The sequence below is a fragment of the Lygodium microphyllum genome, chromosome 3 (genome assembly GCF_053477565.2).
Source record: "Lygodium microphyllum isolate KBCC chromosome 3, Lygodium_microphyllum_v1.1.10, whole genome shotgun sequence".
Lineage (NCBI taxonomy): Eukaryota > Viridiplantae > Streptophyta > Polypodiopsida > Schizaeales > Lygodiaceae > Lygodium > Lygodium microphyllum.
The window spans coordinates 8653489-8725577 of record NC_141137.1 but is presented as its reverse complement, the minus strand read 5'-3'; the positions used below and the strand labels follow the sequence as shown (position 1 = coordinate 8725577).

At 39.7% G+C, this 72089-nt stretch overlaps 1 protein-coding gene across 4 annotated transcripts; it reads left to right on the top strand.

The window, feature by feature from the left end:
- The first annotated feature begins 26685 nt into the window (after positions 1–26685).
- Positions 26686–53688, top strand: LOC148038042 (WD repeat-containing protein LWD1-like). Of its 4 annotated transcripts, none has more exons than XM_087668260.1 (5): positions 26686–26927; positions 28007–28069; positions 28287–28388; positions 52110–52219; positions 52544–53688. In XM_087668260.1, the coding sequence occupies exons 4-5, from the start codon at positions 52204–52206 to the stop codon at positions 53578–53580; spliced, it is 1053 nt and encodes a 350-aa protein (XP_087524386.1). In that variant the 5' UTR covers positions 26686–26927; positions 28007–28069; positions 28287–28388; positions 52110–52203; the 3' UTR covers positions 53581–53688. The 4 variants fall into 4 exon arrangements, with proteins under 4 accessions (XP_087524386.1, XP_087524377.1, XP_087524403.1 ...); XM_087668251.1 differs by having other exon boundaries at positions 28000–28069; XM_087668277.1 differs by having other exon boundaries at positions 28000–28069; positions 52110–52238.
- Positions 53689–72089: the final 18401 nt, after the last annotated feature.

Sequence of the window (72089 nt, the reverse complement as noted above, 5' to 3'; positions counted from 1 at the left end):
ACACTATCTTCCATGATTTCAAGCCCCTTCTACGTATTTATGAATGCTTCTAATCTAGCTGTGGGATCTATACTTATGCAGGATAACAAACCTAGTTGCTATAGACTAATCTACTATGTAAGTAAAAGATTGAGTACTGCTGAAAAGAATTATTCAATAACTGAAAGAGAAGCACTTGGAATGGTTTATTCTATTCAGAAATTCAGGCATTATTTGATAGGTAATCAGGTGATATTCCACGTGGATCATCAAGTACTCTTATTCTTAATCCATAAACCCCAGTTAACAAGCAGATTGGCTTGATGGATGTTGTTGTTACAAGAGTTTGATTACAAGGTCATTCATACTCTAGGGAAAGACCGTGTAGTTGCCGACTATCTCAATAGATTGGAGAGTGATGATGTAGAAGCATGAGCTTTTGATCAATTACCTAATACTGAAATCTTTGAAGTTTAGGTAATAGACCCAATTTCATATTACGACCCATTGTTTTATTTCTTACAAGGAGTTATGCCTCCACACCTTACAACGGATTAAAGAAGGAGTTTGGCACACTAAAGAGTCGAGCATTTCAGATGATTATGAACACATTGTATAGAAGAGGAGTTGACAATGTACTAAGGAGGTGTGTGTCCGAAGATGAATAGCCATCAGTTCTTGAGGCCCATGCTGGACTTTTAGGTGGTCATTTTTCTAGAGAGATTACATATTGGAAAATTTTGTAGGTTGGTTTGTGATGGCCTATTGTGTTACTGCCCACCAATATGCTAAAGAGAGTACTTCCAATGTTTGAAGGAGGGTCAACCTCATAAGAGGGATAGGATGTGGGATCATCCAATATTACCGCTTGAGCCATTTCAAAAGCAGGGAATTGATTTTGTTGGACCAATTAAGCTAGCTACTAAAAGGAAAGGTAATCGGTATCTTTTGGTATACATTAACTATTGTACAACGTGGGTGGAGCTCATGCCTTGAAAGACAATAAGGTAGCCAATGTGGCCAATTTTTATATTCTAACATCATGAATAGGTTTGGATGCCCTACTGAGTTAGTAAGTGACAAGGGTAAGCATTTTTTTAATCATTTATTTAGGAACTAACTGGCAGGCACATGATTTTACATAAATAATCTACCCCATACCATCCACGTGCCAATGGGCAAGTAGAGAGCTCCAAAAAACAAGATTATAATCCATATATTGAAGAAAATAGTTGAAGACAACAGGAAGGATTGGGATGTCAAGTTGGATTCTGCATTATGGGCATTTAGGATAGCATACAAGGTCACTACAGGACTCATACCTTTGAGGTTCGTTTATGGATTAGAGGTAGTTGTGCCAATGGAGTTTATGATTCCTAGTCTAAGAATTGCTATAGAGAATAAATTTGATCCTAAAAGTTTAGTGCAATACAGGCTGGAATAGCTCCTAAAACTCGAGGAGGACAGAGTGATAGCTACCTATGTTGTAGGAATTGCATAGTTTAGAAGGCATACATGGGTGAACATGCATGTCAGAAAGAAAATTTTTGAAGAGGGGGATTGGGTTGTGGTATATAATTTAAGACTTGGAAATTTTCCAGGAAAACTTAAGCTCAAGTATGTTAGACCATTTGTTATCCATAAGGATCTTGGATAGGACACATTTTTCTTGAAGGACCTGAATGCGGCAATGTGTTAAAACTTGCAATGAATGGTTTTTGGCTTAAAAGGTTGGTTCAACCTTATTATACACCCATTAATCTTATTATTCCCACTTGGAAAAGGCAATCAATTAGGGGACGATTATTTCTGTGAAGAGTCACACACTCATGAGAGTGACTTGACATTTGGCACAAGGGTGGGAAAACTCAAGTTGAAGTTGGACTTCTCAATGCAAACGGAGTCTAAAACATGTCACTTTTCTTTCTCACCATCGCCACTTCAGGATCAAGCTGCTACACCCACGATGACATGTACTCATAGGTCATATGCTCACAAGCTATCGCTCTCCAAACGTGCTTAGGTAGATGTTGATGATGATGAGGATGTTGAGCATGGCAACAATGATAGGTTTGGGCAAACCAATGAGGAAGAGGTAACTCCTAAGCATGCTAGTATTCTCTCTAGCCTGAGTGCTATGGGTACTCCATTTGTCAATTCTACCTTGGTTCTTGATGTCCATGAGGATGTGTATAGAATATGGATGGACAAAATCAAATTGTGTGTCTATGTACACTTGCCATGGGAGAGATAGTCCTCAAATATTCATACATCAATAGAATTGGATATATTATGGCAGAGAAAGGGCTAAATTACAGGGAAAATGAGTTGACTACTAAAATGGTTAGTCATGTCTTTCATCTCCCATTGAATGCCAATCCAACATCGTGGAGATGTTTAGAAGAGTAGATGAATCAGGCATTTGGAAATCCTATAGGTCCCAGAAATGGTTATATGATGAAAAAGCCTAATCTAGCCTAGAAATCACAATTACACTGGTTCATGGAGCGATTTATGATGTTCATAAAAAATGATTGTATTAGATTGGAGACATATGGAATTATTTACTATGCTAAACATGTTGGGATGTTGAATTGGGCATGGTTAATGCATAATAAGCTTATGACTGAAGCCAAGATTTCAAAATCCAAGAAGGTTTTTCATAAGTTGAGAATGGGATGTTTTCTTACTACCTTGTATGAGTATGCCAAGACTTTACATCCTAATTTAACTCTGGAATATTTGTTGAAATTGAATCCAAACAATTTACAGGATAATGTGACCAATGTTGGTGATAAATACGTCAAGCCATGACGTATGTGTATGGTGCAATTATGATCACGTATGGATGGAGTTTAGTCAAGTAGACTTGAGTTTGAACTACTGAGAAACATTGTATCCCACAAATGAATCTCGCCATCATCCAATCAACAAGGCACAAGAGATATGCTAAAGCTCACTACCCCAAATACAATGCAAGCCCCCAGGGCTCTTTGATGTGCCTCTCAAACTCTCTTCTTGGTGCTTTGCACCCAATTTTCTTATTTGCATGTTGCCATGAGGACTCCATCAAGGAGGGGGGCCATTAAAAGCACCCTAGTGAAGTCCCCAAATCTACCACATTCTCATTCACATCAAGTAATTGCCTATACTAGAGCTCAAGGTATCATAAAGAACATAATTAGCACACTAAAGCATGAAAGGAAGAAGAGCAATACAAGCTTATTGCATTGACCATAGGTTTAATGTAGGCATGCATGTAGTGAGAGTGCAAGCATAACACTATCATATTCTCATTTCCATTAAGTGGTTATCTAGACCAAAGCACATGGTATCCATAAGTGGCATGTTTAGCATCAAAGCACTTTGCTTGTGATAAGTGATGCACATTATGAGTTATCAACCTAATCACATCACATGTAACAATTATATAAGTGGGTGAGCAATCACTTTTGCAAGAGAGAAGGGAGGACTTGCACTTTTATTCATACTTTCCCTCACATTGTAAGAATCAAGCTCCTTGTGAGGACTAAGTAGTTGAATTGCACATAGCAAGCACTTGAATCAACAAACCAATAAATTATATCATGCATACTTCACAATTACAACACTAGAGGCAATTGCATTATAAGATGTAGAATTGCACTAGAGATTGGATCGCATCCTAGGAGCAATCACATCATAGCTAGATGCACATGCTATTATTTTCCAACATATAATCATGTCTATGTTGTAGAGACATCTATTATTCATGTACACTGTCATGAATTACATCACACTCAAGCTACAAATGTGAAAAATAGCACATTTATGCAGCAATTTGAAGTATAAGAAGATTAAAAAAACATACAAGGGGTTTCAAAAAGGTGAGTGAAATCAAAGATTTAGAATGTATATGGACCTGTAGATTTGAAAAGTGGCAATGAGAAGTATTATAAAATATTATATGCAATATCATCTCTTTGATAATGAAAGGGGCTCAAATATATAAGTTGCTATGATTTTGAAAGCACACCTACTATTAATGTGTTTCTAAGATGACCAATCACTAAGAATAATTTGCATTTAATTATTGTCTTGGCTACAACATGGTATTGTGGGGGCTCTTCATGCTCCCATATCCTTGTTTCACCCACAGGACTCCAATTAGCCCCTCTTGAATGTATATCAATTGAGTTGAAAGAGAATTTATGTCTTATAATTCATACACTAGTATTATGAAAAGGCATAAAAATTTTATAAATGTTGCAAATATGTGCTATCATGCATGTAAATATAGGGAGATTCCATAGATATAAAGTAAAGACTTTAATACCTAAAATTTGTCAATTATTAGCACATAAAACCAACAAACAAGCAATATTAGTTGACTAATAGCATGTGAGAATGCACTTGTGATTGGAATCATGCAAGAGGAAGCATGAGCATTGACAAAAAGAAAAATGGCATAAATATAAGAAACTTAGAATGAGGATTAAGGGAATCCATAAGTCAAACCATGTCGTGAATAGTAATACAAATAAGCATCACCACAACGATGACCAACAACAATGCCTCTAGTCTCCCTCCCTCCAAGGATCCGAGATGATGCAATATAACAATATGAGAGAACTAGAGGATGTGTAATGAAGGTCCTAGATTACCATAAAATCTAACTATGGAACAATGGAAAATGGAGAAATCACTGCATTAACCTATGCTGAAAACATGAATACCAGAAAGGATTCTTGGAACACACCCCAAGCTGGTGCCATGGAAACTCACCTCCATGTAGATGAAGGACAAGAAAACTAATGTGACTACCAAGAAAACTTACATGACTAACATGTCCAAATGGCAAAAGGCCCCTAACTTTGGCTAGGGCTACCTATTTATAGCAAACTCTAAGCCCTAGACCTCTAGTTTTATCACAAAGGCATTTAGCATGCTATCATTGTTTTCCATTGGCCTTATTTGCTTCAATTAGCTTGGTCCTCAAAGCTGCAAATGGGAAAATATTACAATGGATATGTCATGAATGTCCAAAAGCACAAATTGAAGAAGATTCCATGGTCCAAGAAGTTGATGACTGCCTGCATGCTGCTCATGCTGTCCATAGAAGGGCAGTGAGAAAAAAAGTCATAACTTCTTAAATATAGCTCCAAATCCAACAAATGAGGTGTCATTTTAAAGAATACACCTAGAAACATCATATCCAATCATCAAATCATGACTTTGATGATGTCATACCATTTATTGTTATGACAATAATTTAATACATCAAGGTGTATTAAACAGTGAGCTCATGCTTCTTCAACTATTTTTTCCATAAACCATGTAAAAATCAATGAAGACAAGCTTTCAATCAAATTTGCAGGTCAAGGGATGTCAAGTCATCATCCAATCATCCATAATAACCTCCGAGATCATATGGAAATCCTCCAAAATAATGGTCACAACCTCTTGGGTCATATGGAAATCCATCCAAAATTTCATAATCATCGAGATAAATCCCTAGATCATAAGGAAATGACACATCAAAGTCATATGTCATATCATCCCCATAACCAAAATCATACTCATAAGAGTCCGAAAAATGCCATCACAAGGTAGTCGCAGTCCATGATCATCTATGGGCTCATCACGATCAAGGATAGGCTGATACATGTCTTCATCATTACCCCATGATAACTCATCATCATGCACTGGTGCGCAGATCGGATGTTGTATGCTCACGTAGTGAACACCGGAAGGTCCCCAAGAACAAAAGAACTCTACTTTTTGCACAAAACTCAAGGTAAAAAGCATACATGACGTGAACAAGAGACCAATTGGGTGCAATCTCCCCCCATGCCTTACGTGAGCGCTCCACAAAGCATGTATTTTATGTATTAATCATCTTCAAGCTCAAATAATAGCCCAAATTACAAAATAGCACGCTTTTGGCTTTTGAGTTTGCTTTAGCACAAAATAGAAATAAAGCTAATGGGCGGGCGCCCAAAGAGTCGGGCATACCCAATACAATGTCCAAATACAAATATCATAATCGTGCGCCCATGCGCATACAAAATAATAAATAAATATCCAATGCCTCAATAAATAGGTGCGACAAAATATAGACGCCATGCCTAAGGTATGCGCCCATCAAAATATAAGTGATAACTCGAATACACGCTATCCTCCGATGCTTTCCTCCGCCACTGCTGCTATCTCTACACATCAACTGAAACATTCACAATCGTTAGTAAAATAATACAATTAAACCGACAAAAGTGAATACCTAGCAGTCTTCAGCTACATAAATAAATCAACTGGTTAGAAATCAATCATAACCTTAATTTATCACGACTGCGCACTCTAAACTCATAAACGTTTATTAATTTAATATGTATTTTGCGGAATCACCCGCTATGGAATCACCCATGTACACACTAAATTAATGAAACGCCCTAAAAGGATAGGCGTCCCCATCAACTTCTCGCACAAAGAATCCACTTTGTGTATGAGCCCCGGTCAACAAAGTTTACGGAATCCACCGTAAAACCTCACGGAATCCACCATGAAATATGCCTCCTGGCATCATACCCCCGGGGTGGGATAGCAATTGTCCTCAATTGCTATTAGCTCAATGTGGAGCTAATAGAGTGGGGAAAGCACTTAAATCTCTAGCATGCATCCATTGGGCTTCCTCAATAGGATGGTTTTTAAACTTGACCAAATATCTAGAATATCTATGGCCAGTTCTAGTGGTCATAAAGTCAGTATCTATGATAGCTTTAGGTTCAAGTATTCCAGTCTCTTCATCTAGCAAAGGTGGGTTTTCATAAACAGGGTGTATAGGTAATTGGCCTCTAAAGGGTCATAATAAACTAATGTGAAATGTATTGTGAATTTTCCAGTGAGGTGGTAGTTCTAACTTGAATGCATTGTCATTAATTTTGTGAATGATCTTAAATGGTCCATAGAATCTAGGTGCTAATTTCACAACTGGGTGTTTATCTACACTTTGTAATCTACGTTTTTCTATTCTCAACCAAACATAGTCGTCAATTTTGAAATTCATGGCCTGTCTTTTTTTATTGGCTTGTTTTGTATACGATTGTTGGGCTTTGGCAATCATGTCTTTAACCTCATCAAAAATAGTAGCGTGCATATTAGCAATATCATCAGCACTCTGAATTCTATTTGATAAAGATGCAACAGGTGTAGACAATCTATAACCATAAATCACTTCAAACAGTGCTTTCTTTGTAGATGTGTGTGGTGTATTGTTATATGCAAACTGCAGTAAATGTAAATATGTGTCCCATGTCTATGGTTTAGAAATAGTGTAAGCACATAAAAGATCTAAAATAGTACTGTTAGTGGTTTCTGTTTGTCCATTAGTTTCAGGATGAAATGCAGATGAGAAATCAATATTTGTTCCTAGGTTAGCAAACAAAGTAATCCAAAAGTTATTACAAAATCTAGAATCATGATCAGAAATAATAACTTTTGGTAATCCATGATTAGTGAAAACAGTTTTCAAAAATAGTTATGCTGCCTGAGATGCTGTTAAAGTTTTTTTACATGGAATGAAATATGCTTGTTTACTAAACCTGTCTACTACAGTCTAAATCATATCATGGTTAGCTTTAGTATTAGGTAAACCAGTAATAAAATCCATAGAAATCTGTTCCCATGGTCTTGATGGAATAGATAAAGGCATAAGTAATCCATACTGTTTACCATGATGTCTCTTAATTCTTTGACAAACCAAACATTCTGAAACAAAGTTAGATACATCAGTGTCCATATGTGGCCAATAAAAATCTTCAGTCAATGTACGTAAAGTAGATATAATACCTCTGTGACCTTGATATGGAGGACAATGAATCTCATTCAAAACAAAAGATCTAAATGGAACTGTAACACATAATCTCTTTTCATAAAACATGAATCCATCATTATAAGACAGTGAATCAATAGGAATCCAGTTATTTCCAACTAATTTATTCCAATTAGCATGAAAAGTAATGACCTGATGATAAGTATCTTTCATAGGAGTTAGAGAATCAAATGATATAACATAGATATTATGAATGATCGGTCTTCTACTTAATGCATCGGCCACTACATTTTCTTTACCTGGTTGATATTGGATAACGGGATGAAAACTCTGAATAAAAGCTACCCATTTGATATGTCGGTCAGATATTTGAGGTTGACTAAGTAAATTTCTAATACTTTGTTGATCAGTCTTAATCATAAACTCAGAACCCATTAAGTAATGTTTCCATTGTCTTAAAGCTTGTACCACAGCTAACAATTCTTTATCATATGTGGAATATTTAAGTTCGGAGGGTTTCAGTTTAAAACTAGAATAGGCTATGGGATGATTATCTTGCATAAATACGGCTCCTATTCCAGATCCGCTAGCATTAGTAACTATTAAAAAGAATAGTCTATTAAAATCAGGTAGTTGTAATACAGGAGCATGGGTTAATGCATGTTTCAATAAATCAAAAGATTTCTGTTGATTATCAGACCAATGATAAACAATACCTTTCTTTAAAAGTTTAGTCAAAGGCAAAGCAAGTAATGAAAAATTTCGCAAAATTTCCTGTAAAAACTAGCAAGACCTAGAAAAGAACGTAACTCATGCACATTTTTGGGTATTGGCCAGTTCAATATTGCTTCTATCTTCTTAGGGTCAACTTTAATACCTTTTGATGACACAATATGACCTAGATATTCAATTTCTGTTTGAAAGAACTCACTCTTTTTCGGATTAGCATACAATTGATTATCTTTCAACAAGTTGAAAACCAAAGACAAATGTTCATAATGCTCTTTCTCATTTTTACTGAATACCAAGATATCATCAAAGAATACAATAACACAATGCTAATATTTCAAAAATATGCGATTCATCATTCTACTAAATGTAGCAGGTGCATTAGTCAATCCAAAAGGCATCACTAAAAATTCATAATGACCACATTGTGTTCTAAATGCAGTCTTGAATATGTCAGATTTATCTAATCTCACCTGATGATAACCAAATTTAAGATCTATTTTACTAAATATGGAAAAACCTTGTAGTTTATCCATAATATCATCTACCCTAGGAATTGGATATCTATTCTTTACAGTAATCTTATTTAGGGCATGATAATCAATGCACATACGATAAGTATTATTATTCTTCTTTACCAACAAAACAGGTGCGCCAAATGGAGAACTACTAGATCTAATCAACCCTCTATTTAATAATTCCTCAACTTGATTTTGAATTTCTTTTTGCTCTATCTAGTTATGCCTATATGGTGCTTTACAAGGTGGTTGTGTACCAGGAATTAAAGCTATTTTGTGGTCTTTAGGAAGTGAAGGAGGTAATCCAGGTGGTAGATCTTCAGCAAAACAATCTTTAAATTGTGCAATGAATTCTTTATGCCTAGGGTGCATATATTTTTCTTTAGCCTGCAGTTCATTCACCCAAATTAGATAAGATTTACTACTTTTACGTAATGCACGTTAGCTTGAGTATGAGTAAGCAGTGGAAAAGCATTAGATGCATGCATACCATACAATGTAATGTGCTTTCCTTGAAAATGAATATTAATTGAATGCGTGGAATAATCTATATCAGGATTATGCTGATGATGCCAATGCATACCTAAGATAATATCACTGGACTGTAATAGTACAACTAGAAAATTCCTTCTTTCAGTATATTCACCAATTTGAATTTCTAAATCATGCACCTCTTGTGTTCCATTATACCTTGTGCCTAAGAATGCTGCTTTAATACGATAATGCGTAGGAACAGTTTGTAATTTCAATTCCTTCACTAACTTTGTAGAAATAAAATCATGTGTACTACCATCATCATGCAAAATAATATTTTCTTTTCCATGCACTAAATATTTCATTGTTAACAAAGAATGTGGAGTTGGCATACCTGGTAAAGTATCCGAAGGAGTAGTAACGTCATCCTCATCTTCCGTAAAGTCAGGCATTTCCTCATGTTCTTCATCTTCCATTGCTCGAAGATAATTGATATGGACAGGTGGCTTCTTTGATTGGCAATTGGGTGCTAGATGTCCAGGTTGATGGCATTTGTAACACACTATAGGTTTGGCTTTAGATACATTGTTTGCAATGGCAGGAAGTCTAGGAATATTGAGATTTGGCTGTAAAGATGGCTTAGGGTTTTGATTGGTATTTGATGGCAAAGCAAGTGGTTTCGTCCAAGACTTACGAAAAGATGATGAAGGAAATTGACTTTGATTGAATCATCTAAAATTTGAATTGAATTGCTTAGAACCATAGTTACCATTTGCTTGAAATTGTTGTGGACGCTTGTCTCTTCCTCGAAGCTTATCTTCAGTGTCATGAGCTAAAGAAATTGCATCTTCAAGAGTTGCAGGCTTGAACATATTCACTTCAGCGTAGTAATGCCCAAGTAATCCAAACATATACTTGCACTTGTGAGTTGCTTCAGGTACGTCTTCAAGCATGCGTAGTTGGAGTAAGGCATTCCAAAAGCGTTCGGTGTACTGAGAAATAGGCTCATGATCTCTTTGTTGAAGAAGGTCCCATTGCTTTATGGCTTTTTCATGGAATTGTGGAGGAAGGAAATTCTGCATAAACTTGTTCTTGAAACTCTCCCAAGTAGTGGGACAATTTATGCTCTTACGAACCACGGTCCACCAAAGAGATGCTCTATCCACTAAATGATTAGTGATACACTTGATTTTATCTTTTTCAGTGTATGTTTCCTCATGAAAGTAATCATCAAACTGACTGATGAATGCAAGAACAGTTTTTCCATCTCGAGTGCCATTGAAAGTACGGAATTTGAAATTTCTTTTACTTATCTTTGTTTCTTTGCTGATGGATAAGATCTTCAGATTGTGGTTCCTCTTTGTCGGTAGTCGATCTTTGTAAATTGGCCAATTGAACTTGCAATGCTTGCCGGGCTCTTCGTTCTTCATCCAATTGCATCATAATTAAATCCAACTTTTGTTCCACCGTAGGTTCAGGAAGATCGCCTTCAGCCATTAAATCATCCATATTTTGTTCCGTCATCCTGTAAAACTTCAAAAGACCTCACACTCTCAAAATCCAATTAGCGGGATGAGCGTAGCTCAAAGTCGGGTGTATAAGGCTTATATATTTTTATTTGGCTTTCATGGTCTTCGTCTTTGGCAATTGCGGGATTTGAAATCTTTGTAAAATCTGCGTTTTGAACTTCTGCGTGTGCTGAAACTGGTTCAGCAAGTCTGCGTATGTGAACAGAGTTTTCCAGGAAACAACTTTGCAGTTCGGTGCTTCTGCGCAGGAACAGTCCTTATGGGAGTTTTGGGCACAAGTCAGTTCTGACTTCTGGTGACTTGCTGGACTTGCAGAGTACCAAACTTACGAATCTTGATCAACTTGGAGGATTTGTGTGACTGATGACTTGGGTAACTTAGCTTATGGCTAGTCTGCAAGCAAACGACGATTTTTTTTAGGGGGGCGTTTTTTTTTACGCCAAAAATCACAAATACATGCCGCCCTGGCCGAATTTAAAAATTGATGGGCTAAGCTTTTTACTTGAAGCTTTTAAGCTTTATAGAAGTTATGAAACTTATCTTTGAACTTCTGAGAAGATGACTTGGAGAAGAAGATGTTGGAGTGGTCCTCCGCCGTTACAGGCCGGTCCTTCGCGATCAGAGGCTGTAAACAGAGGTTCTTGACCGCCAGGAATCCACCCGTATCGACCATTCGCGATGAGACTGACCGTAGAGCTCGATCGTTCCAGAAGCTTCGGCTTCGCATAATATGGGTAGCGATTGGAAGCTCTCGATCTCAGTTTCGATATGATACCACTGGTGCACAGATCGGATGCTGTATGCTCACGTAGTGAACGCCGGAAGGTCCCCAAGAACAAAAGAACTCTATTTTTTGCACAAAACTCAAGGTAAAAAGCATGCACGACATGAACAAGAGACCAATTGGGTGCAATCTCCCCCCATGCCTTATGTAAACGCTCCACAAAGCATGTATTTTATGTATTAATCATCTTCAAGCTCAAATAATAGCCCAAATTACAAAATAGCACGCTTTTGGCTTTTGAGTTTGCTTTAGCACAAAATAGAAATAAAGCTAATGGGCAGGCGCCCAAAGAGTCAGGCATACCCAATACAATGTCCAAATACAAATATCATAATCGTGCACCCATGCGCATACAAAATAATAAATAAATATCCAACGCCTCAATAAATAGGCGCGACAAAATATAGACGCCATGCCTAAGGTATGCGCCCATCAAAATATAAGTGATAACTCGAATACACGCTATCCTCCAATGCTTTCCTCCGCACTGCTGCTATCTCTACACATCAACTGAAGCATTCACAATCGTTAGTAAAATAATACAATTAAACCGACAAAAGTGAATACCTAGCAGTCTTCAGCTACATAAATAAATCAACTGGTTAGAAATCAATCCTAACCTTAATTTATCACGACTGCGCACTCTAAACTCATAAACGTTTATTAATTTAATATGTATTTTGCGGAATCACCCGCTATGGAATCACCCATGTACACACTAAATTAATGAAACGCCCGAAAAGGATAGGCGTCCCCATCAACTTCTCGCACAAAGAATCCACTTTGTGTATGAGCCCCGGTCAACAAAGTTTACGGAATCCACCATGAAATATGCCTCCTGGCATCATGCACATATACATTGTCATTCATATCTGCAACAAACTCTTCTTGTGCACTATCTTCATTTGAATCTGCATACTCTTGCTATTCATCTTTAGCTGCATCATCTTGCTCTTCAACTTGGTCATTTGAATCTTCTTCTTCTTCTTGATCTTCCAAGTATGCTTGCTCTTTACAAATTTCTGCATGCATTGCATTAAGAGACATTTCCCCAAGCTTTCCCACTACATTTTCAACCTTATTATCAACATCTTTATCTTCTTCTTGCTGTCCATGACAAACTTGCACTTCCACTTGAGATACATTTACATTAGAATCCTCCAATACAAGGGTTGTAGCAAAGTGACTATTCCTGCAGTAACTCTCATGATTAGGAGACCATTGACCCTCACATTTATAGCATATGAGTTGTCTTTTCATTTCCATCAGCTCTTGATGAGGTACAAGCTTTCTTCGGGTGCCAAAAGGAGTAGACCATTCTAAGATAATTGAAATTCTAACATGCTGTGCCCTGCATACATTTGGATGACCAATAACATTCTTCTCTCCACATTTGTAGCATAGACCTCTAGAAGTGAGATCATCCAACATACGGCTTGATAAGTAGGTACCATGAACATTGTTGAAGGAGAAAGGACGGGTTAGTAGTTCTTATTTCTCATGATAATCCATGACATAAGATGGCTGACCTTGGTACCCTACATAGTGTGTGCCATACGCATTATTTGCACCCATATCATGCTCATATGCATAAGATTGATGCTACCCACCATTCATACATAATGCACAAGCTTCGTACTGCTCATATGGATCACTATATGCATGATTATCCACCCTTCCATCAAAATATCCATGTCTGTCTCCCATTTTATACATGTAGTCCTGAGTATACAGCAGTGGAAAATCCTCAATAACCTGTGCTACAAGTGTCCAAATTGAGTATTTTATGGCTTTGTTTGAAGCTTATACAATGCTCTTTCAAATGAGATATCAAGCTCTGCAAATGGATAAGTATAGAAAATTTTGGAAATGCTTTTTGTTGACAGCTAGACACACTCTGTAAATAGTGAATGCCTTGTTTCAAGTGTCTTTTGTACTTCTCATCAAACTTTGAGCAAATATCCAACACCAAAACACTCAAAGGAGTAGGGAAGAGCTGTAGGGTACTGAAATAGATGAAAATAACTTCTGCAATTCCAAAACTGAAGCAAATCTTGCTTAAGAATACCCAAGAAATGGTCAATATGAATCCAAGTCAACCTAATGACTTTGTTCATAGCTGGCCATGAAACATCTGCAGCAGCAGTGCTGACATGGGCCTTCAGTACAACAGAATTTATGCATTAACTATAGAAAGTATGTCAGCCTTGATGGCAAAAGTTTGAAAATGTCTTCTTCTTCAAGAGTATGGGAACCTAAAATCTTTTCATAATGTTGTCATATCAGGTGCATGATTCTCAAGCATAGAAAGGCCACAAGTTGTAAAGGTTCCTCAATTTAATCTTGATGGGCATCAATAATCTTGACCCTCCTGCATTCGAAGTGTAACCATCACACTAAAGAAACTCAAAGAAAGGGTAAATCACTGCTGTGTAGGCTATCTATGTACCAAATGATGATCTGACATATCCTGCCCCCCCAAGTACTCTCTTCCTACCAAAATGCTTCTGATTTGAAGCTTTTGGCCAGTAATGGCTAGAGATTGCTCTCAATAGGTAGAGTAATAGCCAATTAACTCTTCCATGGCTGAAAACATGACTGATTAATGACCTTCCCAAGCCAGCTTGGCTGCACAGATTACGTTGTTCTCCCTACGACAATGCTGGTTACCTCACCCCGTCAAGCACGGTTATATTGGTTATGAGCTTTAAGCATGTAATCAGTGAGTAATAAGGCAAAGTCTCTATGCTTGATTCACAACTTTCCCTGATTGTTAATAGGCATGAGAGGAAGCTCAGAGTTCTCTTGAAAGTACATTGAAATTAATCACAATACTAATGAACATCAAGGTACTGATCGCTGAGTAATGGAATAGCTAAGTAATGCTCGATGTGCAGACTTGCAATAGGGTGGCTGCGAACAAGTGGCTCGTTCAGTTCCAACATATGGATGTTGCATGGGAAGTGGCAATTGGCACCCTTATGTTAGATCCTACTTATTTCCATCATGACTTTGAGGTTGAGTTGTTTGTTGCACAAGTATTGTACAAAGAAATTCAGCAATGGGCCCCCTCAACTTTTGACCCAGATATGTTTGGCATTATCAGCATTGGTTCTAAGAGCTGTGGAACTGAAGAAGTCTGTTGAACAACTGTTTGCAAGCCTCTATGAACTACAAGGACAGGGAAGTGGTAGCAATGCCATTTTGGAGCTGCTCACAGTCCTTCCTGAGGAGGCTATAGAAGTCTTGATTGAGCTTGTCAGTTGTCATGAGGCTTTACCTCAAGTTCTGCTTTCAAAGGTTTAACTCTTCAAGGATTTGTTATTGTTGCCAGTGGCTACCAAAAATGAGCATGTGATTATTGAGATGAATAGGACAACTACCAGAATATTCCCTGCTGTGCTTGACGTGGAAAATCCAAAGTTCAAGGCCACGCTTGACCAAATATTTGAGTTAAACACAAAACTGAGTGAGATCGGTGTGACAGTGATGCTCCAGTATTTGATTTTTTTTTTTGCAAAAGGTTCATGTTATCACTGCTCTTGCCTTGGAACTTCTAGCTACCTACATGATGGAGCCTGTTGATTCTGGGTTTGCCACTGGTCCTCTAAAATTTTCAGCAACATAGTAGGCGCTTCCCACGATATCATTCAGCCTCTCGTCTAGTCTGATGAAATTAAGTTGATAACAATGCACCTCTTATGCACTTGTCATCATCAGTTTAAAATAATCAAAATCACATGACTTGCACCCTTCCAATCCATGTCTCTGATCATCTTCTTGCAATCTTCGAGTGTTGCTTTCTTGTCTCCAAGGTTTGTCAGAACAGAGTGGAGCTCCTCCGCAATGAAATTTCCATTCTTGTCTAGATTGAATACATCAAAAACAGCTGAGAGCTTGTCAACGCTTGCAATCTCACCGAGTGATGGAATCCTCTCCTGTTGAGTCAATGAACTCTTGAAGAGCTTCTCAGACTCAACGAACTCTTGAAGATCTTCTCAAGGCTTCAAGATTGAGCACATTGCATCTAAGTTGGGTCAGAAGCCATGGCTGGAGCATCGGGAGAAGGCGGTTCACCTCTGTTTGCCATGAAAATAGGGTTGTAAATAGCACAAGATCAACCTGGAAGAAATAATGGCCACATGGAGAGATAAACCATAACAATGATATTAGTCATGTTCTTCGTGACAAGTAGGAGTAAGTTCAAGTGTCCATTGTTGCCTCAGGAGCTTAGGAGAAGAGAAAGATGGGAAGAATTGATGCCAGGAGGCATATTCCACGGTGGATTCCGTGAGGTTTTACGGTGGATTCCGTAAACTTAGATGACCGGGGCTCATACGCAAAGAGGATTCTTTATGCGAGAAGTTGATGGGGACGCCTGTCCTTTTCGGGCGTTTCATTAATTTAGTGTGTACATGGGTGATTCCATAGCGGGTGATTCCGCAAAATGCATATTAAATTAATAAACGTTTATAAGTTTAGAGTGCGCACTCGTAATAAATTAAGGTTAGGATTTATTTCTAACCAGTTGATTTATTTATGTAGCTGAAGACTGCTAGGTATTCACTTTTGTCGGTTTAATTGTGTTATTTTACTAACGATTGTGAATGCTTCAGTTGATGTGTAGAGATAGCAGCAGTGGTGGAGGAAAGCATTGGAGTCTAGCGGGTTTTCGACTCTTGGACTAGATTTTGATAGGCGCCACGCCTATATTTTGTTATGTCTTTTGAGACATCGATTATTTATTATTATTTTGTATGCGCTTATGCGCCTGGATATGTTATTTCTATTTGGACATTGAGATTGGGCGTGCCAGACACTATGGGCACCGTCCGTTAGCTTTATTTTCCTATTTTTGGTAGAAAGCAAACTCAAAAGCTAAAAGCTTGTCATATTTTTGTAATTGGGCTATTATTGAGCATGAAGATTGGAAATATACATTAAATACATGCTTTGTGAAGCGCTCACACAAGGCATGGGGGAGATTGAACCCAATTTGTCTCTTGCCTCTTGTCGTGCTTGCTTTTACATGGGTTTTTGTGCTAAAAAGTAGAGTACTTTTGTTCTTGGGGACCTTCCGGGATTCACCACGTGAGCTATCTGCGTCCGATCTGCGCACCAGTGGTATCAGAGCGGAGCAGAGATCAAGAGCTTCCAATCACTACCAATCTCGGGCGAAGGCGGAGCTCCAGGAACAAACGGCCTCTACAGTCAATCTTGTCGCGAACCGTCGATACAGGCAGACTTCTGGCGATCAAGAACCCCTGTTTCCACTGTCAGATCGCGAAGGACCAGGCTCTGTCGACGGAGGACCACTCATACATTCCCTTCATCAAGTCGTTGCAAACAGAGATAAGCTCTCTTCATAATCAAGTTTATTATTACATTAAAGCTTAATCTTAAGCTTAAGAAGCTTATTAAGCTTCAAAATCTTCAAGTCGACTTGCAAGAGGACCCCCCGAAAAATCCGCGCAGGCAAAAACGGCCCCCCCCCCACGAAAATCGACGTCGTTGCTGCCCATTACTTCTTCCTTCCATAACTTAAGCTTATTAAGCTTAAGCTTAATTCATTAAGCTTAAGTCACACAATACTTTGCAAGTTACACAGGGCAGAGAAGTCGATATACTCCGGGTCTCGCACTCCTGAAGTCAAGTTCCGTAAGTCGATAGTAATCAAGTTCTGCAAGTTCTGCAAGTCGGCCTAAGTCCAGCAAGTCCACAACTCTGCAAGTCTGTTAAGTCTGCAACTCTGCAAGTCAGACTAAATCAGAACTGACTAGTGCTTAAAACTCATAGAAGACTTGTTCGTATGCAAAAACTCTGAACTGGAAAGTTGTTCGCAGCAAGCTGTTCTACCTATCTACAAGTTCGTTGAAGTACTTTCAGCAAACGGATACAGAAATATTGCAGAATTTCTGAAATTTGAAGAAGAAAATACCCAAAAATACATAGCCTTGTAACCCCAAATTTGAGCTACGCTCATCCCGCTAACTGATTTTGAGTGAGAAAGGTTTGTTGAGTTTTACAGGATGACTACCCCACATATGGATGATCCTATGGCTGAAGACGATCTACCTGAGCCTACCATGGAACAAAAGCTAGATCTTATCATGTTGCAATTGGAAGAAGAGCGAAGAGCTAGGCAAGCTTTGCAAGCGCAATTGACAAAGCTACAAGGAGCGTCCACTAATAAAGAAGAACCGCAAGCTGAAGATTTGATTCGCCGTACCATCGACGCCACTCTTGAAGCACAAACCATTCGCAAGGAATCCAAGATAAGTAAACGAAGTTTCAAGTTTCGCACTTTCAATGGTATAAGAGAAGGAAAGACTGTTTTATCATTCATTAGCCAGTTTGATGACTATTTCCATGAGGAAACTTATCCCGAGAAAGATAAAATCAAGTGTGTTACTAATCATCTGATAGATAGAGCATCACTTTGGTGGACTGTAGTCCGCAAGAGTATAGAATGTCCTGCTACATGGGAAGATTTTAAGAAGAAGTTCATGCAAAATTTCCTTCCACCGCAATTTCATGAGAAGGCTATCAAGCAATGGGATTTACTTCAACAGTGCGATCGTGAGCCTATTCCACAGTATACAGAGCGTTTTTGGAATGCACTCCTACAGCTACGCATGCTTGAAGACGTACCAGAAATGACACATAAGCGGAAGTATATGTCTGGACTTCTTGGACATTACTACGCTGAAGTGAACATGTTCAAGCCTGCTACCCTTGAAGACGCCATCTCCTTAGCTCACGACACTGAAGATAAGTTACGCGGAAGAGAACGACGACCACAGCCATTCCAAGCAAACGGTAATTATGGATCTAAACAATTTAATTCCAATTTCAAAAGGTTTAATCCAGGTCGTTTCTCATCACCATCTTTCCGCAAGAATTGGCCTAAACCACCTGTATTACCATCCACTGTCAATCCAAATCCTAAGCCTATTCAACAAGCAAATCCAAATATACCCAGACTCCCAGCCATTGCAAATAATGTGACCAAAGCCAAGCCCATCGTATGCTACAAGTGTCACCAGCCAGGGCATCTCGCAGCAAATTGTCATTCAAAGAAGCCATCAGCACATATCAACTACCTTGGAGCTATGGACGAAGAAGAGCATGAGGATATGCCGGATTTCACTGAAGAAGAAGATGATCCTACTACTACTTCCGACACTTTACCAGGTATGCCTACTTCACATTCATTGTTGACTATGAAATGTATGGTGCATGGAAAATAAAGAACTATCTTGCATGATGACGGTAGCGGGGGTATGATGCCAGGAGGCATATTCCACGGTGGATTCCGTGAGGTTTTACAGTGGATTCCGTAAACTTAGATGACCGGGGCTCATACGCAAAGAGGATTCTTTGTGCGAGAAGTTGATGGGGACGCCTGTCCTTTTCGGGCGTTTCATTAATTTAGTGTGTACATGGGTGATTCCATAGCGGGTGATTCCGCAAAATGCATATTAAATTAATAAACGTTTATGAGTTTAGAGTGCGCACTCGTAATAAATTAAGGTTAGGATTTATTTCTAACCAGTTGATTTATTTATGTAGCTGAAGACTGCTAGGTATTCACTTTTGTCGGTTTAATTGTGTTATTTTACTAACGATTGTGAATGCTTCAGTTGATGTGTAGAGATAGCAGCAGTGGTGGAGGAAAGCATTGGAGTCTAGCGGGTTTTCGACTCTTGGACTAGATTTTGATAGGCGCCACGCCTATATTTTGTTATGTCTTTTGAGACATCGATTATTTATTATTATTTTGTATGCGCTTATGCGCCTGGATATGTTATTTCTATTTGGACATTGAGATTGGGCGTGCTAGACACTATGGGCACCGTCCGTTAGCTTTATTTTCCTATTTTTGGTAGAAAGCAAACTCAAAAGCTAAAAGCTTGTCATATTTTTGTAATTGGGCTATTATTGAGCATGAAGATTGGAAATATACATTAAATACATGCTTTGTGAAGCACTCACACAAGGCATGGGGGAGATTGAACCCAATTTGTCTCTTGCCTCTTGTCGTGCTTGCTTTTACATGGGTTTTTGTGCTAAAAAGTAGAGTACTTTTGTTCTTGGGGACCTTCCGGGATTCACCACGTGAGCTATCTGCGTCTGATCTGCGCACCAAGAATCCACCATGGAAGCTTCAAGAGAAGCTTGGAAAATAAAAGGGAAACCCAGACTTGAACCTCAACAATGGGGTATTCTACCAATTGGAAATGAAGCCAATATTTCTTTTCTTCAAGTCTTTGAAGCATGAGAAGAGAGGAAGATGAAGCTTTCCACCATAGAAGCTCAAATGGAGCTTGAGAAGAAAGAAAGGATCCCTACTTGCAAAAAGTAGTGAGACTTTTAGTCTCCTCCAGCCTCTTGTAACCTTTCCTTTGTCCAAAAGCTCCCAAAATGGCCTAAAAAATGACCACGACATGCTAAAGTGGCCAAGAAACCTCCATCTTCTTCAAGTTGCCTGTCAAGATCCTCCGAGATAGTCATGATTTTCTTAACAAGAAGCCTATCTTGATGTGTCAAGTCTTGTTACCAAGCTTCTAACTGCAGTTCTCTGTCTTAGTTCCTATAACTTGATGGTAACCATGAAAATGACTTCTGACAAGACCTAACCTATGTTTGAAAATGATCTAATGAGACTGATCTAACCTAATAGCTCTGATACCAATGTAATGAAGGTCCTAGACTACCATAAAATCTAACTATGGAACAATGGAAAATGGAGAAATCACTGCATTAACCTATGCTGAAAACATGAATACCAGAAAGGATTATTGGAACACACCCCAAGTTGGTGCCATGGAAACTCACCTCCACGTAGGTGAAGGACAAGAAAACTAATGTGACTACCAAGAAAACTTACATGACTAACATGTCTTTGGCTAGGGCTGCCTATTTATAGCAAACCCTAAGCCATAGACCTCTAGTTTTATCACAAAGGCATTTAGCCTGCTGTCATTGTTTGCCGTTGGCCTTATTTTCTTCATTACAAGATGTATATAACATCTTGGGATGAGATACGAGACAACTTAAGAAACCTTAAAATGGGATGCTCAACTGCTTTTTTCAAGCACAGAACTGAAGATGAAGCATAATGCCTAAAGCCTACGATTCATACTAAAATAACACCCTCTTAAAATGAGGCCGAGTAGTTTATGAAGCACTCAACTGAAGATAAAGCATAGTGCCTAAAGCCTATGATTCATTCTAAAATAACACCCTCTTAAAATGAGGCCAAGTAGTTTATGAAGCACTCAACTGAAGATAAAGCATAGTGCCTGAAGCCTACGATTCATTCTAAAATAACACCCTCTTTTATGTCTTGTGGAGATCAAGAATGTGGATATCAAGAAAAATGAGGCCAAGTAGTTTATGTCTTGTGGAGATCAATAAAAACGAGGCCAAGTAGTTTATATCACATGGAGATCAAGAATCTAGATATCAAGAAAAACGAGTTCCACTATAGACAAGGGATTGTGAAGCTAGAATATTATTTTGTGGAAGAAAGCTATGTTTTAAGGCTATAAGCATTACTCATCATTTTTTTTAAAAAAAAAAATTTAGTCTTGTGGTTGTTTCCCATGTCATATGTGTTGTGAGTAAAAGTCTTAGTCATCAAAGGTGTTGGCAAGTGATAGTTGTTTATGAATTATAAGACACATATTGAATGTCTTGGCATCTCTTTAGGCTTGAGGTTTTTTATTATTTCTCTTATTTCATTTATGTTGTTGGCCTTATTTCACTTAGACCATAATCTCATGCTCATGCAAGGCATATTGTAAAAGTATAATTTTTTGCCTTTTGTGATTGTTATTAGTGGAGAGTGTTTTCTATCTTTTTTTTAATGGGCGAAGAGATGCTATCATGCTTACAAAAATATGATGTGAATGAGGTGTAGCCTTATAAGCTTCACAACCCCATAAGTTGCACAATAAGCGGCTAGGAGGACTTGGCAAAGCTAGCTAGTGCTATTAAAGAAAGTTCATTGGACATTGTCCAAAAAGATTAAGAGCCTTCAAATGTCTCAAGCCTATCCCATAGGTCTTAATGACCCCTAGGAGGTGGGATCTATGGCTCACATATCACCCTAGAATGTGAAATCGATCTAGACTACTAGTTTAGAAAACAATATACCTAGCCCAAAATGTACACCCAAGCCACTAGAAAGTGGGTTCACGGTGGGTTATTTGAGCAATATGTATGCATGGGGTCCACCAATCAAAGCAAGCAATGCAAGATTTCATGTGGGGGTCACAATAATCATTTCATGGAGTCACGCAAAGCCCCTAAAATACAAGTGCAATATGATTGGCCTTTTAGACCAAAAGGTAAATCAAGGTAGAAAAGTAAACCCAAACAAAACTATAAACTCAACCTCCACATTACAAGTGTATATGGATCATTTTTGCATTCAATGGTAGCTCGCAATTTAATTTTGCATAGATTTCACAAGGGTCAAATGCAATAAATGGAGATTTGATCCTTAATTCAAGATTGTGTAAGTTTTAGTGTCAAAATCATTATTAAAGTATGGAAAATGATTTCCATATTTAGGTATACCTCTTTCTATGTCTTGTGCTTTGATAGATGCATTTTCATCTCACCATATCACTTTTATTATGTATATCTCTATAGCCAACTAATATGGACTATTGAGAGTGATACTAAGATAGAGGACCTTGACATGGACAAATAAAATTTGGATAATTTTTCAAATGATGAGGCAAATGTACAAGAATTCTTTGATTGAAGACATTGACTATATAACATGGTAAGGGAGGACCAACACTTCATCAAGTAGTAATTTGAATTGTAAAAGAGTTCATCAATTCCTATACTTCCAAGATGAGAGTCACATGAGTGTGATGGTTCATTTCTATTTCGTGCAACATGATGGAAATAAAAAACCCTATCTTGGAGTTTCTTTTAGAAAGATCTCCTATATATTGCTTGCATTGGAAGATAACTATTGAACATATAGTTAGATTGGGCAAGATTTGTTCAATAAAAAAGCATGGACTATCTAAAACAATAGTAGAGTATTCATCATCACAATGGCAATTGTACCTTTAAAGGATACTCAATTATGTAGATTAAGAACCTCTAAGAAATATCATTGGCATTCAAAGTGTAAGTATAGATATGATCACCATAAAGCAATTGTTTGAGTACATAGTTTGCATGACGGACATGTACTTGTCACTTTTGCTAAGTTGTATCATTTACTATTGCATACATAGGTGATTGAATGTTGCAAGAAGGATGTTTTTTATGTAGAGACATATTGCCATATTGTTGAAATGAGCTCAATAACGAGCAAGTTCATTCATTCAGGTTCTTCATGATCATGTGACATTTTGAAAGAAGCGCAAGTGTTGTCTTTCCCTAGTTCTAAGATTGCTTTTAGCATTAATGATATTATTGTGTTTGTAGGTAAACTCTCTAAGGATGATTGAATAGCAATGTACATGGAAGCTCTACACTTGCACGCAATGTACATGGAAGCTCTACATTTGCAAGACTAAAACAAGTTGTAAAATATAATATATTACTATATTTTATTATGCTATTATAGGTGCTCTATTCTCAATTGTACAACCTCGTGCAATTGAGGACAAGTATTAACCATTCATATTAGTTATCTAAGATGAGTGGATGTTGGAAACTAGCATTCAATCCTCCTAAAATGATGCTTGGGTGATCAAACATAAATTCCAAGACCAATGTATTTAGTCTTCTCTTTTATGCAACTATCCTACTGAACCAACATGTGGTTTATGTTGTGCACACATGATGTCAATTCTTGTTGAGAAACTATGGCTTTGCAAACCACCATGAGATAGTTCTTTTAGGATGGGTGATGTTTTTCCACCTACTCTTGTGATTAGTAAGTCTTGTTAGGAGTTAAACTCTCCAAGGTTATTGCTCATGATTCCTAGTATTTAGATGATGGCTACCTTGGTGTGGCAGTAGATATAAAGTTTTGTTGGTTCCATAGAGAGAGAGAGAGAGGGAAGTAAAAGAGAGAATGAAAAGACAGGAAAGAGAGAAGAGAAAAAAGAGGAGAGGGAGAGAGAAGAAAAAAGGAAGGAAAAAGAAAATTGAAGTTATCATGAGGAGAGTGAAATACAATGTATGGTGGAAAAAGTGAGGGGAGACAATGCCATGTGATAGGGAAGCAAAGTTGCCATGCGATAGGGATAGCATAGCAACTTCGCTTCCCTCGCACCCCACTGAAAGCGGGACAGCATTCCGTGTGTGCGAAGTGCACAAGGAATTAGTAGGAGCTTATTCGTGGTTTATAAACCATGAGCATAAAAGGTGTTATGGCTACCTCTAAACAAGGTGCGATTTTATATTTGGATTCCTTAAGGTCAACACATTTGAAGGAATGTCTAGCTTTTGTACACAAGTAGAATGTAGGGTCCCATATCAGACCAATCCACTAGTGTCTAAAGGTAGTAAAGAGTTTTGGCTTTTATTAGTATATAGTAGGACCATCGGTGCCATGACCTTAAACCATTTGGGATTTTGACTAGCATATCTCAAATGAAATTTACCTATGTACAAATTCATGTTTTTGAACTCTTGCTCAATAGTTTCATGCACAAATTAGTACCTTGATGTTGCTTTCATATGGTAGGAATTCCAATAATCCAATGTCATAGATTGGGGCTTTTATGTCAACATATATAAATGTGATCATAGACAATGGTATTGTGGAAAAGCCACAAAAGAATTGGGCAAATATGTCATGCTATAGCATGGGTTTTTCTTGTATGTACAAATTTGGATGCCTAATCATCTTTGTCATTATTTCTTATAGTTATGCAAGGTGAAGGTATCCCCACTCACCCCACTATTCCCTCAAGGATAGCTAATTGCACTCATTTTGCTAGTGCCGCACACAACCCAGCTCTATGTGTCTACTATGTATTGATCACAAAATGTTACATCTCAATTGTGAAGTACATCAACAATTCACTTTCATGAGTGGTCTTCATGTTTACTTTGAATGTTTGCAGTGTATCATTCTAATGCACTAAAAAGGTTTTAAAACTTTTTGCATTTTATATTGAAGTTGCATATCAACATTTAGGTGTTGCAAGTTGAGAAATTTGTAGTCTAAGTGATTGCTATTTAGTAAGAGATTGTGTAAGGAATCTTGATATTTCCAATTGTTACATGTAAGCTTCTCTTTTAGCTACATTATAGGAAGAAAGATAAATTTTAATCCTTTTAAAATCTTATGTAGGCAATATAAGATCATGAATCTCTACACCCTCATGAGCACATGGGTCCTCTAGAAGTGAACTTTGAAGGCCATAAGAAGAGGAGGATATTCCATCACATGCTTGCACACTGTCAAAGATAGGTGTAACCATGTTACAATGAGTAAATGGCTTTAAAGATGCTTGTAATCAATTAATCAAGTAGGGCAAATACAATATTTTATTGCATATTAATATAATTTCATTTCCCATGTGAGGCATTGCTAGTGATCTTGAAGGGCATTGTTTCTTCATTGGCGACTTGATTTGAAGAGGGATCACTTTGATACTTGAAGGTCATCTCTCCTATAGATAATATTATAGTATATCACTTGCTCAAAACTTAGATGTTGAAGCTATCAAATTTAATCACAAAAATATCCATGCTGAACAAATTGGCGTTACATATTGCTTGCTTTTACTTAAGAGCTCAAGTGCAATTCCACTTATTCCAGTTCCTAATGTTGAGTCACCCGTAAGGGCGTGCAATCCAATATAGAATTATTGATCCTAGCATTAAGAAGAATGCATTGATGTATTGCCATAATCTCTCAATGCGAATTAGTTGTATCAATGTTTCCATGTGGAAACATGCAACCAAACTTGGGTCAATTTCTGCCAAATACAAAAGTGCTCACATCATCCATTGCCCATATAATGCACCATGTTAGGATGAGATGAATAAGTTTAGATCAATTGTTGTAACATTTCTTCAATTTGGAGCTCTAGTGGATTGTGCATGAGATAGGACATGTGATGCATACAGACAATCACGCTTGTTAATAGACACCTTCATATACAACAAAGGAGCTTGTTACTACCAAACTCATTTTAGATGCATGCACAATAGTATATTAAACCATGACATAAACCAATGGGCACCTAATGGAGGAAAATTTATACATAAGACTTTCGTTTCTTCTCATTTCTCTTTCACCTTCTCTCTCTCTCTCTCTCCCCCCTCATTTTTCTCCTCTTTTCTGTCCCTTTCTCTTCTTCTTGCTCTCTCTCCTTTTTTCCTGTTCTTCTCTCTTTCTCTTTTTCTGTTACGTGTTTTCTCTCTCCTCTTTTTTCTTTTCTTTTCTCTCTTGCTCTCTGCTTTCCCCCTCTCCCTCTTTTTTCTCTCTCCTCTTTCCATGCATTGAAAGATTTATGAAGACATGGATCACATGAGAAGTTGGAGACTTTGAAGCTAGATGGTGACAAACAGAGAGAGGTAGATGAGACAGGTAGGTCTTTTTGAATCTTGCAGTGTTGAATAGGATATCCTGTTCCACAGTGATGTCGTTTTTTTTGGGAGGAGGCGCGGGAGTGGTTGGCGGCTATCTGTAAAGATGACCAATGGAGTTGGTCATCCAAACTTGTTTGACTGCAGATTGTAACTTCAGTGTGGCCTCAATAATAACCACATGCAATTAAGATGTCTAGCTAGGTATGGCTCTAAAATAGCGACACCTCGTCAAGTCATCTAGCTAGGCGTGGCGTGTCTCTAAAATGGCTCATGGATGCAAAGCATATGCCTAGTGAATTTAAGATGCTAATTCGATTCCGAGGGAGGGACCGGTCTTGAACTACTTGCACACGGGACAGTTCAGGAGTTCTAGCCAAGTGATCTCTAGCAAACCACGTTTCTACTTGGCAGGTAGGGGGTTCCCATGCGACTGCCGTTTAGGTCTCACACAGACCGACAGAGAGCGCGCTCGCGAAGGAGACAGTGCCTCCTCCCATACCGTCTGCAACGAGCTTGAAGTCGCCAGTAAACTCCTGAGGGGGACTGTCGCCGTTGGAAGTCTTCTTCAGAAAATGGAGGTACATTTGCTTCGCCTGCTCCTCTCTCTCTTTTCGCGGTTGGATTGAAAGATTGAAAGCTCTGTCTTTCCATTCGGATCGAAAGCAATTCGTCTACGACTGTGGAGATGAGAGACTTCTGCAGATTTGCAGCTTTGATCACCCGTATTTTTGGTTACATGGTATCTTGTTAAGTAGGGATTTCTGGCACGAGATAGTAAAAGAGTAAGAAGAGTTGCAATTGCTAAGTAGCCTCGACAAACCATGGCCTGGTACTGACAAACCAAAAGGCTAAGAGAGGAAATACTAGACGCAGGCTACGTGATAAGAGCAAATGATGCATCTATCTGAAGTGTAAATGATAGGGGTAACGAAGTAGCAAGGGTGCAGTAGATCAGAGCAGCTTGTCGAAGTATTTGGAGCACATATTCATGGAAAATCAAGTAGGTTCAGCAAGAGATTTGAAGGTGACTTGTGACTTTTACAACAGAAAAGAGAAACACAACAGAGTCACTTTTGACACACATTGTGTAGCAGATTAAAATAAGGTGAGCAAAGTGCCTTTGTCGTAAAACTTTGCATGGTGGCGGAGCAGGGCACTTAGCATTCTTTTGCAAGAAAAGAAAGGGAAAAAAATAAGGTGGACTAACCGAGTCTCCTCATGGAACAAAGCTCGTCAGAGGACAGGAGGGTTGCAATACTCGAAGAAGATAGTCTGATTGAGGTACTTGAGGAAGAAGGTGAAGAGATGGCGCAAACATTGCAAAGGTAGATCACAAGTCAGAACACAGGTTGAAGCCAGAGGCACACTACTTAAGGTTTGTAGGGGCTTGTGAGTAACAGACCATTTTTGGGAGATCCAGCTATTCGCTATGCTACATTTGTACATTGCAAAGAGTACCCCTGCTGGTCAAAACCTCTAAAATATTGCTGAAATCTCTGAAATGCCGGAATCATTTGTTTTCTTTAATCTTTTGTGTGGCAGCATGTATTTTACCTCCACTTGGCTGAGCTTCACTGGTTTGCACTCTGGCTTTTTGTATATATAATCATACTTTTTCCTGTTTTGTATATAACTTCCTAAGCTTGTCAGCTTGCAGGAATTATTTAGCAAAGTACTGGGCCTGCAGTATCAACAGCAGCAATTCCTCTGAGTATTTGAGGTGTGTGCTTGGGTTAGGGTGAACTCTGCTTCGTGTTTCAGCTGCACCACATATTGAACAATGGATTAAATGCATATTAAGCACTCTTAAGAAGAACACATTTCTGGTGAAGCACAGCTCTCTCAGTCAGTTTTGTCATCATTCAGCTTGTATGTTTTGGAGCACTCCATAACTTCTGAGACACAACATAATGGTGACTTTGTCTATTGTGTGTCAGGCTTCTGCTGTATGTCAAGTTTCTGAGTGTTTAGCCCCCAAATTTTTTGTTCTCATTCCAGCAAAGGTGTCTATATTGGGTTTCTGATCCCAAGTTATTCAGGTACACTGCTAAGCAATAATCTCCATTTCTTTAAAATGATTTATTGAACATGTTTGTCCAATCTTATAGTTTGTACATTTACAATGGATATTTTTATTTTTCTTATGTAAAGGTTAGTAATATCTTTCCGCTTCACTTTTGGTACCTCCCAAAGGGCCTCCTTAGTAGCTCGGCTGCCATGCACACTGTGAGCATGTCATTTGGTCCACATGAATGTTGTAGGTCTTATCAATGAAGATGCAGATTACATCTCCTTGTCCCACAAAGAGCATCCTTAAATGTTATTATGCCCTAGAAGACCTTATGAAAATCCCTAGACAATGACAAACCAAATATGGTTTTAAATGAAAGCAACTATGCATAAGCCTAAGAAAACATTGAAAATATGTGTAGAAAGAACAATATATGTGAAGGAGTAAGTGTGAGAGTGCGCAGTGGAAAGCAACATGAACATAGAATGAAAGAGATGAAGGAGACTGAAAGAACGCAGTGAACTGAGGGAACAAATTGGCAGAAAAGAATGATACAATGCTGGTCTCAGTCAGTCCCAACCTGCAGCTCGGAGTGTTAAGAGTGGGTGCTGACTGGAGGCAAGAGATCAAGAAGATGATAAGGAGGGCTGACACGAACTTAAAAATAAAATGAATGACTGACAGTGGAGAGGGCAAGCAGCTTATCAACAGCAAGAAATGCTGAATATTACTAATTTGCATTCAATGCAGGTTGGAGCAGCAAAAATTCATTTAAAAAAATGCGAGGTGCAATGTACAGAAATGTTGCACGTGCTCAATAAAGTGCATCCTGTCCTAGGCAATGAATGCCTGTAAAATGAGGAAACAAGCTGCCTGGAGTGAAGTGCAGAGACACTTTCCTCTTAAATTATGGGACAAATAAACTAGATGGCAAATACATTGTTAGATCTTTTAATATCCTTGGTTGAGGCTGATAGGCAAGAGATGACTATACATTACTACACATGATTGCTAACCCCCCTCTCAAATCTTGGATGGTGTAGAAGCCAAAGGTGCGGAATGGATTCGAGGGTGTTAGGATGAGTGACGATGTCAATGAAGTCCTCTAATGAAGAATGCCAACCAAAGGAATGAGACCCCTTCTCTAGATACCCCTAATGAAGAATGCCAACCGAGGAATAAGCCCCCCCTCCAGATACAAACTGAATCCAATGGGAGGTCCCCATAGGCTTATGGGAGTGGAGAGGCTTTGAACGGATCACTTGGATGATGCTCTATTGGTAGTGGGTGAGCCAAGCTATGGACCTAACTGTGAGATGATAGCGAGGAGCTATTGAAGGCACAATAACTTGCTAGAAAAGAGCAACAATAGGGACCAAGGACCATGGAATGGGCATGGAAGCGGCAGGGGATGGTGGCTTGATGAAAAAGGAAAGAGGCCATTGCATGACACGAAGGCTTGATGAAGATTGCTATGCGTGAAGAATCTCCTCATGATCTTAGTAATCTCCTTTTGAAACACAAGGGTGTTAGACAGTCATTTCCTGGATAGTTGGTAGATAGTAGGTTCCACGTTAGTAGGTTGGTGGACAGCAGGTTACACGTCAGCAGTACGGCAGGATGCCACGTGGCACTGGTATAGTCGGCCAGATTTACTGGTACAGTCAGCCAGATTTACTGCAGTCAGTTGCATTTAATGCAGTCGACCTGCTGCAATTATTTCCTATTTTTCGACTATTTATAGCCGGTTTCGTGGCTCACCTGCTGCAATTATTTCCTATTCTTCAACTATTTATGGCCGGTTTCGTGGCTCACTCCAGTATTCATTATTCAGATTCTGATCTTGAGATCTGTTGGTTGAGACAGACTGTGCTCGGGCTGATGGAAATCGAGGTCATCAAGTCAGAGACATACGCAGATATTTCCTCTGTCCCCTAGTGTATTTCTATACTCATACAACATATTACACCGCAGATTTTCTGTGTTTACATTGTCTCCTTCTCTCTCTCTCTCTCTCTCCCTCCTCTTTGTGTTTACTCTCTCTCAGTCTTTGTCCTACGCTTCCGGATCGTTGCACTTTGACATGGTATTAGAGCGGTGAAGATGGACTGATTGAGAGCTGAACCTATTTGAAGAGGAGATTTCATCGCGACACAAGGCAACGTTTCCAGGTTTCAAGGGCGAGTAGGAGGGCTGCGTATCGGATCCAGGCTAAAGTGAGTGTGGGCGTGCGGAAAAGGAGTCTAATCGGTGAATTTGTTGTAGGTTATTGCCGTTCGAAGGTGAGGAAGGCTGCGTTTGAGGCCTTCCATTGCAGATTTTACATTTTCATCGCCTCCGGCGGATGAAGAAGGTTTTTTTAGTGGAGGAATCAGTCCTAGAAGGTTGTGTTTTCACAGTCACAGGGGGCGGCTTTTGCGTTTGTGCAGGTATTGCAGGTTAACATGTCTTCAGAGACTGATTTGGAGTTCCAGGTGATCATGGACAGGAAGGTGCCTATTCTACTGGCTCTTCCAACGGATCAAAAGCTTGATGGTGACAGTCACTGCATTTGGCGGGTGATGATGTTGGCCATTTTAGAGACTTATGATTTGGCGGAACTAGTGATGGAGGAGATTAACAGGCCCTCAGTGAGGGATGAGTCCAAACTCTCTTCCAATGCTCGTGCGGAGTTGACCAAGGCCCAGTCTCATTGGAACAAACTGAATGCTAGGATTTACTCTTTTCTATTTCTGTTTTGCACCATAGCCGTGATAGCTCACATTGAGCACTTGACGGTGGCTCGTGAGATATGGCTAGAGCTTGACCAGATGGACAACCGGATGATCCTGATGAAGAGGGTTTCTTTGGAGGTGCAGATGCGGATTTTGTCCGTGAATAAGTCTTCTTCGCTTCGGGAACATATCAATAAGCTTCGGCAGCTTCAGATGCAGGTGCTTTTTATTCCGCTCTTATTGCTTCAGGATGGGAGTCAACTCTTTGGTGGGAAGAGTTGGTTCCTATGGTCTTGGACCAAGAGGAACAATTGAAGGGACAGAATGCTTCCAAATCAGAGACATTAGTTGGCCAAGCCTCTCAGAAGAAGAAGAAGGACCAAAAGAAGGAGGACAACAAATCCAAGAAGGACAAGGAGAAGGAATCAACTTGTCATATTTGTGGCAAGACCGGTCACTGGAAGGATTGTCCTGACAAATACATGAAGGATACCAAGAAGGACACGAAGGACTCTGGAGCGGTGGCTGCATCCTCATCTCTATATCGAAGACTTTTGATGCTGCGATGACAGCTCCCCAGGCTCGAGAGTGGATTGTGGACAGTGGTGCCTCACGGCACATGACTCCTTTCGTTGGTGTTGCCCATTTGCAACCTTCGCGTGGGCAGATCCTCATTGGAGACAACTCTTCTGTGTCTATTGCTACGCCCGGTGAGATGCAGCTTATTCGAGATGGACGTAGTGGCACCCACACCTTTGAGGTGTTGCATGTGCTAGGATTGGGGTATCATTTACTTTCAATTCATAAGATTTGTGCTCTTGGTCTGTTGGTGGAGTTTGACAGTGATACTGTTCGAGTTCTTGATCGTGGATCGAGGAAGGTTCTCTCTGCAGGGTATGAGGAGAATGGAGTCTACAAATTGAAGTCTTCTTCAGCTCTTACTTCTCTTCTTTTTACTTCTCAGACACAGTCCGAGCTATGGCATGCTCGGTTTGGCCACTTGAACTACGAGGATCTTCGAAAGGCGTCGCGAGGGTCATTTGTCCGAGGCTTGCCGGACATAGTCGTGAGTCATCAGCCATGTGTCTCTTGCATTCGTGGAAAACTGCATCGGGATGCGATTCCCAACAAAGCTTCTAGGTGGTCTACTTCACCCATGGAGCTTGTATCTACGGATCTTTGTGGCCCGATGAGGACCGAGTCCCTGAAGGGAAGCTTGTACTTCATGTTGATTGTAGATGACTATGGTAGGATGACTTGGGCCTATTTCTTGACTTTGAAGTTAGAGGCTTTCTCTCATTTCAAGGATTGGCTTTTTTTTGAGGAGAATCGTTTTGGCCGGTGACTGAAGACCTTGCGTTCAGACAAGGGAGGTGAATTTATGTCTAATGAGTTTGCTCGTTTTTGTGCAGATAGAGGCATTCACTAGGAGTTTGCTAACACCAACACTCCCCAAGAGAATGGCATTTTGGAGCGGAAGAATCGAAGTGTGATCGAGATGGCACGTACCATGATGGAGCATTGACAGACATCTCCGTTTTTGTGGGCCAAGGCAGTGGCTACCACAGTTCACATCCTTAATCGATCTCCCACTTCGGCTGTTGACAGGATGACACCTTTTGAGGCTTACTTCGGGACTAAGCCTGATGTCTCTTATTTCAAGATCTTTGGGTGTGATGCTTATGTGCACATTTCGAAGACGCAGCATGATAAGTTCGAGGCGGCTTCTCGACGACAGGTTTTTGTTGGCTATAGCTCCCAATCCCAAGGTTATTGTTTGTTTGATCCTGTTAAGCGGGATGTCTACACGAGCCGAGATGGCCATAGAGGGGGGTGAGGAGCACCCTGTCCTTGGAGATCCATGGGAGAGTTGGGCTCCCGAGACAGTTTCTTTGGAACCAAAGCCTCTTGATGGAGATTCTTCTTCGGATTCAGAGTCTTCTCTTTCACCGGCCACCTTGGAGAAGCTCTTCCGGTGGATGTTCCTGAGTCTTCAGCAGATGGAGAGCGACGGGGAGAGGTTCCTCCTTCTCTTCGTTGGGCCTGTGACACCCTACGAGATTCAAGGATTGAGGGGATCCCTGAGGAGTGGGAACCGCAGGATAGACCGTGGCGGTCACGGAGGAACCAGACACATTCTTCGGATCTTGTTTGCTTCAACTATTGTTTGCTGACTCGTGTTATGCAGGATCGAGAGCCCACTTCAGCGAAGGAGGCTTTGTAGTTTGATCATTGGCGGAAGGCCATGGAAGCCGAGTTGGAGGCTATTGAGAGGAATGGCACTTGGTCTCTTGTGCCTCGTCCCTCTCACAAGAAGATGATTGGTGTCAAGTGGGTCTTTTAAGACCAAGTACCTTAGCGATGGTTCTTTGGACAAGCACAAGGCTCGCCTTGTTGCTAAAGGTTTTGCTCAGCGCCCAGGCATTGATTTCCATGTTCCTTTTGCCCCCACTTCTCCTATGGCGACTATTCGAGCTGTTCTTGCCTTGGCTGGCCATAGGAGATGGCCTGTTTATCAGTTGGATGTGAAGTCGGCCTTTCTGAATGGTGACTTGCAGGAGGAGATCTATGTTGAGCAGCCTCTTGGCTTTGGATCCTCGGATGGAAAAGTGACAGGTTGAAGAAGGCCTTGTATGGCCTCAAGCATGCTCCGTGTGGATGGAACAAGAAGATTGACTCGTTTCTTCATTTGAAGTTGGGATATCGGCGCTCCAAGGCCGATCCGCAACTTTATGTGCACACTTCTGAGGTTGGTCGTGTGTTGTTTGTGTTGTATGTTGATGATTTGATTTTGACAAGGGATCATGCACAGAAAGTCCATGAGACCAAGACAGCTTTACATCAAGCATTCGAGATGATGGATTTGGGGCTTCTTCATTTCTTCTTGGGTCAGGAGATTTATCAGTCTCAAAGGGGGATTTTCATCTCTCAGTAGAGGTACATTCAAGAGCTCTTTGTGACTTTTGAGATGGAGACTTGTCGACCATTACTACTCCTATGGATCCGAATTGGAAGGCCACTTCACACTCAGATTCTCCTTTGATGGACGCTTCACGCCACCGTCAGTTGATTGGATCCTTGATTTGGCTTCTCAACACTCGTGTTGATCTTTGTTTTGCTGTGGGTCTTCTGGCAGGTTTCATGACGGAACCCAAACAGGTGCATTGGCAGGCTGCCCTAAGGATTCTTTGGTATTTGAGGGGGACCTCTGACTTAGGGATTTCTTATCCCACAGGTACAGATGCTACAGATTTGGTTCTTGCAGGTTGGAGTGACTCAGATTGGGCTGGCGATGTGGACCACCATCGGTCTACTGCAGGCTACTGTTTTATCTTGGGTACAGGTGTTATCTCTTGGAGTAGCAAGAAGCAGCCCATGGTACCCCTTTCTTCTACTGAGGCAGAGTATCGGGCTGCGTCTTCCACCACATGTGAGGTTGTGTGGCTTTGGAGATTGTTGGAGGAGCTTGGCTGTGACATTAATGTGACATTAAAAGTAATATTTAATGTTGCATTAAGGTCATAAGTGTGGAATGTGACATTAAAAGGGATATTTAATGTTACATTAAGGTAAATTTAGGGGAACATGCACGAGAATGACCGTCCGGGCTCTTGGGCGCCCGAACGGGGTCAAGGGGAGCCTAGAGAGTAAGGGAGTCCAGAAATAGTAGGACTCCAGCTAGTTGACGGCTGGCAAAGAGATAAGCTACAAGGCCAGCACTTATCTAGGCGTGGCTGGGAGGTGAAGAACACTCGTGCTTCCATCAGTTTTCAGGAAATCTGTGCCCGTAATCTAACATTGGTATCAGAGCCTATGTTTCTGATCATTAAGAATCTGTCAGGCCGTCAGTCAAGAAGCGGGCCATCAGTTAGAAGTGTTCTGTTCCATCGCGTGAGAAAGCGTGTCGTCTACCCTGTCCCGTCGCGTGCAGTACTTCCGCTCTGCCCCGTCACATAAGAAAACCGTTACGCGATCTGACGGAGTATTTCCGCCCTGCCCCGTCACATAAGAAAACGGGCCGCGAAGAAAAAAATTAAAAGGAGAAGCCACGTCACGTCACATTATTGTGACCATTTCGTTGCGGGCAGGAAACGATTACACCATATCAAGGCGACCCGTCTCGTTACGGACAGAAAAGAATAATAAAAAAAAAACGTAAGGACCAGGGTCACGAAGACCAACCAGACCAGCGCGAAGACCAACTAGGACCAGACGAGCAGCCACCAGCATCCGCGAGGACCAGGAGTGGAGTCGCCAGCATTCGCGAGGACGAACCAGCTCAGACGTGAAGCTGCCAGCAGCCGCGAGAAACAGATCAGAAGTGGAGCTGCCAGTATCAGATTGCTGTTGACAGATAGGATTGCTTCTGAGGCGGATAAGACTGCGACTGCTGTGAGGCAGGCAAAAAAATTCATACATAACTGAAGCCACAGCATGCCATAAAAAATCAGGGAAGTATTTTATCTTGTATGCAAATTTCTTATTTTTGCTTTCCAATTCCAGTGTATTAATGGCAGAAAAAGGGAAAGAAAGGGTAATGGAAAGTTCTAGTTCTGGGGATCAACCTATGGTAGATCCCCATGAACCAGACATACAAGAAGAACAATGGGAAGAATTTTTTGCCACGAGAGAGCAATTTGATGATCTTTCTGCTCGTGTGCAAACTCAGGGGGTTCAAATGGAGTTTTTAACTCAAACACTAACTGAAATAAAATCTCAGTTAACTTTATTGTTGGAAAAAGACAAAAATAAGATAGAAATCTCAGATGTCCCATCTTCATCGAAAGATTTAGATGCGACCATTCGAGATTCTAAAGAACCCCAAACCTATCATAAATTGAGGGATAATCTGGTTTTAAAGGATATGAAACCACCTCAATTTTACGGGGAGGAAAAAGATAGGAATAAAGATACAATCTTTAATTTCCTCCAAAAATGGGAAGATTTACATAAATTAAAAAATACACCACCACATCTCCAAGCACTGGAGGCCAGTTTAACTTTGGGCCCCAAAGCATATAAGTGGTGGCGAACCTTAAAGGAGGCGAATAAAATACCTGAAACTTGGGCTCAATTTGAATCCGTATTTTTAAAAGAATTTCTTCCTAAAAATGAAATGGAAAGAAATTGGGAAGATTGGGATTATGTCAGACAAAAGGGACGACCCCTACTGACATATTTGGAGGAATATCGTGAGATAATCCTCAAACTAGAAGGAATTGATGAATTCCAAAAAACAAGAGGATTCATTAGGAGACTGGATAAAGCCTGTAAAAAGGAGTTTACCTAACACGCTTGAAGAGGCAATTAAATTTGCATTAATTTATGAAGATAGTACGCGTCCAGGTACACTCACCAGTCTCACTGATATGGAGCCCAAGTCTAAGGAATTAGAAACCTCAAAATTTGTGGGCAAATTTAAAAGAAAAATGCCATTTTTCAAAGGTAAAAAACCACCTTTTGAAAAGAAACCATATATGAGGCCAAAGCTAAGTCCTGATGACTTTGATAAGGCCAAAAAGCAAAAATTGTGTTTTAATTGCCTATCCCCTAACCATGCTGCTTGGAATTGATATGAAGCTGATGAATAGTGTTTTACGGCCCTATCTAGGACATTTTGTAGTAGTCTTTTTGGATGATATCTTGATCTTTAGTAAATCAAGAGAAGAACATTTGGAACACTTATTATTAGTATTCTAACTGTTAAGAACACATTCCCTTTATGCGAAGAAAACTAAATGTGAATTCTTTGCACAAGAGGTCAAATATTTAGGGCATATAATCTCGAAAGAGGGAATCAACATGGATCCAGAAAAAGTAAGGGCAATTATTGAATGGCCACCTCCACGGAACCTGGAAGAGCTGCAGATCTTCCTAGGTTTATCTGGATTTTATTGTAGATTCATTCGAGATTATGCCAAAATAGGTGTTCCAATGACTGACCAACTTAAAGGGAAAGGGAAAAGTTTTAATTGGGAAACAGACCAAAATGAAAGTTTTCAAAAACTTAAGGTAGCTATTGCTACAGCTCCAATATTATTAATAGTGGATCCCAATAAACCATTTGTGGTTGAAGCTGATGCCAGTGATAAGGGAATAGGCGCGGTCTTATTACAAGAAGGTCGACCAATTGCTTTTGAAAGCAAGAAATTAGATCGTGCAAAACAGAATTATTCTGTTTATGAGAGGGAGCTGTATGCAATAGTACATGCAATGAAGAAATGGAGGCACTATTTGTATGGTGCCAAACTTTTGATTTTATCGGATCATGAAAGCATTAAGTGGCTTAATGATCAACCAGATTTACATGGGCGTAAAGCCAGATGGGCCGAACTCCTCCAAGAGTTCGACTATGAAATAAGATATAGAAAAGGAAAGTATAATATAGTAGCTGATGCACTCAGCAGAATGCCCATCATTAATGAATTGAGTTTTACTCAGTTCACTTCCAATTTGCTTGAATCTTTAAAAGGGAAATGTCAGGTTGATCCGGCATATTCCAACATATGGGAAGCAATAAAAAATGGGGATCCAAATGAAAGTGCTTCTACTGAGGAAGGAATATCTGAAGATGTTCAACTAGGAAATGGAGCATCAGGGGTTGCTCAAACTGGATTCAAGTGGAAGAATTTTACCATTGATAATGGTTATTTACTCTACAAGGGTAGGGTATGTGTCCCGAAAGATATAGAAATAAGGCGCCAGATACTCTTTGAGTGTCATGATACCCCTAGTGCGGGACATCCAGGAGTTAATAAGACTTATAGTCTTATTAAAATGCAGTTCTATTGGCCTGGAATGAATAAGGACGTCCTTGACTATGTGGTCAAATGTAATAAATGCCAGGTTAATAAAGCTGAAAAATTAAAAATGGGAGGACTTCTCCATCCATTAGAAATTCATTCGGGAAAATGGGAGAGTATCTCCATGGATTTTATTGTTGCTTTACCTAGAACACAGAGGGGGCACGACTCTGTGTGGGTAATTGTGGATAGGTTAACCAAAATGGCTAGGTTTATTCCAACTTCAACTGATGTTAAAATACCAGAATTGGCTAGATTGTTCGTAGAGAACATATACCGATTGTATGGCCTTCCGGCAAATATAGTTTCTGATCGGGATAGAAAATTTGATAGCCATTTTTGGCGTGCGGTATTTAGGAAATTGGATACTAAACTTAGCATGAGTACGGCGGATCATCCGCAAACAGATGGGCAAACTGAAAGGGTTAACCAAATTTTTGAAGATATGCTTAGGGCATATGTGAGTAAAAGGCAAACTAATTGGGAAGAGTATTTACCGATAGCAGAGTTTGCATATAACAGTGCCAAACACTCTTCCACTGGATATAGTCCATTTATGTTGATGTATGGGTTTCAGCCCAGAGCTCCTTTTGCAGTAGGACTGCATAAGGAAAAGGTTCAGGCAGCTAAAGACTTTTTGGAGGATATGAATAGTATGTTAAAATTTGCTTAAGAAAATATTAAAAAGGCTCAAAGTCGAGCTAGAGCATATGCCGATCCTCACCGAAGAGACATCTCCTTTGAAGAAGGAGAATTGGTTTACCTTAAGGTGCCTGAACAAACTAAAACTATGAAAAAGGGACATTGTCCAAAACTTTCACCAAGGTATTGTGGTCCTTTCATAATACTTAAAAGGGTGGGAGAATTGGCTTACAAGCTCCAACTACCTGCTGGTAGTAAAATACATCCAGTTTTTCATGTAAGCAAATTAAGGAAAAAGCTGGGTGACTTGGATAATCTAGTTTTAAATGATGATATTGAGGAGTTATTCTATGACCAATCTAATCCACATGAACCAGAAAAAATATTAAATGTTCGTAATAGACGAACGAGGAATACTATTTATCAAGAATGTTTGGTGAAGTGGAAAGATTATTCAGAAGAAAGCTCAACATGGGAGCGAGTAAGTACTTTAAAGAAAAGGTTTCCCGATTTACAGTTAGACCTTCCAAATATCGTTTTCGAGGACGAAACCGATTCTTAAGGGGAAGGAAATGTGACATTAATGTGACATTAAAAGTAATATTTAATGTTACATTAAGGTCATAAGTGTGGAATGTGACATTAAAAGGGATATTTAATGTTACATTAAGGTAAATTTAGGGGAACATGCACGATAATGACCGTCCGGGCTCTTGGTCGCCCGAACGGGGTCAAGGGGAGCCTAGAGAGTAAGGGAGTCCAGAAATAGTAGGACTCCAGCTAGTTGACGGCTGGCAAAGAGATAAGCTACAAGGCCAGCACTTATCTAGGCGTGGCTGGGAGGTGAAGAACACTCGTGCTTCCATCAGTTTTCAGGAAATCTGTGCCCGTAATCTAACATTGGCTGCCCCTAGACTCGTCCTACTCTTTTGCGGTGCGACAATGAGAGTACATTGCCTTGGTACGGAATCCAGTATTCCATGCCCGGACGAAGCACATTGAGATCTAGTATCACTTCATTCGGGAGAAGCTTCTGGATGGGACCATTGATGTGGAATACTGCATGACGGAGGATAATCTTGCAGATTTGTTTATGAAGGCGCTTCCCCAGGCTCTTCTTCGGCAGCATTCCAGATCCCTTAGTCTTTTGACCCGTCCAGGATCTAAGAGGGGGTGTTAGACAGTCATTTCCTAGACAATTGGTAGACAGTAGGTTCCACATCAGCAGGTTGGTGGATAGCAGGTTACACCTCAGCAGTACGGCAGGACACGTCAGCAGTACGGCAGGATGCTACGTGGCACTGGTACAGTCGGCCGGACTTACTGGTACAGGCGGCCAGATTTACTGCAGTCGGCTGCATTTAATGCAGCGGACCTGCTGCAATTATTTCCTATTTTTCGACTATTTATAGCCGGTTTCGTGGCTCACTCCAGTATTCATTATTTAGATTCTGATCTTGAGATTTGTTGGTTGAGACAGACTGTGCTCGGGCTGACGGAGATCGAGGTCATCAAGTCGGAGACATACACAGATATTTCCTTTGCCCCCTTGTGTATTTCTGCACTCTTACACAGCATATTACACCGTTGATTTTCTGCGTTTACAGTCTCCTTTTCTCTCTCTCTCTCTCTTTTCTCTTTGTGTTCACTCTCTCAGTCTTTGTCCTACGCTTCCGCATCGCTGCACTCTGACAAAGGGGCCAAGGAATCCAGTCGCATCTTTGAGATTGTCTCCCTTTGAAAGAGATGGGGGGTAAGGGAACCAGCAAAGGAGATGGTGGGGGGTGGGGTAGAACTTGTGGGATAGGGTGTGCAAAGTTAGAAATGGGCGCACAATGAAAAGTTGCCTTGTGGGGTTCGTCACAGTGGAAGGGGAATAGAGCCAATATAGCCCTCTCTCTTGCGCCCTTGTTGCAAGAATGACTCTTGATGTAGTCTTGAATAAATGCTCAGTGAAGACAATTGGAGTCACGAGCCTTGTAAGGCAACTTGGCAAGAATGGAGAGGAGAAAGAAGCCCAAATTTGGGATGTGTAGGACTTTCAATATAGAGCTCGAAGATGGATGGTCGGAAAATAGAGGCAAGGTGCTAACTCCACAAATAGGCAGTGATGAGATGTCACCTATGATGATCTTGGAGCCAATTGTAAAGAAATGCCCGAACAAAGATAATGAACAATTGAACAGCATAGATTGGGGCAGCTCGAACAGTGTGTAGTAGCTGACTAAAGTGTTAGAATGATGAGGGAAGCAATGAAAATTGAAAATGCAGCTGCAAATGCCGATGTGGCAGCTAGGTGATTGCAGCAGCAAATCAGTAAATGCAGGCTGCAATCATTATGTGGTAGGTTGGTGTCGGCTCTTGGTCAGCAAACGCAGGCTGCAATCATTATGTGGTAGGTTGGCATCGGCTCTTGGTCAGCAAATGCAGGCTAGAATGACCTGAATCAGCAAAATGTATGTTTGGCAGCAGCTGATCAGTAAATGTAGTTTTTCTGATGACATCAGCAGTGGATGGCAATTGCAGCTTGCAAGGTGGAAATGCAAGCTGAAATAGTTCTGACAATAGCAAACGCGTTGAGCTAAAAATGCATTACAAATTGATTAGCTCTTTGAAACAGCCCCAAAGTATGTATATTATCTAAAATTTCATTCAATGGTGCATGGTCCTAGAGAGTTTCTATGTCCCATAAGCAAAACCCTAACTTGGGAGGATCCTTCTAGTAGTATCTACATCTATAAATAGACAAGCTGGTCACCATTCAGCCTATCCGTGTCTTATAGGTCTTGGCTACCAGCCCTCTTCCACTAGCTGTCCAACCCTCAATGACTGCTGCTACGTGGTCTACAGTTGTCATTGCACCTCTCACTACTGCTGGTAACTAGTTACCATCATCTTCCAATGGTTACATGGCTGCGTTTACCTATTCTAGTCTTAGAGATTGTTGCATTTCAGCTTGTAGTCCTTCCATTTCTAGCATGGGCTTGACGCATGTTTGCATCTACAACAGGCCGTTTTTGTGTTTCAACACTTTTCTTCATCAGCCTCTACTTTGATTGCTCTTGGAGCGAAAATGGATAAATGCTCATAAATGTATGTTTATAAGAATAGAATGCTAATGCATGGGGTAATTGATGATTGTGGGTAGCAAGTACTGTAAGAGCAGTCTATTGACTAGCTTGGTTAGAATATTTGCAAAATTGTTAGATGAAGGCACAAACTGTAGGTGAATGATGCTTGGCTCAACCTGCTCTCTAGTAAAGCAATAGTGCATTCCAACATGCTTTGTTTGTGGATTGATGATGCGGTTATCAGCTAGTGTGATGGCACTTGGATGGTTGCAGAAAATCACAATTGAAATGTCACATGGAAATTGAAGTGTTGTCAGTAAGATCCTCAGGTAGACAGCCTTTGTAGTGCTGTCATAAAGAGCCTAATACTCTGCCTTGGCTATGGAAGGTGCCATTATCTCCTACTTACGGCTAGACCATACACTGAGAGCTATGCCTAGGGAGATGTATGTGCCATGGGATTATTGGATGTTAGGATCTTTTGTCCAATGGAATTTATGTATTCGTGCAAAATCAAACCACAGCCATATATCGGTTCATAAGAATAAATACGATGAACACATCTCAACACATGCATGCAAGCAATTCAATGTGACATTTTAGATGCATTGACAAGCAGAATGATATCAACTGTGCAATGGATGCAAAGGTCTCAATGTATTCAATGCCTTGCTTTTGTCAAAACCTTCACTTTATAAGGCGAGCTGAAACCGGTCTATGACTCACATAAAGTGGTAGTTCTTTCAATCAACACACCTGGTCTTTTCACACACACACACACACACACACAAATAGAGACCTCACTCCCTCCCTCAATACCAGATTGGCCTTGAAGACCGGCGTCCCTCTCGGTATTTCTTTATCAATTAGAAGATGGGAAGTTACAAAAATGAAATGTTCCACAATACATAACCTGTGAACTGTTGGTTTTCATCTTTTCTGAGTAAATCCCAGCTGCATAAGGACAATACAGCATGACTAGAACAACATCCCTTTTAGGAAAGCATTTTTTGTGACCATAACTCAATGATTCAAGTGCAGAATTGCAGTTTGCAGAACTTTGTACTTACTGTTTTTACTGTCCAGCACATCCAGAACAACATCCATTTTAGGAAAACACTTTCTGTGACCATAACTCAATGATTCATGTGCAGAATTGCAGTCTGCAGAACTCTATATTTATTGTTTTTACTGTCCAACATATTGAGAACAACATCCCTTTTACCCTGGTATCATTCCAGTAGTAAAACAGTCCCACAAACAACACTAAATCAGAGCTGAAAAACCATGTTCTTGTGTGGCATGGTCATCACTTTCTTTAGTTCTTGCATTGGAGAAGCCAACAGCTGCTCCTGAACCTAGACAGTGAGGCTCTTGTCTCAATAGAAGTGCAAAGAAAACACAAAACTGTACCTTCGATGGAATGAGCCCATCATGCAGAGCATTTCCTTTGAGAATAGAGAGAGAGTTGAACAGAGGGAGTAAGCTCTACCTCCGTACATGAGTTAGAGACGAAGAAGTACTCTCCATAGCTGATGTACTTGCAGCAATCTGCCCTCAGCCCTTCAAAACTTCATTTTGAGATCTGCTCCTCATGCCTATCACGTTTTTTTTAAAAAAATGCTCTCTCTCTCTCTCTCTGTGGGGAATTTGTGCCACATGGCATACATGTAACAATTTTCCCGTTTAAACCTTCCGGTCTAAAATTCTCTATGATCAATGCAAAATATGACCTCGATACAGACTACAGAATTAATCCTCGTGCAAAAATAAAGATAATGATGCGAACAGATTCTGGGGTTCAAAAATAGTAACTTTCTAAGTTTTAGAGATGGTGACCCTTGCATTCCTCAAGTTGTTCTAAGCAACTTTTATCATTGCAACCGCATCAAAAAGTGTAATGTGGCTCAGTTAGGGTGGCTTTTATTCCGTGAGCATTCTCACATGTGCATCTTCTGTCTTGGCCAGACTCATTGTTCTGCACCATCTCCAATGGCTAGCACATAGTCCCAAACCACTAGCATTCTATTCTTCAGTGCCCATTCAATATGGAACTGATCCTAAGGCTCAGACAAACCATTAGTCCAATTTGTCCCAATGGCTGCCTCTTTTGGCCATGCAAAGATCTTGGCTTAATCCAAGAGAACTCTGGGAGTAAAAAGCATCAACAACTAAAGAAAAGAAAAATAAAATATTTATATAAGTAAATAAGGAAAGCAATTGCAAAAAGTATCACCACTTGGTGACATGAGCCTTGTAGTTATCCAAAATTCCATGAGCTTTCAATTCAACTCTAAAGATCCATCTAGTACCACTGATCTTCTTATGGTCCCAGACGATCCACGAAGGTCCAGGTTTTGTTTCGATTAATACTTTCGAGCTCCTTTCCCATGGCCTCACACCACTATGGATGCTTTAGAGCCTCTTGCCAACTCTCTAGCACAGAACGTGCTATATGATCTATTGTAAAGATAGATGCAAATGAGGCAGTAGGTGCAAGTTGGACATATTTTCTAGGGCCTTGGATTGAATCTGTTGAAAGGATCTCCAAATCCTACATGCTTTGTTGGTACTAGCAAGGTAATGGGTCCTTGGAAGTTGGTTTGGGAGTTGAAGACTTTGTAGGTGGGGACTTGGACCTTGGATCTTAACCGGAATTGCTTTTACATTGAACATGTTGGTTGTAGGGGCTCAATGGAGAAATATGTCCTCGGTGGGGTCATGTGACATGTAGCTCCATTGTCCACAATGCAAGCAAGGGGAGAGTTGCAAGGTTGTGTAGAATGGGTTTGTGTGGTCGCCTTCTCAGGAGGGAACTTGCAAATATGGACTAAGCTTGTATCCTTTTGTGTCTCTACAGACACAAGCTGGGCATGTGGTCCAACAAACTAGTTAGACATGCCCTTTGGAGTTGAGAATGATGCCGACTATGATGGTTGACCAGCGGGTGTGTGGTTTTGAGTCGGCCTCTGCCCTTGATATTGTTGGTTATTACCACGCTGCCTCCCTTGTAGGGGGTTACTCGATTGATTGAGGGGTGGAGGTTTGATTCCTAGGTTTATGTTGTATGCCTCTAGCTTTGAGTGACACTTATTGTCCAAATGTTGGGCCTTTGATAGTGTTGCCAGTACCTATTTTTCTTAGGTACATTTTGCCACACTGGTTTGAGAGAGGATTGGGTGTTCCCTTGTGACTTACTAGTTTGATTTTGATTTTGTGCCTTCTTGCCTTCCCCTTGTTGCCCCTATTGAGAAGTATTAACAAGAGCCCCTTCTAAACAGGAGGTGACGTGTTATAAAACTGATCAAACAATTGGCCATAATGCATTAATGCATTAGTTGACACTCAAAATTTATAAACGTAGGCATAGTTAGTTGTGAAATCACTTGCTAAACAAAGTCAAAGTATTTCTTTGGGGGACTTGTTTGGGAATAATGTGACCTACTCATTATGGGACTTAGGAGCCTATGTAGTGGATAACTCTGTGAGCAAGCATTGATATTTAGCCAACTTGGCCTTAAGGTCATATTGGTTTGAAATTCTAAATTCTTGGAGCTGATGGTTGAGGTTTATATATGATGGTTCCTATCTCGAGCCACATAGTAGTTAGTCAAGTGTTCCCACCATTTCAGTGCTAGGTCAAAATGCTAAAGCTGTGAATGGAATTTTGGGAGCAATCCTTGTATTGACTCAATGATGGTAGAGGTATCTAGGCTTTTCAAGAACGGACAACCTTACGTGGAACAAGGTGAGGGTTTGGTTGGGGTTCTAGCCCTTGTGCAATGTCCGACAAATATTATGAGTCTAGGACATGGCTCATCAAGTTTGACCTAGTAGTATGGTTAGACTTATTGAAATGAGTCTTATTAGTGAATGCATGCTTGGTTGACGAGGAAGAACTATGAGGTGTCGGATAGAGTAGGTAAACATGCATGGGCTGAGAGAGTCCAAGAGGTGCCAAAGGAGGAGGCATTGGAACTCTGTAGATGTGTCCAATTGTCAGCTAGGACAGAGTCGTGTAACCAGAGGGTCCACTAGGAGCATAGTGTAGGTAAACATGCATGGGCTGAGAGAGTCCAAGAGGTGCCAAAGGAGGAGGCATTTGAACTTTGTAGATGTGTCCAATTGTTAGCTAGGACAGAGTCGTGTAACCAGAGGGTCCACTAGGAATAGTTGTGTGGGCAAAATGTGGTACCAATTGGTCCACACTTAGAAATGCTTGGGAGGTGATCCCATGTGGTGGAAATTCTGAAAGTGTGTGAGATGGAGGTGGAGCTGCCCCCCTAAGTGCATTTGTACCACTCGGATGTGAAAATGTAGGGGTCCTTAAGGATGTGCCTATATTTGAAGAACCCCTTGGTGTAATGTGAGATGCCACATGTGGTGTGTGGAAAGGGAAGGTGAAAGGTGTGAATGTAGATGGAGATACAATGGAAGAAGACGTTGGATTGGGTTGGGTTTGAAATAGAGGTCTTGATGAAGTGGAAGCAAACATGTTAAATTGATTTTGAGAATTTAATCGTGGAAATTGAAATATAGATGATGGTGGAAATGAAGAATGAGATGATGCATCAGCTTCAGATTGACTTTAAGATCCAAAACTTGAAGGAAAGGAGGATGAAGAAAACATGTTTTCTTTTTGTAAGCATCTCTTCTCTTGTTTATATAGAAATATTGGTCCTCTTTAGGACTTATGTTGAAATGAGAATTTCGAAGAACAACTTCAGCTTGAATATTACTTAAATCTTTGCTCATAGGTGGAAACATTAGGAAATGATTTGGAAGTAAAAGCAAGAGTACTCGGCACTAGAGTAGATGGAGGAGAAGAAAGTATAGGCTTGTACTCTGTCCTTTCTGCAAATCAATAGATTTGTGCATTGAATCCAAAGGGGAATAATAAAGTTTATCTTCTAGTTGTTGAGCTAAAAAAATGCATCATACACTGATTAGCTTTTTATTACGGCCCCAAAACTCCAATTAACTAAAGTTTCATTAAATGGTGCATGGTCCTAGAGAGTGTCTATGTCCCATAAGCCAAACCCTTGTTTGGGAGGATCCACTTATCTATAAATATACAGTCCATCCTTGTTTTGCAGATTGTTGGCACCTATTCTGTGCTGTCTACACCTCTTCGTGGCAGATATCTTAGTTTGAGGTTGCTGTCCATCAGCTGGCACCTGCATCCAGCCATAGTACGGGGGAGTTTCCGAAACGGGAGAAACAGAAACGGGAAAACCGGAGTTTTGGCCAAATTTTGGAAACGGGGAAACGACGTTTCGGACTGTACACTAAAATAAATATAGTATTATGTGGATATGCAAATGTGTCAATGCCTACAATAACATGTACCCAAATTTCATACAAAACTTTTGAGTCCATGTTATATGATTGAAATCATGATTCATTACACATGTCATGACTCACGAGTGAAGATTGAAGAGTTAAGACTCAATGGTTGAAACTTAAGACAACTTAACACAATTAAGACCCAATTTTCAAAACTGAAGGCAACAAATGAATTATAATTTATGACTCCTAAATCATCTATGATCTAAAGAGCAGTGAAGACTGACATCAAGAAGAGTGGAGACTGACATCAAGAACAATGGAACAAGAATCAAGATGCATAATAAGCGAAATCAAGATACAATGATACATGTAACTATGTCATGTGAATAATGAGTTAAAACTCAACGTCCAGTGAGCATTGAGCACTATGTACTAGTCTCTAGACTCTAGTAACTACTGAGTAATAATTATCAATATCAATGAATGACTGGCAACTGTAGTCTGGACAACAAGGCCTGATGTCTTTGTTGGGAATGCATGCCAAGTGGTCTTTCACGCGTGTTACGCTCCCTAAATTCTCCAATCCACAATAGTTGCACCGCCAAAGCCCTCGTATCCCTTGATTGGAGTGACGTGTCTCCAATATGGATCCAATGCCATGATTAGCCTTTAGGTAATGGAGGGGAGAAGAAGAAGAAGAAGAAGAAGAAGAAGAGGAAGAAGAGGAGGAGGAGGAAGAGGAAGAGGAAGAGGAAGTCAAAGAAGAGTAGGAAGAGGAAGAAGTAAAGGCTAATGGGGGGAAGAAGAGGAAGAGGAAGAAGAAGAAGAGGAAGAAGAAGAAGAGGAAGTAGTAAAGGCTAATGGGGGGAAGAAGAAGAAGAAGAAGAAGAAAAAGAGGAAGAGAGAGGAAGAAGAAGAGAAAGAAGAGGAGGAAGAAGAAGAGGAGGAGGATGAGGAAGACGAAGAGGAGGAGGAGGCGGCGGCGGCGGCGGCAGCGGTGGCGGCGGGAGCTGGAGTGCCCCGAAACGGATGGTAGGATGCCGAAACGCCGGTCTGCCGTTTCCGTTTTGGTCCGAAACGGCCGGTCCATTTTGGCAGCCTGGAAACGCCGTTTCGGGGTACTAAGCATCCAGCCCTCCGGAGTCACCAGACTGCTGTGTTTACTGCTTGCTGACCAGACATTTGCAGCCTGTGTTTTCAGTCCAGCAGCTGTTGCCAGCATGCCGTGTCATCATTACTGCTATTTACAATAGTTGCATGCATTCTATTGACAATCTCCAGCATGCTCCTTGTTGTTCGAGTTGTGCTAGACCCGGTTGGTAATGATCTAGGATCTCAAGTGGCCATACCCTTTTGGAGGCCATTTGTTGCATTTTTGGATCCGGATAGAGGAGGACATGCTCTCCAACTCATACCCTTTGCCTTGGTCCTGCAAAGACATGAGACTTCAAGGTTCAGTAATTACCTTGCATAGTATGTTTGTCGCATTGAGCATTGTATTTTTTCATTATTCATTTATTCATCTTTGGTGTTCATTGTAATTTGTCTTTGTGTTACCCTAACCCTATTGTTACATCAATAAATGTAACTTATTGGGAAACAAGTGCGAGAGATGACTGTCCGGGGGCCTTGGGTGCCCATACGGGGTTAAGGGGAGCTTAGGAAGTAAGTGAGTCATAAATATAGTATAACTCACTAGAAGTTGACGGCTGGTAGGAGAGTCACGACGTCATTCTCTCTAGCAACTTTCTAGGCGTGGTTGGGTGGAGAGTCGGAGAGGGACCTCTCGTGCTTGAAGAAGGGAGTTGGGAGAAGACAGTCGGGCAGCTATGTAATACTTGGAGAAGGACAATCTTGCAGTTATTTAATACTGGTATCAGAGCCACTCCGATCACGTCCTGTGTTGGCGACTGTAGTCGGGTCACCACGCCAATCTTACCTTTGATGCTGCGCTTGCCTCAAGTCGGGTCACGTCCTGCTTCTAGTAATTTCGGCCACGTCTTGCGTCAACACAAGCCACACTAATCATAATTCCGGCCACGGCACGTCTAGATTTTTTAAAATTTTTAGGACCGTGTTCACTCACACGCTAATCTAGCGTTCCTGTCGACAGGCCTTGTTCTCACGCGACCTGGTTGTGATGTTCAGTCACACGCTAATCCAACGTTCCTGCCAAGAGGCCTCGTTCCTACGTGACCTACCCACAATCAGTACAGATCTAAGGAAAGCCCCACTGTTCCCCACCTTTGTAATCGGGGAAGTACCCCACCTTTGTCTGCAAATTTCTTATATTTTCTTTCCAATTCCAGTGTATAGATGGAGGGGAAAGAGAGAGAGGGGGCAATGGAAGGCTCTAGTTCCGGGGACCACCCTATGGTGGATCCCCATGAAACTAAAATGCAAGAAGAACACTGGGAATAATTTTTTGCTACACGAGAGCAATTTGATGATTTAACTGCTCGTGTGCAAGCACCAGGGGGTTCAAATGGAGTTGCTAACTCAAGCACTCACCGAAATAAAATCCCAATTAGCCTTATTACTGGAAAGGGATAAAGGTAAGGTAGAGACCGTAGATATTCCATCTTCATTGAAAGATGTAGATGTGACTATGCAATATCCTAGGGAACTCCACCAAAAGCTAAGGGATAACCCAGTGTTAAAAGATATGAAACCCCCTTAGTTTCATGGGGAGGAAAAAGATAGAAACAAAGACACTATCTTTAACTTCCTCCACAAATGGGAAGACACTATCTTTAACTTCCTCCACAAATGGGAGGATTTGCACAAATTAAAGAATGCTCCACCACATCTCCAAGCACTGGAGGCCAGTTTAACCTTGGGGCCAAAAGCATATAAATGGTGGAGAACTTTAAAGGAGGCAAATAAAATACCTGAAACTTAGGCTCAATTTGAATCGGTCTTTTTGAAAGAATTCCTTCTTGAAAATGAAATGGAAAGAAATTGGGAAGATTGGGATTTTATCAGACAAAAGGGAAGACCTTTGCTAACATATCTCGAGGAGTATCGTGAGATAATCTACAAATTGGAAGGAATAGATGAATTTCAAAAAACAAGAGGATTCATAAGGGGACTATATAAGGCCTGTAAAAAGGAAGTGAAAAGGAGTTTACCTAAGATGCTTGAAGAGGCAATTAAATTTGCATTAATTAATGAAGATAATACACGTCTAGGTGCACTCACTAGTCTCACCGACACGGAGCCAATACACTAATTTATAAATCATGTATATGTCAATCGATACACTGTTGATCATTGGCTTATCGGCATTTTAAATTCTTCATATCTCTCGTTTAAGTGTCTTTGTGAATTATCTCTATTTATATATAGGTATGGATGTGCGCGTGTAGGCATGCGGACGTGCGTGTGCTTTTCATGTCACAAGGCCACTTATTGTGGTTTGATTTTTATGAAACATTAGTTGGATTCAGATGCGTATGATTGAGTATACTAGATGTCTGCAAACGTCTGCATACACATTTGGTATGCAGACGTATGAAAAGCCATTTCATACCTATCCGTTTTTTGGGTTTTTAAAAAAATGACTCTTGATCGGTCAAAATTGCCACTTTTTGCATGGCAATATTTTTTCCTGCAATCTCAATATTTTCTCCTGTAGTTTACTTGCATGTGCAGCCTACATGCCTTAGCCTGCCAGCAAGTTCAATCATCAGCTTGTGCACTGTGTAGAACCAGGGCAGTGTGTGCAGAAATTCAGATTCAAGGCAACATGCTCAGCATGTGCAAAAACAGGGCAGTGTGCTCTCAGCCTGTGCACTATGCAATGTGCTCACTGCTGGCTGCTCTACAGTCTACATGAGCTTTTTCAAAATTCATACAGTCCCCTTGTCAAATTCAATGTTTTTTATGCTTGGTTTTCTAAGTGTAAGCTTTGTTGGAATGTTTACAATTCCCACTAAGGTTCGACTTATTGTTCTTATATTTTTCTAGTTTTAAAAGAAAAAAAAAGGAAATGTATGATTCAGCCTGGGGGTTTGAATCATACTTCAATCATACTTTCATACCTGTACATGTATGGAAGTATGAAACATACGTTATCAACTATGTATGAAACAAAATTTGTTTAGGCTCAAAGAGTTGTTTCATTTCTTAAACTTTTGGGGGATTTTTAGTATTGGGTTCCTACCACGCTATCAAGATTTAGACATCCACACATGCATGGCCTAAATGCACTTCATTGAGTCTATTGACTCAACCTTAGTCTTTAATGTCAAATCAATGTGCTCTAAAACACTGCAGGTGCATCCTTCTTGTTGGCACCATGTCTCAATATATAAAAGCCGAGTTCTTGTTGTGAAGGTGTACATGATACAAATTTGTTTTTGTCTTGGTGCTTGTGTCTATGTATATTGGTCCAACCCATGTGAGATATTATGGAATGAGGCTCAACTATGTCCCTCATCATGGGATGAGGATTAGATGCTTCCCTCATCAGTCTAGTTACATTCTTGTGTCAGTTCCATCCTAGCATTTGTATTAGGCCATTGTTCTTACTTTGGCCCAAGGATGCAGTCTCTCATTTTTCTTTTCCAGTTTATATTTTTCATTTGCTGCTTAAGAGATTTAGTTTTGCCAAGGTTTGTATGTATCACTACTTTTGTGTCACAGTCCATTTTTAGCCTCTAATAGATGTTATATTTTTTTCTCTGTCTTCTCTTTCTCCTTCTGAGTTCCCACATCCCCACCACACACCAAAACACCACCCACTCATCCAGAGCCCCCCGGCAAGGTAACCGCGAAATGTGTCACTCTTGAAATGTTGTGTTTCAGCTGAAATGTTTCACCTTTGGGTATGACCCAAGTCAAATGCCACATGAAACGGTAGAATAACACATTTAAAATACACATGTTTAGATTATTTTAAATAGAACTTGTTCCTTTTTCTCGGAGTGAAACATATATTACACTCTGAAATGTTTCAGTAGTGAAATGCATTCATGTTTCAATGCTGCCAAAACACATTTCTTGGTTACCATGCCTCCTGGTTAGCCACTAGTCAGAGGCCCAAAAGAATCTCAAGGTTGCATCTCTTTGTGCTATGCCGTCTTTTTGTATATTAAATTTATTGAAATGAAAGTGTTAGCTCAAACTGCATTTTGGCTTTATTTTGTTCTTATCCACTTTGACTCATTATGTTTCTCATCTTGATTTCGTACTGCAAGTTATAATGTGCTTTTTTTTTTCTTGATAGTTATTCAAATCAAACTCCTGCCAACGGGAGTCCGAATATGAAACAAACTCTTAGAAAGTGACACTGTAAGAAGGGCAAGTGTTTTTTGATCACCATGCAGAGAACCTATCGTAAGCACCCATCTTATAGGTTGGGTCTAGTTCACAGTATCAAGACATGGAGTTTGCTTCTTGTTTTCTTTCTGAATCGCAATAAGCATATAAAAGCTCTGTTCATAAGCCTCCCCCCTTGTTACTGGCTGATGGTCAGAAATGTTAAAGGTCCAGCTTCTGTGAGAGAGGTTCATATTTGCTCTTCTGTAGGCCTGGAATTCTTGACATTATTCGTTTTCTGGTTTAGATTGTCTAGTTAGTAGTTTTCCTATCGAGATTTTGGAAGTCACAAGGAGTTTCAACCTGTTTAAACTAACATATCTTATTTTGCTTCTATGTCAGCTATACTGAACATGGCAAGTGATCAGGATGCATATACACAAGAGCCACAAAAAAGATCTGAAATTTACACACACGAGGCATCATGGCAAATTTATGCAATGAATTGGAGTGTGAGAAAAGACAAGAGATTTCGATTGGGTATTGGTAGTTTCCTGGAGGAATACAATAACAAAGTGGAGATTGTGCAGCTTGATGAGAAAACAGGAGATTTCAAGGCAGATCCTAAGCTTTCCTTTGATCATCCATATCCCCCAACAAAAATTATGTTTGTTCCTGATAAAGAGTGCCAGAAATCTGACTTACTAGCCACAACTGGTGACTATCTCCGGGTCTGGCAGATCCAGGATGATAAAGTAGAACTCAAAAGCATAATGAACAATAATAGGAACAGTGAATATTGCGCTCCCCTTACTTCGTTTGACTGGAATGAAGCAGAACCCAAGAGGATTGGAACGTCCAGCATTGATACAACCTGCACTATATGGGATATTGACAAGGAGGCAGTTGATACCCAATTGATTGCACATGATAAAGAGGTCTATGACATAGCCTGGGGTGGTGCAGGTGTTTTTGCTTCTGTATCAGCAGATGGATCTGTACGTGTGTTTGATCTTAGGGACAAAGAGCATTCTACCATCATCTATGAAAGTCCCCAACCAGACACACCCCTCCTTCGATTAGGCTGGAACAAGCAAGACCCAAGGTACATGGCTACTATACTTATGGACAGCTCGAAAGTGGTGGTATTGGACATAAGGTATCCTACCATTCCTGTCGCAGAACTGCAGCGACATCAAGCAAGTGTAAATGCCATTGCATGGGCACCTCATAGTTCCTGCCATATCTGCACGGCAGGAGATGATTCACAAGCCTTAATTTGGGATCTCTCGACAATGAATCAACCAGTTGATGGAGGGCTGGATCCGATACTTGCCTACACAGCAGGAGCTGAAATTAATCAACTGCAGTGGTCATCAACTCAGCCAGATTGGGTTGCCATAGCATTTTCCACGAAGTTGCAAATTTTAAGGGTGTAAACAGACCTTGTGATTGACTTGTAGTGTGGAGTTTTAGGCAGGAGTCTTGAAGCTGTGCATCCCCCACTGTGTGCTATTCAAATAAAGTGATGACACCTGTTACTAGAAGTTTCCATGTGTTGGTTTCCGTGATTTTGTGGGCCATTTTCTGTGCCAACTTTCTTTTACATCTGAAAATAGGAAATAGATGGCACGTGTGTATACTGCTTTTTATATTGTTGTGCTACAATCCTGGGCTGTTTAAGCAGGTAGTGACCTCCGTATAACTTACATTGTGTTACCCTCAAGTTATTGTATGATGTGGTTTGTATGCAGCTTTATTGGTAACTTTTATTGTTGCGAACATACTATATATCTGTTTTTTTGAATTTTGCAGTCTATATATGAAGAGTGCAATTTTCTGTGGTGGGTCTAGGGTAAATGGTGACGTGTGATGCCACCTAACATGAATTGCATGCATGGTCACTGGCATGTGGAAATTATGGACTCCATACATACCTTCAACTAATGTAGCTGGCCATTATATCCTAAAGCTGTATTGGAAAATTTGGAAATAATCAGTTCTATAAATATCTGCATGTGGACAGCAAGGTGTTGTTTGCATCACTATTTTCCAGCTCAATCAGGCCTCGATCTATCTTTTTGTAAGGCCAGAAATATACGATGTAAGACCATTCTGTTTTGCATTAGAAAGGGAATTGCTTGTAGTCAATTCTTCCTAGTTTGATGCAGTTAGAGCAGTAGTTCCCATATAACAAAGGCGGTGTGGTGAGACTGCATCCTTCATGGTGTGAATGTTGCCTTTTGTGATGCATGTCACTTGCTTCCCTTTGAAGCAAGTCACAATGCTGTGAGGATACTCTTCAGCTTGGAGTGGTTAGAGTGTTGGTGCTATGTGACAAAGGTGGAGGGCTTTGTGGTGGCCTGCTTTATCATGTGAATGTTGTCCTATGTGGTACATGTCACATGACCTTGTGATGTGTGTAAATGACACAAGGGTGTCTTGGGGCAGTCACTATGCGTAAATCTTCCATGCTTAGAAAATACATACTTCATGAATAAAATGTACCTTGTAAACCAAAGATCTGTCATATATTTTGGATGTTGATACCTTGCCCCTCGTAGACCAAAGATCCATTATCAATGTTGTCTAGGGTAGTTTTGAACCTAGGCCCTTTTGGTGTATACATGTTCCCTTACTCTCAAGAAGGGCCATTGCTGGCACTTTTGCCTTAATACTTTTTCCATGCTATTGTATGCTCTTGTATGTGATGTGTAGCTTGACTTGTGTTGCAGCCTTGCATAATGCTCTAATAGGAGATTTTGTTGTTGCAACTTTGTAAGCCCCTATGGATTGTGTTTGAACTCACCCCAAAGCGCACAAGCTTTCAATCTCATAACAATCCAACCTAGTTTCTTTACACTTGCCCCAAGTGCACAAGCCTAGCTTTTTGATTGTAAATCTTCATGGGTACCATATTCTTGCCTCTGCTTTTGAGGAGCTAGACTTGGTATCTTCTACCTTACCTCATATCCTTTTGGCTTTGGGCAATGGTGCAAGTAGCAAAGCAACAAGAGAATTTCTTCTTATAGTGCTTTCATCTAGATGAGTTTCATCATTTGAGTCACTAGACTCATTTGATTCATTTTCATTGCATGACTTAACTCTCTTCGCTTGAAATGGTCTCAACATTTCATCTTGACATGGACCATCTTTGTGACACCCTCTCAGTACTTAACATTGGCTTTCATGGATGCGTCTTCTTTTCATTTGACACACAAGCCTTCCTAGTAGCACTTTGCTTACCAAACTTAAAACTTATCACATAGCATTTTACCACTACTTATAGATACCATATTCTCTATTTTTGAGTTGTTTTCATCATTTAGAGTGCCAAAGTCTTCTCTTTTAATAATCTTATCAACCTATTCATCTATCTAGGCACTCATGGCCCACAACTTCCTTCACATGTTGATTTTCTACGAAGCAAGTTATCCCTCTTAACTGTTCAAGAGAATTTCCATAAGGAGCTTCGTTCCCTTATAGCTGTTCTATCTTCTTTCTTTCCCAAAAGGTTCTTCAATCATATTCTAGCTCAATGTATACTTCTAAAACATGCCTATTTTTGATGTACAAAGCTTCAATATTCTTCTAGGTATCTAAGTTTCTTTGAAATAAGCTTCATTTTCCTTGGTTAGAGCTCAACATTGCAAGAGGTTGGGTGCTTCTCCCACATGTTATATACAAGCTCTCAAATCTCAATTTGGGACAACTCAATGAGAGTCAATCCATCACATGATCTTGTAAGAAATTGCGACACGAATGGAGGTCTAGAGACCTATTGTGCAAATGACGATGAAGGCTCATGTACTTGGGGCATATGTAAAGAAAGTAGGATGGAGATGGAGATTTGTGGGTTGTTGTTGTGAAGGATGTAGGCTTGCATACTTGGGGTGAGTGTAAGAAGTTGGGTTAAGTAAGATCATGAATAATGCCACCAAGAGATAAGCTAAGACAAGCTCCAAGTGAAGGAGGAAAGCCCAAACTAGGTGGAAAATGAAAAACAAGAACTTAACAAGGCAAAGGATGTGATTGCAGAGTCAACTCCAACGATTCAAGATTCCAAGTCGAAAAGTGGAAGGAAAAGAGTGGGGCAAGTTGCAAAGGAGAGAACTAGGTGTCAAAACTTGGCTTGTATCTCAACATGACAAGGTTGATTATATGGGTAGAGCGGTATGTTGTTTCCCAACATTTCGACATGCTCAAAGACTACTATCTCTACTTGTTCGATAAGAGTGTTGAGGGTCAGTTCAAAGTGGTTACAATAGGGGAGATAACCCTTGCTATGCAAGTTAGGCGGTTTGATGCTACACATCAAATTGACCTAATTCCATCATGTACCTTTAAACTTGATTTGGCCAACAAAGGCCTTATTATACATGCATGCACAACATGGATGGATTCATTTCAAGGCTACCTCTTCTTCTTGCACATTACAAGAGTGGATCCAAGCAATAACGACCCAACGGTCCTCATAGTGAGGGAGATGGTCCTTGCATTGCACACATGATGCTATGATGCTACCCATCAAGCTGTTAGTCTTGGTCTTGGTGCCATGACTTGTATGTTCAAACAAGGTGGACATCTTCCCTACACTTCAACAAAGGGTCAAAGTGCAAAGCAAGGAAGGATACTTGACATTGGAAAAGTGGACCTCGCATGATGAGCAAATGTACTACTTTTGAACATGTTAGGTGGCTCAAGACAAGGCTACCTCACATTACTTCCTAGAAAAGTAGTGCAAAGGGAAAGAGGGTAAATCATGCATGTGAAATGGAACTTGTACAAAGGGCTAAGCGACAAGCCTCAGTTGTAAAGTGGTTGAAACTAGGGAATAGTTCAAGTAGTCATATGCAACAAAAGGCACTCTCAAAAGCAAGATTAAGAAGGCGCTTGTACTTGGATTCATGCCTCTCATGCAAAAGACATGCAACTACTATATGGGGACATCTTGTCTTCACCAAATCAATTGCTACAACATGTACTTTTAAGGAAAACTCAAGTGTGGAGGGACAACCCTTCAAGGGGAGGTGAAAGCACCTTGGATCAAACCTCTTAGGCAAAATGCATAAGAATCACTAGATGATCAAGTGCTCCTTCCTTATTGGCTTTTGATTGACAAATTTGGCTACTAGCTCTCTCTCTTTGCAAAGTGTTTTCACTTGGATGCTTGTGTTTTGGGCCTAGCATAATTGGTTGTAGCTAACTTTCTAGGCCCAAATCATGCAACTCCACGTACCCAAGCTATCAAGCCATATGGCGATCTAGGGTGCACGACCTATTCGTTCTTGGTTACCTTTTACTTCATAAGCGTGATGGTCTCATGTGTGTGGAAGATTAAAGTGCAAAAGGTTATAGCTATAGTCTTTTTAGTCGGACTCCATTCAATGGTTGTAAATTGAGTTAGTGAATGGAATATTATTATACTCCTTTGGGACCTCATTTCACGATTGTAATTGAGTCAATGATCAAGGCACCTACACTAATAAGCTTGAAACTATGTCATGTTAAGATCCTTGAACCTTACATGTCTATTTTTGGGTCAATAAATCTTTTATAGGTGAGATATGTGGTTACCTATTTCTTGGTGAGGACATTGAACTCTTCAAGGGGAGATGCATATGGGAGATAATAGATTGTTAATAGCCAGTTCCTCCCTGCAACAAAATATTTGTTTCTCAACATTGCCTTGGCTAGTCTTGTACCTAATTCCTTTTGGTGAGTAATTTTCCTTGCCGTCAAGAAGAGCCATTGCTCACTCTTATGCCTACATATTTCTTTAATGCCATTGTATGCTTTGTGTAGTCTCTTGTGCCTTTGTGCACATGGCCCCAGGGGGATTCACTATATGTAAATCCTCTATATCACTTGCTTTTAAGGCCTATTTAGAAAATACATACCCTTCTCTATGTAAGACATTGTGTAAAAATACAATGGAAAAATGTCACTTTGTAGAAAATTATTTGATATACATAGTTTTGAGTGACCCCATGAGAAGGTTTCCCATTTTTGCATAGGTTAAAAAGAGCTTTTAGGGTGACTAGGTGGCACAAATGATGACTTTAAAGTTGACCATGAGGGTTCCCTTTGTAACACATGTGAAAAAGGCCCATAAAGTTGCATAACAACCCCCTTACACTTGGTCATTTTGATATATCACAAGTTTAGATACAAGGCTAGTGGAGGGTTTTCATTAGGAAGATCACTGCCGAATAGGATTGGGATAGCTTGAATAATAGGCAGCAAGTTGGAAATTGTTAGAAGGATGGAGGCAGCTGTCAATGAAACGAATGTGAAAGTGTATGACCAGACTAAAAGAGAATGAACATGGAGAGAAGAGGGAGAGAGAAAGAGACAATAGACTGTAGAAATGGGAGGATGATACATAATGATGCAGTAGTTGTTTGTAAAATGCAAACAAACTGTTTGAGTTGTATATTATTTCAAACCTTGTGAAGACATGCATGTATTTTCATGTGTTTGAAACAAATGCAAAATATAAAGATTTGCACATTTGAGACTATCCTTGTATTGCTTCTACATGTACAACATATATTTACTATACTTTTTCTACATGTACAAAGTATATTCAGTAAACACATGTTGTTAAGCGTTGAAACAATAGTAGATGAAGGAGCTTGGTGAATTGGCTTCTTTGTAAGTGTGAAAGAGTTGAAACACACGTGCTTGATTTTCTTGCACAAACAATGAAGTATGTCTCCATTAAGAGTAGCAGATTCCTACTATTATTGAGTTGGGAATCAGGGATGGATGGCACGCGTGTCAACTTTTGGGCCATCCTTTTTAAGAGGGAGAACTTTCCAAGGGAATGCAAATAAAAAGTTTAAACGAGGTCCCGATGTAATAATGATGAGGGTTATTAGTGAAATGTAAGGTTGCTAGTTTGATATAGCTATTAAGGTTTTTGAGCTCATAGAACACTTATGAAGCTTTTGACAAGTGCATTAGACAAAGTGAAAGACTCAAAATACTAATAGATCATCCAAGAGAAGAAAAAAACATGTCCCAGATTTCTATCAAATATGTGGCACATGGTTCTTGTTATATTATTGTTTGCCTAATTCTCAAAGGCATATTAATGCAATCATACAAAAATTAATGAAAGCTAACATTTTTAAGCATATAGCTTCAATTGCAATGGTGTTGAATGGCGAGCCTAGGTGTCATCTACTTATCCCTAAAATAATTTTGCAAATGGATTCTATCGAACTCTAGAAGCAACAACAACTTGAAAATTAAAAAAAGAGTTGTAAATAAAGGGGTGAGAATAGGAAGTGAATATATGCTTGTTAAAGTGTGATTTTCTTCACTTCCAAATGTGAATGAATGTTCGGAGCACAAGTCATGTTCTTGAAAACTCTAGGTCATCTCGGTCACTTTTAGTATCACATAACCTTCATAAACTAGTCTATTGTCTCAAAAAAACTTGTGGATAGTCCTAAAGCATGACATATCCATCATATGTATAATATTTAGCAATTGTATCTCACATTTAAACATTAAAAATTGCTCTAAAAACATGAATAATAAAGAGATTTTTGGTGCACATATAGCATTCCATTGTATACTATCTTCACCATCCCAAAAGTTTACATTTGTGAGTTCTTAGAAATAGTAATAATCACGTACAATTATATTGCTTTCAAATAGTAATAGTCACCATGTACAACTATATTGTTCTCCAATATAATTCAAGAATATCAAAGCACTAAAGCTTCACAATATCTACTTTTCATAGAGAGCTAGGGATTCATTAGATTTTCTTTTCATAAATTACTAGGGCTTTGTCTTGGATAATATAAAGGAGAAATCATATACAAGTCTTATAAGACAGACATACTTGCAAATCAAAAATAAATGACACTTTCACTATCATAGTGCAATGTAGGCACCTCTCCTGTAACGCTAAAGTCTCCCATTAGATGAGTTAGCCATATAGCTTCCTTGCAAGCCTTAGTGTGGCTGCAACATACTTTACCTTACTAGTAGATAAAGCCATACATGGTTATAATCAAGAGACCTAAGAGACTACATCACTCGTGAAAGTGAAGATAAAACCTTTAGCAGATCTTCTAGAGTCTACACTCTCTACAAAATTAGCATCTACATCTCCAAGAATGGATACATCCTTCCTTCTAAAGCATATGCACATAGATTTAGTGTTGTTCAAGTATCTCACGGTACTCTTTATTGCCTCTCCCAATGCTTCTTGCCAAGATTTGCCATATACCCACTAACAACTCCCACTACATAGGTAATGTCTAGACTTGTAACAACCACGGAGTACATTAAGCTACCAATGGAAAATAACTAAGGAACCTTGGGCATTTCTACTCATTGGGGCTATCCTCTTGGCTAAGTTTCAAATATGGAGGCAATGGAACACTAATAATAGTTTTCCCCCTTTCTCCATATTGAAATGGTCAAATACCCTACTCATGTATCCCTTTTAATACCTTACCAATGTATCCCTTCTAAGACAAACAGAGTATATTCTTGTCTTAATCTCACATAATCTATACATGGAAAATGTGACAAGCATTCCCCAAGTCCTTCATGTCAAAGGTTTCATGCAACCTTTTCTTTAAAGCATCCACATCCATAATGGACTTTCCAGTAATCGACATATTATCCACATAAAGAGTCAAGATCATCAAGCTACCATTCCTAGCCTTCTTGGCATATAGGTAATATTCAGTCTCACTTCTAATGTACCCTTGAGACTGTATAAATTCATTGAACTTATGATACAATTTCTTGCGAGCTTGTTTTAAACCATATAAGCTCTTGTGCAGCTCACATACTAATTGTTCCTTGCCTTCCACAATGAACTCCTTAGACTATTGCATGTAAATATCCTCATGCAAGTCCCCATGCAAGAAAGTGGTCCAACTGAACCAATTCCATATCCTCTCTAGCAACCAAAGCCAGGGCTATAGAAAGCGTGGTCATCCTGACTACTACTAGTGAGAAGATCTCATCAAAGTGAATCCCCTTCTCTTGCTTAAATCCTTTAGTCACCAATCTTGCCTTTTCCACAATGTAGCATTCTTTTTCAAAGAATCCATCTTTGAATGCATAGCCCATTTCCACTTACGATTGTCATTAGCCCTAGGCATAACATTGTATAACAAGAAGTCTCACCACAATCCATGACCATGACATAGCCCAAGAGATAGAGTGTATCTATCTGGTGGTCTAGAAACCCTTGTAAACATACATAAAACTGGCCCAATAGGAGCCTTTATCCCACCTGTTTATCTTGAAAGACATGAGGTTGTCCAGCATCCATGGTACTCCCACCTCAGTATTAGTAGGTTGTCCCTTATATCACGTGGAATAGGTTTGCAATATGTTCATGTGCTGGCTGGCCATCCTCCTAAAATACCACATTGTGGATCTGAATTGTTTTGATAAGTTGCTTATGTATCTTATTCTCATTAAAAATGACATTATGGCTATGAACTACTTTCTATATTTAGGATCCCACAAGGAATACCCCATTTTATATGTAAATAACAATGTATTTCTTGTACTTAGGATTAATCTTACTCTGCTTGTCCCCAAGTATATGTGTAAATGCATCATAGCCAAACATACACAAGTGATTATATGTAGGACTCTTGCTAGATCATAGCTCCTTTAATATCTTACTATCCAATGACTCGCTAGGAACCTTGTTCATGAAATGCAATGCTGTCTTTATTACTTTAGCCAACAGTCCATTGGTGAGACTAGAATTACTATGGACCATTTCTTGAATGGTATTGTTCATCTTCTCGACCATACCATTTTGAGCAAGATTCTTAGGAGCTCCTCAAGCACTTAAGCTTCTTGCCTAACTAAATCTTTGAAAATGCTAGAAACTTTTGGAAGGCATCCAACACATCACTCTTCTAGCCCAAACCTTTTCTTATGGCATCATTCATTAAAATACATGGACTTTGAGAGTGTCAACATAATATTGGAGCATGCTAGCTCATCCAATTCCTCCCATACATCTCGATCCATGTTCTTAGGGCTTAATCCCTGCACATTTGATTGGCTTTATCTACTTCTTTTGGACCAATATATTTTAAATTTGTTATTTCCAAAATGAAAAGTTCATATCATCAAGCTTTTCAATATTGAACAATGCATTTTCTGAAGTCGATTATAAAGCCATAATGACAACAATACCCCTTGCATACTAAATGTCCAAGGTATGCTCAATTGGAAGCTCAAAAGAGACAAACTAGCTGCAATATGATGCCTCATGAGGCCAAAAAATGGCTAAATAGTATCAAGAACCCAAAACTGAGACAAACACATACCAAGAAACAAAGATATGGTCAATTGCAAGACAAAAACACTGCAAAACCAAGTACTCACCACAATGGCAACAAACATAATGCCATAATTGCAACAAAACCAAGTGCTTACCACAATGGCAACAAACATAATGCCATAATAGTCCATGCACTCTTTAGCACATATCAATCTTTTCATAATCCCTTTTGAAATTTTATAGCTATTAAATTGAGGCAAGACAACTTTCAAAACACACAAATTTTGTTTATGTAGTGTGAAATTAGTTCTATCTCAGTTGATCTTAATCCAAAGGTTGTAGAAAAGGGTTTTTGAGATAAAATACATGCCATGTAGCTTCCAAAACATGAAAAAAAAGTGGTAAAATGGTGTAAGTAGCTTGGTTGGCCAAAATGCAAACATAAGTTTTTTAAAAGTATAAACAACCTCAAAAGATACTCATCAAGATTTTAGTTATAAATCCACTCTAAGTGCCATTGGCATTAAAGAAAATTGAGTTTGTTAAAGCCATAAAAGTAACTAAAACATTGTGACCCTAAAGCAACTCAATGCTTAGGCTTTTTTCTCCTCTATGATGGCTTTATTGCCTTGATAAAGTACTCGTTTTTCTTGTTCTATAGCTATTTCAATTGTGGTTATTTCACTTTATTTTCTATGCTTCCAGAATTCAACCTTTATTTTTTTCCTTGATAATGGTGGGCCATTGGAAATGTAGGAAACAAAGTTGGGCCATTAAGTATGGACCTAGGCTATTGAGTTAGAAAGGGCTACTAAGTATGGAGTTGGGCTATTGAGTATGGAAAGCTAGGTTGGAAATGTGTGTGTAGAGAGAGAGAGAGAGAGAGAGAGAGAGAGAGAGAGAGAGAGAGAGAGAGAGAGAGAGAGAGAATGAGAGAGAGAGAGAGCGAAAAAGAGAGAATTTTGAAGATGATTATAAACATTGCACGGAGATCAAGGTACCAAAATTTATGAGAATATATGAAGAAAATGATATTACTCGTGGCAACGCCATTTGCTGTTAAGGTGCCAAGGTTGGCAGCCTTTATCCCTTGCTTGTTTCTGAATCTATTGATCATATATTGGCCATCATTGATCTTCCTCATGTATCTATGTGGCATCGTCACCTTGTGCACATGTCACTTGAAGGAATGAAAGTTTTGACTTGTTTGTAGTATCTCTTGCCCCTAGACTATCCTTGTTTTGATTCTTGTGCTCATTGATCTTCCTCATGTATCTATGTGGCATCGTCACCTTGTGCACATGTCACTTGAAGGAATGAAAGTTTTGACTTGTTTGTAGTATCTCTTGCCCCTAGACTATCCTTGTTTTGATTCTTGTGCTCATTGTTTATATAGTAGGTTGATTCATAATTCTCATAAGAAGTCTAGCTCTATGCGCATGGGTGAGCCATTGGCTCTTGTTCATTCTAATGTTTGTGGTCCCATGTCCTACTTTAGCATTTCGGCGGTGCTTAAGTATTTTGTCACATTTATTGATGATTTTTCACGTAAATTCTGGGCATATCCCACAAAGTAGAAATCAAAGGTTTTAGTTGCTTTGGTCGAAAACTAGTATGGGCATAGGTCTAAATGCCTAATATTAGATAATGGGGATTTGTATATCTCACATGCTTTTGAGCAATTTTATGATAATTGAGGCATTAAACATTAGTTGACTGCTCTCTATATCCCACCCCAAAATTGTGTCATCGAGTGCATGAATAGGACCATTCATGGAGAGGGTCCATAGTATGCTCAGTCATTCAAGATTACCCCATACATTTTGGGGTAAGGAAGTTACTATTCCAATTCAGTTGATTAATAGATCCCCATGCACTACTCTTGGTGGTAGAGTTGCAAAGGATGTATGGTTTGGTAAACCTTCTTCATATGCACACTTGAGAGTAGCTTTTTCTCATGGTCAAATGACTTGGACTTGTCTAAAATGGATGTTAAGACAAATTTCCTACATGAGAACCTACATGAGGATATTTCTATGTAGCAACCTAAGGGCTTTGTGGAAAAGGGTAGGGAACACCTATAATGCAAGTTGAGGAAGAGTATTTATAGGCTCAAGAAAGCACCTAGGGAATAGTATCATAAGTTTGATGCATTTATACATTCATAATCTTACTCACACAGTGCTATGGATCCATGTCTCTATATGAAGAAGGATGTGATCGTAGACTTATTATTCTATTTCTCTATGTTGATTATATGATGATCATTGTTGGGAGTGCTCATGATGAGCTAGATGCTTTAAAGAGTCAGCTCAAGAAAAGCTTGGAGATAAAGGACATAGGGCATGCTTCTCATATACTTGGTATGTGTACACTCCTGTACTTGTTACAGAAGGGAACTCGTATATTGACAAGATACTTGAGGGGTTATATGCATAGTGGTACACCCACTAGTACCCCTTTTCATTCTCATGTGAAGGTTAGTCAGGTAGATCATCCCTACTCAGATGATGAGAAGGTAGGGATGGCCAAGTTTGTGTATGCGTGGAAGTAGCTTGATATATGATGTGATAGCCACTAGACTTGACATAGCATTTGCAATGGGAGTTGTGACTTATTATATGGCGACACTTGGCTAGTGAGATTGGGACACGGTGATGGGTATCATGAGATACCTCAAGGGCATTGCAAACCTATGCCTTTGCTATGGTAGCCAGGGTACAAGAGTTATGCTTCACATTGACTCAAATTATGTAGGACATGTGGGTAGTAGGAAATCAATTCTTAGAATCTTTAGGGTCTTGCCTTTGAGGGTACACTTATAAATGGTGATTCTAAGAATATCAACTTGTACTTTGAGCAAGTTAATCTAATTATGATACAAAAATTGTTTACCCTTATACTAATTTTCTTATCTCAATATTCAACTTATTATGAAGGTACTATTGCTTGGAGATGGAGGGGTTCCTTTTACTTGTGCCACTTCATCACCTACTCTAGATGCACTCCTCTTAGGTGCTATTCATTTGCCTTGCTCTAAAAATTTCATTTTGCATATCCTTGGTTCTCATCACTCCTCAAAGATCCTTATTGTCACTTCACTTCAAAGAGTTTTCATGCAAAATATTATGAACTCTCTCCATGTGATCTCTCTTGACCTCTCTCTTCTCCCTCTATCTTTCTTAATATTTCTTTCTCCCTCTATATCTCTCCATTTCTTCCTCTATTCCTATCTTTCTCAATTTAATATGTGTGTGTGTGTGTGCGTGTGTGTGTAGTATGCTAGCAACATGGCTAGGAGAGAGTCAACGTTGAGAGAGAAAGAGAGAGAGATAAAAGACTTTCACTTGGATTATATAGCCTATGTTAATCTTTGTGATTAACATTCTCTCCTCAACCTGATCATAGCACTTCTCTCCTTCTTCCTCCTTGAGCTCAATGACTGGAATGATCTAGAGCTTGAGTTTATCCTCCTGTTGATTTCACATTTAACTTGATGATGGTGAAGGGGACAAGGGAGACTTTGATACATATGCTACAGATGATGACTAGACCGAATCAATGTGACAACTCAAGAATATCCTTGTTTAATCCAATTCGATGTGTGAAATGAGGTGTTTTTTTGTTTTCTTAAAAACAAAAAAAACCTTAGTAAGTTATCTCCCCCTCCCCCTCCTTGTAAGGGTATGGGCTTGCAGCTATATCATGGGGTTGGAGCCAGAAACACATCTTTGTAGTTTAGCTATACCATAGTGTTGGATTTAGAAACAGCTATATAGGGAGTAGTAGCCACTCAAGCCCTCCTTGGGAGGTGCTTCTACATATGATTCCCTATGCTCAGTGGTGGTGAACCCTCACATGTCTAGCATCATGAGGGGTATAGTCCTAAGATGTGCCTCAATGTTGTATCTTTCTATATCATGAATACAAAGGATTTCTTATTGATATATCTTGTGTGCCTTTTTGTTGTAGCATTTCTGTGTCTCATGACATGTTATGACTTGAAGTCCCATGAAGGTCCATAACCCCCTCCCCCCCTTCCCCCCCAAGAGACACATAGAGCCCCTGTTCATGAGTGAAGGGGGAGAATAGGAATATTGTGGAGTTGGACTGTTCAATGCAATACTTTAGTATATGAGTGATGCTCATGCTAGGTTGTGGAAGTTGTGAGTGAGGCTCAACTTGAGACATATAGAGTCAATGCTAGGCCCTTTTTTGGTCCAATTTGGTCCCAATAGGTGGTATGTTAGCCGGGAGACTAGGTCCATCTGTCTCTTGTATGCCTTCATGCTTCGATGTTGAGTGAGAAGCAAGTTGGTTAGAGTGGAAAATATAGCAAGAATTTTCTCACATTCAACATGAGGAGTGTAAGCAAAGGTTGAGGAGATGAGTGTAGATTTTATATAAGTACTCTTTAGAGAGAGAACTAGTCCAATATAGATAAAACTTAGCGGTTTATCTACCTTATTATTAAAAAGAATTGTCATTGTAGAAAGAGTGCTAGTGCACCTCTTTTACCCAAGCCTAGTCATACTAAACCCCTTGTGCCCACAATCTAGTAGTGGGTCAACTTCGTTAGCTACACTCCTAGTGAGGTAATGTTTGGTCCTTTAATTATCACTCAACTTGCACCATTAATACCCTTGCAAGCAACTACTATTCTTGTAGGTGCAGAACCGTTGTTGCCTCTTGCTACCCTATTCTTATATTTAATAGGACACGAGTGAAGATTGGGAGCTTCCTATTCTAGAGATTTAAAAGTTTTTAGGCCACCAAGTTCATGATGTAGGCATTTTGCTGATCTTTTTTAGTATGATCTTAAAGGGGAATGTGACTAAATGATATTACCAATTAGCTCCATCTATAATCAACTATATGGATGAATTCAATATAGCTTTCTATAGAGAGTTCTATCTTGAACCAAAGCTTCAATATTTCTTTAAGGGATTAGATGTCACAAGGAAATATTGGCCTAAAGTGATTTTTTTGATGGTTTTGTTTCCTTGTAAGCGTAGTTTTTAGGTTTTCCTTTGTACAATTTATGTGTTTGACATTATAGTAGCACAAGGTTAGCCTTGATAACATGGGTTTATTTTTTTAGCATTGCAACACAACATTATGTCAATACATGCATGAAAAGATAAAAAACATGTTTATGCGTTTTGAGTTTGTTTTCTAATACATGATTGGGCATGTTTTCTAAATATATAATTGTGCACATTTAGGAACTTATAGTGCATTAATCATATAGATTTAGGACAATAATGGTGCATAGCAACTTTATGCTTATAATCAAGTGTGAGAGGATCATCCCCAATCCATAGTTTAGAGGGGTGTTCCATTTGGACTTGACTGGTGACTAAGGCTTGAGTGGATTTTGTGTATGTTGGGTGGGATCTAATGAGCCATGTGCTACATGCCTAGTTTTGAGCTAGGTTGGGAAAAATTACGAGCATAAAGATAATTTGTAAAGTAATGGGCTTCATGAAGGATTCATGTTCTACAAGTGGCCTTGTTAAAACTTTAGGAGTTTAGTAAACTTCTTTAGTGTGGATAAATCCATGGTTGGGTTTTGAGACAAGGAACTTAAATTTGGACTATTGAGTGTAGTAACTTTAGTATGTGAGTGATGCTCATGGATGCTAGGTTATGGAGGTTGTGAGTCAAGCTTGACTAGCCATATAGAGTGCTTATCATGCCTAATTTTGATCATGCCAACCATGCACATATCAATTCAAGATTATTACCTTAGATTGAGATATTTTTCCTATGAACTCTCTTTGGAGATTCATAACCTATGCAAGAATGTGTGAACTCACTAGCACACACCAAATATATCATGAATGAAAGGGTATGAGTATGCTCTCTCTTCATCCTCACACGGTTCCCTCTTTGATTAGTAGCATGCACTAATAGAAACTAGTAGGTTTATCAATATGGCACATTGAAATAAAAAACAACAGTGTCATATATTTGAGGACAATGGACATATCTTAAGCAATGATGCTATTGCATACGTGATGTCTTGTTATTTAGTGTTGTTTAAAATATGATGAATTCAATGTATATGTGACACAATTTTAACATCATTACATGCATGGCTTAAATGAGGTAATTGAGTGACACAAGCAATGAGGCCAGGAAAATTGTTTTACTAGCATATATGACATCTATGGCTTAAGCAACATTTATATGAAATATTCATGTGACCTTTCTCCTAGATATGTTGCACTTCTCAGTGTGTCTCTCAATCTTCATTGTCGATGCTCTATCCACCACCGATGTGTATCTTCAAGGTAAGCTCCCTCCCTCCCCCCTCTCTATCAATCTATCTAATTTGGAGAGAGATGTTTGAATGTAATAGAGAGAGACGAATACACAAATAAATAGATAAAAAGTGAAAGAGAGATAGACACACTCGTGTATGCACAAAGACAAAGAGAGAGAGAGAGAGAGAGAGAGAGAGAGAGAGAGAGAGAGAGAGAGAGAGAGAGAGAGAGAGAGAGAGAGAGAGAGAGAGAGAGGCTAACGATATTTTTTAAGTGTATATATAAGGAAGTAAGTAAATGCACACCCCCCCCCACACACACACACACACACGTGTGTGCGCGCGCTCGCGCATGTGTGCATGCTATACCTCTATGAACATGCTTGATGTTACCAAGACTTTAACATGAGTAGGTGTGCCACCTTCTTCATCACCACCTTGTCAAACACAAACATCTCTTTTTGTTCCATGAATTGTGACCTCAGGTCCTTGACCTCAAGTCACTTTCAATGACTGTTCCTTTGTCTTCACACTCTCTTCATCCTTCTTGCCCTCATATTAGTCTCATCTATGCCATCTTTGTTCTTCTTTCCCTCTATAAACTATGTACCTCGTTAAATACTATGAGATAGCAAAAAAAGAAGCAAAAATGCATAGTACCCTACTTGGTCATCACAAAAGCCATATAGATAGTCCACATGCAAATATGTTAGCACACTCCACAATCTCTCTAAGGGGACTCAATTTCTATTGTCTTTTTATTAGTTGTACCTTTGAAAAATTCCACCTTCTTTGCCTACTAACAAGTTGAGCAATACAAAATTATGCCTTGATGAAGCAGTTGGTATTAACAAATCTTAGTTAAACTTGTTGGATTGGCTCCTATAAGTGAACACAATTACCTCTCCAGTAATCTAATGTAAATTGTACAGATAAGATCATGTATGTTAGAATAATGGAAAAAAATTCAAACAACTAGATAGATCACTTACAATTATGCTCTTCTTTATAAGTATAAACTTTACTTTTAGAAATCTCCAAGCATTTGTTATTAGTAAGGAACTTGAAGATTTTTACAAAGTTGAGTGGTGGGAATATTTCTCCTCCATTGTGGCATATACTCTTCCTAAAAAACTATTTATAAATTTATTATGATACACAAAACGATGGAGATGCCTTAGTTTTCAAAGAAAGAATGTGAACTTACAATTTGACATTCCCATGCAAGCCACTAGGGAGAATTCATCAAACAAATCCTTCTAAAAATTATATGAACTATTGCAACACTCTAGTGTGAATTCCATGGGGAAACAACCAAGTTTAGGCTACTAGAAGAATTTAAATAATGTAAAGTAGCTAACATGTGTTTGCATGAAATAGGCATTCTAAGCTTATATATGGCTTTCAAATGATCAAAATCTTCACCAAATTTTTTTTGCATTAAGAACTTTCAAATTTCTATTACGGTTTGACTTGCCTCTCAAATTTTGGTTTAGAACTTTCAAAAGGTCTACCTACCCAGTTCTCAATCCTTTTACAACACCTCCCAAGTCATCTGGTTCCAATAGATGTTGATACCACCATCTTTGGTGATTCTGTGTGCCGAATGCCTAAAACAACGCATAGATTCAACACCCCTTAGAAATTGTCCCCCTATTTTTGTACTTGCCACAATATAGAAAAATATGGAAATTTCCCATCAAGTCATGATGCACCACAATGTATCTGAACTTGGGCAGTATATTGCACATCCTCTACTTTACTTAATTCAATGATGACTACCCAATTTAAACCATATTGAAATAGTAAACAGGGGAACCTATGTTTGGTTTAGAGTGTCATTGTCTATGCATGTGATCTCTTGACCAACTCTTGTACTTGTATGCTTTAGGTTCATCATTGCTAGTAACTCTAGAAGTTGTAACACCTTCCACTCCTCAAGCAATCCTGCTCCTCATGCACTCTGACAATCTCGAAATTAGGAGCTCCTAAATCCCTCATGTTGTGCATCTCGTCGAGTATGGGGACATGTATTCCTTAGGGTTGTGAGAGGGAATATATGATGATAGGGGGCTTTATGAAAGAGGGTAAGGAGACTTGCAATCTTGTGAGGAAATTAGGTACTCATAGAAGAGGATTTGAGTCCCTAAGGAGGAAGCCTATGCAAATTAGGGTAGTGAAGATGGTGGGTCCCTTGAGCTGTTGGTACTCCTCAAGCTCTCACGCTTCTTCTTTTATTCCTTCTTCCTTGATCTCTTACTTGCTCTATTTCTTTCAATCTCTACTTTCCTCTATCACTCTTGATTCCTCCCTCTCTCCCTATCACACTCAATCTCTCTTTCTCTCCCTGTCCCACTCAATCTCTCTCCCTCTCTTTATCTATCTTCTTGCTATGATTAAGGGCTCTCTCCCTCAACCCTCTCTCTCTCTCTCTCTCTCTCTCTCTCTCTCACTATACCCCTTTTTTAGCAAATATGTTTTGATGAGAATGATCCAAATTATATAGACTTAACCCTTGACCTATTATATAGCCTTTAGACAAACTATATATATATATATATATATATCTATCTTTCTCATTATTGTGATGGCATATTATATAGCCTTTAGACAAACTCTCTCTCTCTCTCTCTCTATCTTTCTTATTATTGTGATGGAATATTATATAGCCTTTACACACACACACATTATTATGGTGGCAAGTGGTGTTAATGATATCTCAGAAGGTGTTTACTCCTCTTCTCTACTTATTTAGTCAAGTTCATCTTGGAATGTTGTAATGATGGTTGCCTTAGGAGATGAAGCATCGCTTAACTCCTACTCCATTCCTTTTGCATCACAAGTACCATATTTCATTAAGCATTCATGGTTGACACTTAGCGATTTGATTAGCATCTTGTTGTGGGAGACTTTGCTCAACCGCCAAGACCCACGGACCGCTTATTGTTTCAAGCGTTCCAAGCCGATCACTAATGGCTACCTCTCACATAGCCGATGCACCATCACATTTACAGGTGTAGTGAGCTTACCTCCATACCATTCGAGTTACCTCCTCTCCCGCGCACCCCGATAGCTCCACGATCCAAGTGCAAGCTTCAAGCAAGCTCCATCCTCAAGCTCCACACTCCAAGCTCCATCACTGTGAGCAAGACAAGAGAAGAGAAGAGAAGAGGAGAGAAGAGAAGAGAAGAGAAGAGAAGAGAAGAGAAGAGAAGAGAAGAGAAGAGAAGAGAAGAGAAGAGGAGAAGATGGAGAGCTTCTCCACCCCACGGTCCCTCACCCTCACACACTCACACTCCCTCTCTCAAGCACAAGCTCAAGCAAGCAAGAACAAGAAGAAGAAAAAGAAGAGGTGAGCTACTTTTGGCCACACACAAGAATGAGCTTCTCAT